The following is a 60549-nucleotide window of genomic DNA, read 5'->3' as shown; positions in this document are numbered from 1 at the left end:
TAAGGGCAATCCTATAGGTGCAGGTGTATTTCATCCCCTCTCCCCTACAAATCGATGCTTTGGTTATTCCTATCAGCATCCACCTATGCCACACTGTGGTCCATCTTTAGAGTGCTGGGGGGCTTAGACAAAACTGTCGCCATCATCTAAAAGACTTCAGATGGTCTGCCACTTGACTACTTTCCACGCTCCCGTAGCTCACTCTGCTTGAGTCTTACAGGTCTAATCTCCCATTCCTTGAACACAGTTTCTTCCCACCTCTGTGCCTTTGCACTTGCTGTTCCCTCTCCTGGAATGCTCTTTCCCCAACCATCACATGGCTTACTCTTCACTTTATTCAATAGGTCATGGTCTAATACCTTCTCAGGCAAGTCTTCCCTGACCACCCTATCTTCTCTGATCCAGCCCCTCCAACCCCACTGTTTCCTTATCCCGCTCCAATCTCCTTTATTGCACTTGATGTCATATGACTACTTTGTTTTCTGACTTCCACGTTACTTATAGACTCCATGACAGCAGGGATGCTGATGGTCGTGTCCCTGGCTCTATTCCCAGCACCTAGAGCGTATCTAGTACATAGTACATGGTCAATATCTTATGTATTGCACCATCAAATAAACAAAAAGACACCATGAATAACTGGTCTCTATGAACTTGATTCATGCTATGGTTGAATCTTCCTAAACACTCATAAGTTAAGCATGTCCCTTCTCACAGACAATTATTATTGAAATACAATTCCTGCCACCGTATCAGAAGGATTTCTGATATCGTGGCTCATAAAAATCGAAACCTACATTTATCTGCTAAAAGAAATAGAACCCATATTTATTATGGGTCTACTATGTGCCAAGACTTATGTTGGGGACTCTTACATACATGGTCTCATTTAAAACTGCGAAATTTAGGGACTTCCCTGGTGGCACAGTGGTTAAGAATCTGCCTGCCAATGCAGGGGACACAGGTTCGAGCCCTGGTGCAGGAAGATCCCACATGCCGCGGAGCAACTAAGCCCGTGAGCCACAACTACTGAAGCCCTTGTGCCTGGAGGCCGCGCTCCGCAACAAGAGAAGCCACCGCAATGAGAAGCCCATGCACCACAATGAAGAGTAGTCCACTTGCTGCAACTAGAGAAAGCCCGTCTGCGGCAGCGAAGACCCAATGCAGCCAAAAATAAATACATAAATAAATTTATTAAAAAAAAACAAACTGCCAATTTTCAATGGAGCTCTAGGGTGTCCTTTTATTTATTATGATTTTTATTTCATTTTTGGCTGCATTGGGTCTTCGTTGCAGTGTGCAGGCTTTTCTCTTATTGCGGCAAGCGGGGCCTACTCTTCGTTGCAGTGCACAGGCTTCTTTGTGGTGGCTTCTCTTGTTGCGGAGCACGGGCTCCAGGCACACGGGCTTCAGTAGTTGTGGCACACAGCCTCAGTAGTTGTGGCTTGCAGGCTCTAGAGCGCAGGCTCAGTACTTGTGGTACACAGGCTTAGTTGCTCCACAGCATGTGGGATCTTCCCGGACCAGGGATCGAACCCGTGTCCCCTGCATTGGCAGGTGGATTCTTAGCTACTGCACCACCAAGGAAGCCCCAGGGTGCCCATTTTACAGATGAGGAGGACTGAGGTTTAGAGATGCAAAGAAACTTGACACACAGCCTGTTTTGTACCCAAGTCAGTCTGACCTCACAGTACATGACCTTCTTTTTATACTCATCACTGAAAACAATACACCTGGGCGTTTCACTCTTTTTGTCAAACACTTGTTAGGCCGGGATTACATATGAGACTTTGCGCTAAGGTCTTTACATGATTTATCTCCTTCGATCCTCACATTCCTATGAGGTACATACTCTTATTACCTTTATTATACAAATGAAGAAACTGAGGCACCGAGAGTTAGCCATTTGCCCAGGGTTATTTGGTGGAGTGGTGAAGCCAATATTAAAATCCAATTCTAATTTCAAGACCTGGGTCTCTCCTGCAACATTGCGCTGTCTCCCTTAAGACATCTCTCTGCCTCAGAAAGAGAAGAAAAATGACTAAACCAGGCGACTAAAGCGTCATTAAGAGAAGTCATGGTGACTTGGTTCTTTCAGTGGGAAGCAAAGGGCAGGAGGCAGACAGCAAGTCTAGCTTCAGCTCTTGCAGGTTGGGGGTTCACATAACGGACGATAACTTAATTTGCGAAGATCGTTCCTCCCGGAACTGGGGGCTTACCTTATACGTGTGTGAGCGGAAGCGGAGCAGGGCGTGGGAGGTGGAGACCTTGGTGAGCTGTCAGCTGTCAGCCCCAGCAGGGACCTGCTCCAGCCGCTTGTGTGAGCCCGGAGCCCTCTGCTGGCGTAGGAAATCATCTACCAGCATCCGTCGCTCCGTGTGTGTGCGCGCGCGCGCGCGGGCGCGTGTTGCGGCAGGGCATCAGGGGACCGTATTCCGTGTATTCAGTGAGATTTGCAAAATGGCTAGCACACCTAGTAAACAGAACTAATAGCTACCACTTACCAATATAGCATTAGGGTAGGGACAGGCACTGTTTTAAGGATTTTACATTAATTTCATTTATTCTTAGGGACTTTTACATACTGCATTTAATTGAACCGTCACCCCAACGCGCTGAAGTCAGAATTATTATTATTATTACTCCCATTTTTCACAAGAGGAAACTGAAGCACAGACAGGTTAAGTCATTTGCTCTATGGCTATTAAGTGGCAGGTCTGGGGCTTGAACAAGTGGACTCTAACCTTGGCGTCCATGCCCTGGAAACCACCAAATGGCCATTCTTTAGATCCGGAGAGCCCTGCCCGCCCCCTGCCCCGGCAAGTACCCTGTAAATGGCTTCACTGAGAGAGGACACACAGCAATGGCTCAATAATTTCTTAGAAAATGGCAAGCATACTAGGATTTGGTGGTGAATCTGCTGCTTTCTGGACTCAAGCGGGGGCGGGGAAGGGGGCGGGGACTGCTCTTACAGCCCATTGCATCCCTCCAAACCCGAGATGAGCCCCTGGCCAACGCGAAGCTGGGCTCCCTGGATCTAATTCTCCAGCGGGAAGAGCTTAGTTACAACAGAAGCAGAGCATCCTAAATAATAATGTGAAATACTTAGCAGCCAGTGAGGCATGACGATCAGAACAGACAGCTCCTGGAGAAGATTCCTAGAGGGTTTCTCTGCCCCTTCCAGGGCCGCTTTGCTTTAACCCTTCAGTTACTGGAATGTGGGGAGGTGAAGGGGTTGGAGGTGGCGGGAGAGGTCAGGGCTGCTCGGGGAGTGGAGAAAACGCTCAGGGGTTTGAGGCATCTACTATTTACCAGCTAATAATGCGTGGGAATTTCACTACTTTAACGATTGCTGTGGCTATGCAGGCTGAGTATTGCCATGTTTACCGTGGGTCCTCAGGCAGTTTGCTTGACCTCGCTGAAATGTATTATCCTTATCTGTAAAATAGGGATAATACTAGAAATTGCTTCATGGGGCTGGTGAGGGAGTTATATGAGGTAAAACCAAGTAAAGTTTCTGCTTGTAGCTCTGAGTAGGCGTTCAGTCATTGGGGGTTGTTATTAATGGCCAAACAGATGTGGTGTGTGTGTGTGTGTGTGTGTGTGTGTGTGTGTGTGTTGGGTGTGGGGGGAGAGTGAGGTAGCCTTGCTGACCCAGGGCCCCTTTGACTCATCGTCCCTTGTCTTCATCCCTCTAATTGTAAGCCCAGCCCTAGAGATCAGAGCCTGGGTGTGGGGTAAGGGTTCCTGTATTGGCCGATGCTTCCTTTGCTCCCTAAACACCTCCATGAGTGTTATTGAACTGGCCTGGTTTGTCTGAAGCAGGTGCCTGTTTCTTGAGAAGCTGAGGTGGCCATGGTAGAAGAAATGAAGACCCACTCTTGGGACTTCCCTAGAGGTCCAGTGGTTAAGACTCCATGCTTCCACTACAGAGGTCGCAGGTTTGATCCCTGGTCGGGGAGCTAAGATCCCACATGCCATGGCCAGAAAATTAATCTTGCTAGAGGGCCTGGCCGTGGAGGTCTGGCTGGGGGAGGAGACCATGTGGAGGGGCTCCTGTTTATTGTAGGAAGACTCCCCTACTTGAGAGTTTATCTGTTCTTTCCACAAATATTTGCTGAGTGGTTGGTGTACGCCAGCCACTGGTTGTATAGTGGTGAGCAAAACAAATGCAGTCTCTGCCCTCAGAGCATTCATAGCCCTGCAGGGGAGATAGACAGCAAACAAACAAGCAAATAACTAACTAAAGTAATTAATTAATTTAAAAACGTGTTATTATAAACAGGGATAAATGTTATAGGAGAATGATTAGGCTCATTTCCCCACATTTCAGCAACTAAAGCAGGAGGACTGCACAGTCATGGAGGTCCTCTCTGAGGAGGTGATGATTATATTGAGACTTGATGGATGAATAGGAGTTTTCCAGGTGAAGGGTGAAGGGGAGAGTGTTCCAGGCAGAAGGGCCAGCAACGTGGGAAGACCTGGAGGTAGGAGAGATCCTGACTTGAACTGGGTCGTTAGATCAAACAAAGGGAAGAGAAGGGCAGGGAGAAGACAGCTAATGCAGGTCTTGTCAGCTCTGCTGTGGAGAGTTTCAGTTTTGTTCTACGTGCAACAGGAATCCATGAGAGGGTTGGAAGCAGGGGAATGACACGATCCAATTTGAGTTTTGCAAAAAGAACTCTTGGGTGCTGTGATCAGATTGTGTTGAGAATGGCTGGTAGGATTCAAAGATGGAAGCAGGAGGACCAAATGGGATGTGAATATTAAAAAGCCTGTGCACTCCTAGGAAAAGACTGATTTTTCTATAGTCCTAGTAATAAATAAACAACAGAACTGGTCTTAAACCTGTCTAACAGGTCAAGGGCAACTCACGTCACTGATCCTGCCTCTGAAACCAACCAATCAGTGACAGTCTGTGCTTTGAAAACCAGCCAATCTGCAGTGGATTCACTGAAGGGAACATGCTTCTGAGGCTGGCATCACCCCACTCCCGCTTTTGGAACCAATGTAATCCCGAAGCAAACTCTTCCCCAAACCTATGTAAGATTAACCGTTTGCTTTGCTCACGAGGCTATGCTGAGCAGCCATGTGCTCCTGTACATAAGGAAGCACTAAATCTAGCTGGTTGCCGTCCTGAGTGGTGGTCTCATCCTCCAACAGAGCTCCTTACAGTCATCCAGGCTACGGATGACGATGGCTTGTCCTCTTGTCACTGCTGGGGATGTCCTGCTGGGGTCTGTGCTGCTGGCTCTCGCTGGTCCAGTCTTCAATGGCTGACCAATCCTCTTTTGAAGTTCACCCACTTCCACTGGAGATTTTATGTCTTCATTTAGGTGTACGGTCACATCTTGGCCTAGGGGATGGTCTACCCCTTCCAGGCTATGTATGAGTCAGGGTCTATCTAGTCAGGAGTTAGAAAACACACCAGTTATTTAAAAGAGATCAATCAATATAAAGCATTATTAACTAGGTATAAAGTTGTTAAGTAGATAACTAAGAAAGGATCAAAAGAACTCGATGTTGTCACAGAGGCAGTGACTGCAGGAAGCATCTACCACCTCTAAGGCTCAAGGAACAAAGGAAAGACACTGGCGTTATTAAAACTTAGACGTGGTTTCAGAAACCTCTGAGGAGGGGTTTCTGGCCAGCTTGTGCTGGTGTCTGAGCTCGGAGGAGGGGCTATGAGTGTGGGATGCAGACCTTTGACGACGGGGTGCTGCACAGCAGGTGCTGGTGTCTGCAGGGGCATAAGAAGGCTTCTGTAAGTGTTTAAAAACCTGCAAACTGGATTCAACTGGTGTTACAGGAAGAAATGGCCACTGCCAAGGTCAATGAGTGATGCTGGGGTGATGCTCACAGGAATCCCATGAAAGAAGATGGGAGGGCTTCCCTGGTGGTGCAGTGGTTAAGAATCTGCCTGCCAATGCAGGGGACACGGGTTCAAGCCCTGGTCCGGGAAGATCCCACATGCCATGGAGCAACTAAGCCCGTGCACGACAACTACTGAGCCTGTGTTCTAGAGCCCGTGAGCCACAACTACTGAAACCCGCATGCCTAGAGCCCGTGCTCCGCAACTAGAGTAGCCACCGCTATCCACAACTAGAGAAAGCCCGCGCGCAGCAACGAAGACCCAACGCAGCCAAAATTAAATAAATAAATAAAATAAATTTTTTTAAAAATGGGGAAGGGCTTCCCTAGTGGCGCAGTGGTTGAGAGTCCGCCTGCCGATGCAGAGGACGTGGGTTTGTGCCTCGGTCCGGGAAGATCCCACATGCCGCGGAGCGGCTGGGCCCGTGAGCCATGGCCGCTGAGCCTGCACGTCCGGAGCCTGTGCTCCGCAACGGGAGAGGTCACAACAGTGAGAGGCCCGCGTACCGCAAAAAAAAAAAAAAAAGGGGGAAGAGCAGGTCCTTTTCCTCTTCCAGGCTTGCAGCTCCTGTGAGTACTCCCCCTTCCCCTTAGCAGAGACTAGAAGGGGGCCGCTGGCAAAGCTGCAGTGCAGTTCTCAGAATCCCAGCGCCAGCACCACAAAGCAGTGAGTGGAAATGTGGGTTTCAGCTGAGAGACAATAGCTTGATAACTGAATAGGTGACATTCTATATCTCTGTTTCTAGCCCGTGTTTTGGTTTGTCTTATCATTTACTTACCAGAGGGCAGCCTTACTTCTAAGATTTGGGGAAGTCACCTCATATTTCTCTCCGGTTGTCCCCGCTCCGGTGGTGGGCACAGGTGCACCCACAAGTTAGCTGATTCCCAGCAAAGTGTGATGCCTCCAGTGAACGAAGGAACAGAGGAAGTGGTAGGATGTGGCGAGAGTTCAGCCCGAATGGTTCTAATCCTTGGAAGTGGCCTTTGTGCTGGCATTGAATGATATGTGACAAGTGGCATTCCAACGGATTTGACGCAAGAGGCCCTGTAAGGCCCACTCTACAGAAGAAACCGAGGTTCAGAGCATCCATTTCTTTTCTTCGGAGCACAGGCTCCGGACGCGCAGGCTCAGCGGCCATGGCTCACGGGCCCAGCCGCTCCGCAGCATGTGGGATCTTCCCGGACCTGGGCACGAACCCGTGTCCCCTGCGTCGGCAGGCGGACTCTCAACCACTGCGCCACCAGGGAAGCCCCAGAGCATCCATTTCTTGAGTCAGAAAGAACTCCATCTGTCTGACCGCCGAGCCCAGAAGCCTAAACCACTGCCTTGTGAATAGAGCTTGCAATTTCTTCAGGTTTATCATCCTATAAAACAGAGATAATGACATCTGCCTTTCAGGGTGGTGGTGAGGGTTAACTGGCTTCACATATTAAATAAAAACATAAAAAGCCATTTCGGGAGACAGATGCTGGGCAGATTCCCACTCCCACTCACCAGCCTGCCAATTTGTAGTTCAAGTTCGTGCCTCGGCAAAGTTACAAAGCAGTCCGTGTCGTGGATCTGGGCGTGGGAGAGGTGGCGGTGTTCTCACCTGGTTGAAACCAAGAATGTAAAATCCTTGAATGCCACTGTCTCAGCAAATACTAACAGGGATAATAATAATAATGGTAACATGCTTCCATTTAATGAGGGCCTACTACATATGTGCCAGGTATTTTACATTTATTATTCTGCTTTGTATATTCATCCAACAAGTATTTAGCTCACTACATACCAGGCATCGTGTTATGTTAACTCTAATCATCACAATGAAATGGAGTGGTAGGTATTATTATTCCTGGTTAACAGGTGATGAAACAGAGTTAAGAAAGCAAATAGAACCAGATTATAGGAAAAGTATCATGAAAAGCTTGGTCACATGAGACAGCTTATCACATCAATGTTTTTAAAAAGCACCCCAAAGTTTTGTAAATGAGAAAGATTTTTCTTTTTAAAATAAAACTAATAATTCTTTTAAAAATAAAAATTTCAATAGGTGGGTTGAAGGGCAAAATAGTTTGAAGAATTAGTTAGTGAACCAGAAGATCAAGCTAAGGAAGTCTCCCAAAATGCAGTGCAAAAGAAGAAATACATGGGAAGTATGAACAAAGTATTAAGAAAGAGATGCACAAGTTCACTGTCTGCTTAACATGAGTTACAGAATGAGAGAAGAAAGTGAAGGAAGGAGAGAATCCCTGAAGCAAGGCAATAATTCAAGCCATTTTCTTAAAACTTAAATACATGAGCTCTTATATTGAGAGGACCTAGTTTAGGTCCTCTACAGTTCACAGGAATTGTGTCTTGTAATTTATAAGAAGACTGTCAAAGGCCTACAGCTAATTACATCATGATGAAATTTCAGGACACCAAGGATAAAAAGGAAGTGAAATAAAATTATCTAGGGTGGAATGAGAATACAATAATCAGTCTTCACATTTGCAACTTTGTAAGCAAGAAAACAACAGAATGATATCTCTAAATTTCTCTGGCCAAATACTTGTGAATTTAGGAATCTTTACCCAACCAAGCTATCAAGCAAACGTAAGGGCATCATAAAGACATTTTAAGACACAAGCAGACTAAAAAAGTTTGCAACTCACAGTCCATACAGAACAGCATTTCTCAACAGGGTCCTGCTGGCATTTTGGGTGGAACAATTGTTCATCGTGTAAGACGGATCCACACGCTGCAGTTCGCTTAGTGTCTTTCACTGCTGTCTACTAAATGCCAGTAGCATTCCTCCTCAATCACTATGACAATACAAAACACCCCTACATTGGGAAGGGGTGCAGGATAGCTTCTGGTTGAGAACCCACTGGTGTAGAAGATATACTCCAACAAAGAGAAAATAAATTTAGGAAGAAAATGTGTGATATAAGAAGTACAGGTAAGCAAGGAAACCAGAAAGGTTTATTTATTTAATCAAACAAAATCATTTGTTTCAATAGCTCCAAGTGCAAATACAGCAAGTCAGTACACAAAGTTTCAAGATACAGCTTTAAGTATAATGAAAACTTGATGTGCAAAAATGAAAGGGTACGTAGCAGAAATAAAGCCCAGTGTTTAAAAAATTCAAGTAACCTGAAAACCTTCAGACTAAAATAGTCTTCCATCAATTCAGAAATGCCTTAATTATAGATAAGAGTAGTACATTGTAATCAAAAAGGACTTCTCAAAGAACGAGAATCACCCCAAACTGGTCAGCTCCAGATAAGAGTAGAAATTCCCAGTGCTGGCTGTTTCAGAGTCAGCACTCACTCACACTGTACAGATCGGTGTGGTTCAACCCATGGCATTTGATCTTTAAGCAAATTCCAAAAAAGTGTTTAAAGTTCAATGCTACTAAGAGTTCTTGAAATGGCCACTATATATTTAAAAGGTTTGAAGAGGGCTTCCCTGGTGGCACAGTGGTTAAGAATCCGCCTGCCAGTGCAGGGGACACGGGTTCGAGCCCTGGTCTGGGAAGATCCCACATGCCACGGAGCAACTAAGCCTGTGCACCACAACTACTGAGCCTGCGCTCTAGAGCCCGCGAGCCACAACTACTGAGCCCATGTGTTACAACTACTGAAACCCGCACGCCTAGAGCCCATGCTCCGAAACAAAAAGAAGCCACCGCAATGAGAAACCCACGCACCACAACGAAGAGTAGACCCCGCTCACTGCAACTAGAGAAAGCCCGCTCGCTCAGCAACAAAGACCCAATGCAGCCAAAAATAAATAAATAAAAATAAATTTAAAAAATAAAATAAAATAAAAAGTTTGAAGACCAATTTCAGCTTCAGGCCTATAATACAACTTGGGGAAAAGACCTACATTAATACTCCTTCCATTACTTAAATCCTTTTTGTGAGGTTAGCAACATGGCCTTTAAAGCTTCCTCAGGGAAACTGTACTTAAACATATAAAAGTTCCCACTAGGAAGATAATTAAAAGTTGTTAATGTTCTTTTTATCACTTAGCAACCAAGACATGTTTATTTCCACTCCCCAGAAGCAATATTAGCTACTAGCTTCAATTCAGGAAATGTGTATCTTCAGGAAGGTTTATGTGAGATGTTTATTCAGTCTTTTTCTCAATCTTCATCTTGTCATTGTAGGCAGTAAATTGAGAGTCTGTTCCAAAAAGTCTATCCCACCATGTAAATGTCGAAACATAGTTTCCAATGAAGTTCATGTGGTGGAAATCCTGACTGCCGAGAACCAGCATAGAAAGGAATGAGATTTAAAGGGTTGAGAGGAATGTCATAACGACTATGGACATTAACAGTTTCTATCAAACGAATGGTCACCCAGGCCCAAGGAAGAATAACGTGATCACATAAAAGCATGATTCCAATGAAAAAATCCAGTTCCAAGAATTAGGGTTTCCAGAAGATGTGCGTATACAGCTTCCATTCCAAATGGAGCCTGAAACTCAAGATGAATTTTTTTTTTTTTGCAGTACGCGGGCCTCTCACTGTTGTGGCCTCTCCCATTGCGGAGCACAGGCTCTGGACACGCAGGCCCAGCGGCCATGGCTCACGGGCCCAGCCACTCCGCGGCATGTGGAATCTTCCCAGACCGGGGCACGAACCCGTGTCCCCTGCATCGGCAGGCGGACTCTCAACCACTGCGCCACCAGCGAAGCGCACTCGCGATGAATTTTATGAATATGATTATATAGTGTTTTGTGGTGTAAGAGCCTATGCAGGAAGTAGTGCCATGTATCCTCAATCACTGCACAGCCAAACCATCTTGCCAAAAGCGTGTACCATCTTGGCATTGTTCGCCAATCATAAGGAGTATTGAAATACTCTGTAAAATAATAGGTTCCACAAATCAAAGAAAGCTGGATACAAAAGTGATTAAAGAGAAGTACTTTAAAACACTTCCATTGATTTCCCCACGTTTCTGGTTTATCCTTTTGAATTTTGTACATTTTCATGTAAGGTATAAATTGAAACAAAAATGCAGGTAAACAGAACAAGAAATAAAGGACCTCATGAACTATGAAGCATCCCCATGTTGCCATCTGGAACTTTGTATAATTATTCAACGTATCGTTCCAAGCATTTTAAAATGGTTCCTGCAGAGGATTCTCAGGTAAAAGTGAATCCACAGCCAAGGATGCTGAACTAAGGATGCTGCTACTTTCATTTGTTGCCATTTTTCAAATCTCTGCAGACAGCCTTATAATTCTGCACACCGCTGGGAAAGGTTTATTTTTAAGTCTAAATAAATATCTTTTCTTATAATAATTAACTAAAAGCTAAGATGATAACATGGGGTTGAGAGGTATGAAATCTGGGAAGGAGGTAGGAGAGAAAAGTAAAAGCATGCTAAGATTCTCATTTTATTTAGTGGGAAGATACAGATGTTAATTAACTCTAGATGTTGATTAAGAATATGCTTAACTATGTGCGTCAAAGATATAAAGATAATAGGAACAGAATATACATCTTCCAAGTCATCAGAAGAAAAATTAATTGAGGACAAACAAAATGCTATCAACTAACCAAAAAGCAGGGGTGAAAGAGAAGCATGAAAACAGCATATACAATAGAAAATCCATGGTAAATTGGTAGAACCTGTGCAAATATATCAATAACCATAATAAATGTAAATCTATTACATTCACTGTTAAAAGACAAAGACTCTTGAGTTTAAAAAGTCAAACTGTGTGATGTTTTATAAGAGACAGCAAAAACAGGGCAATATAGAAAAACTGGAAATACTGAGATGGAAAAAGGTATTCCAGGCAAATGCCAGCAAAGGGAAAGCACCAATTTTAGCATTAGGCAAAACGGATTTCAAGGCAAAAATAATCAGTATGATTTGAAAAGACAAAAATAGATATTGATGAAATATTTAATCTACCAATAAGTTTAGTCTTTGTGCTTATATGTGCCTAGTAACATAGAATTGAGATATATAATACTAAACCTGATAGAATTACAAGAAAAAACAACAAATCCACAGTTTTGTGAGAAACTTTAACTTACCTGTTAGAAATCCACAGAACGAGTAGTCAAAAAATCAAGTAAGGTGTTACCGTGATTAACAAGATGTATAGAATAGATTTATATGGAGATACGTTTTCCCCGTTCACACACACGTGATAACTTTTACAAAAATTGTCCTTATTTGAAATAATAGTTTTTTTCTTTTAACCCCCCCTTCTCGCTTTTCTCCTATTCTCATATTTTCTTTCCTCCCTTCCTGTTTGTCTCTCCATCTGTACCATCTGCTTTTCCTCCTCCCAGGTAGCCTTGCTAGCAGATGTAGTATATTCTTCTATATTTTTTCATGCTCATAAACTCAGATGCAAATGTATATACCTATGTAGATTTCTGTCCGTATCTCTTACAGAAATAGAACCGCAGTTTATAGTACATTTCTCTGCATCTTGCAGAGATGAAAGATAAAAGTTCCCTCAAGTCACTAGATAGAGGTTTAAGAAATTCTTTTTTAATGGCTGTGCGACATGTCATGATATAAATGTACCACAAAGTATTCAACTATTCTTCTGAGTATACACTTTGTTTTTAGGGTTTTATTGCAATCATGTTGATTGTTGATGTGAATAACCACAGCCACATATATCCTGGTGCTTTTATTTCAATGGGACGGATTCCCGGGGAATGAGATTGCTGGGTCAAAGAGTATGTGGAGTTGTTTTACTTTGATATACATTTTGCCAGATTGCTCTCCGAAAAGGTCATCGCTACTGGAATGTGGTGAAGAGAGTCCCTTCCCAGCTTGTAGTAGATGTTATCATGCTCCCGACTGATTTGCTAGTGTGATGTGAGTAAAGTGATATCTCATTGTTATGTAATTTGCATTTCCCTGACTCCTAGGGAAGTTGAACATCTTTTTAGGTTTATTCACCATTTGGATTTGTTCTTCTATGAATAGTCTAGTGATAGTGTCTAGCCAGTTCAATGCTGATACTAATCTGCAGATGCTCTTTGTATATGTAGATATGAACCCTTTATCTGTCATCTGCATTGCAGATGGGTCACAAGATCTGATTGAGGGCTAAGTAGGTATAGTGTTACAGGTGTTCTAAGATTTTAATGGTTTGATTTTTTAGATTTGTCTTTAACTCGTTTGGAATTTATTTTTGTTTAAACGATGTGAAATAGGGTTCTGATTTTATTTCTTCAATCTCTACACTATCCGCTATACTATCCACTAGCTGCGTGTGACAATTACATTATTTGAAATGTGACTGGTCTGAACTGAAATGGGCTGTAAGTTTAAAATATACACCGGATTTCCCAGACTTGATATAAGAAAAAAGAATGAAAAATGTCTCTTTAATAACTTTTATATTGACTACATGTTGAAATCATAATATTTTGGATATATTGGATTACATAAAGTATTAAAATTAACTTCATATATTTCTTTTTTACTTTTTAATGTGTCCCAGAGAAAAATTTTAATTACATACACAGCTTACATTATATTCCCATTGCACAGCACTATTCCAGATTATCGGTCATGCCAGAACTATTTTTAAAATATTTTTGTTCTCTTTCACTTATCTTTTATCTGCCTCCTGAGAGGTGTATCTATTTTATTGCTTCTAGTAGACATCTGTCTGATTCATCACTTCCCATCATCTTTTGAATAGCTCTTTTATATTTGGAGAAATTATTCATCGAACTCAAATTCCCAGCCTCTCTCACCATTAGGATGTGTGTATTTGACCTTCATGGAATGAATGGGAAGTGAGCTACACGGGGAATCAGGTTCTACATGGAGTTTCCATTTCCATGGGTCCAGATGGCACAGGCAATGAGCTTTGACAGTGCAGCCCCAACAGTAGTTTCAAGGTCAAGGTCCTGGCTTTGGGAGGGTGGTGACAGCAGCAGCAGTTTCCTCATCGGGCAGAACTGGGTATGGTTTGGGGCATTGCTTAACCTTCAGTCTGGCTTTTCAGCCCTCACAATGACATAGTGAGCTACTCGATATCTCTTTAAACAACTTACTTGCTCCTGAATCATCAGGATCAGCTTCTTTTGCAATATAGAACTCACTTTAGAACCCTGACTGGTATACTGCGATGGTTTTCCTCCAAGAAGAGATTTGGGATTTATTTTTTCTTACTATTTAAAAAATATCTTCCATCTTAATGATTTCTCTCTTTCTACTTTTTTTCAGCTTATTTTCTTGTTCTTTTTCTATTTCTCAAGGAGACTATTGTCTTATCCTGGGTTCCCCAGAAAACAGAGCCTGTGTCAAAAGTTTACATGCTAACACTTCACTGGGTTTGTGGAACAACAGAAACCAGGTTGAAGGAAAAAGTGAGGCAGGGAGGGAGGAGAGCAAAGGTAAGAGGCTGCATTCCTGAGAGGTTCACAGTTTTGTAACCAGCGTGGCTAATTCCTTGGGCTCACAGTACATCCTCAGAGAGGTTGTATGAACTCCTCTGTCTTAGAGCATCCCTCAGGAGGAGAAGGTGAGAAAAATTTATCCATTGGGTCCTTCCTGTCCCCCATCTCCTATGGTTCAAGGTCTGCCCCACAGGGCATTAACCTGATGCATCCAGGCAGTATTACCTGGCTTCTGGGGAAGCAAGAGCCTCCTGGACCAATCTGGCCACTGCATATAGTGGTCTGTTTCTTCCTTTCTGTCTGTGCTACTGTGGGGCTCCTCAGTCTGTAGTGCAGTCGATGGCAGAGGCCAAGACCTGGCTTAATGACCAGGGAATAGCTTGCTGTTCCCTGTAGAGCCTCTCCATCTAGGAGTCAAGGCAAATGATTTAGGGGTGAGGTTGGTGAGTAGTGGGGTTGAGGGCGGAATGCCACAGAGATCTGTGGTGGTGCATAACCTAAGGCTAGCAATTCTACCCATTGCACCATTCAGATCTGCTTTCACCCTCTTGTAACCTACGGAGCACATACAAGAACAAGATGCCCTCATTTCTTCTCTAAGAGGGAAGATATAAGTCAGTCTTTCAAGGTGGTAGCTGTTCATTGAAGCAGGGCAGTGCCTGGGGACAGAGAGAGTAAGAGAGTAAGAACAAGATGCCCTCATTTCTTCTCTAAGAGGGAAGATATAAGTCAGTCTTTCAAGGTGGTAGCTGTTCATTGAAGCAGGGCAGTGCCTGGGGACAGAGAGAGTAAGGGGGTGACAGGTGGGGAAGAAGAGTACGGTGTAGGGTGTGGCTATGGATCTGAGCAATGCTTAAATTGAATCATATAAAGTATCAAGTTCTTTCCATTTATTGATGAAGTTACTTAAGGCTAAAAAATTTCCTTTGAAATTTTTTTATCTCCCGTAAGTTTTCCAATGAAGAATTCTCCATTTCTTTGTTTTCTAGATAATTTGGAATTTCATTTTTCTTTCCTTTGATTCAAGTGTTCCCAAACAGTGTGTTTCTTAGATTTAATTTCCATGTAGTTAGCATATTTTGGTGACTTTAAAAACTATTTACTTCATTTTTATTGAATGATGAGCAGAGATGATAGCCTATGAAATATCTAATTTATTGAATTTTTCAAGATTTTCCTTATAGCCAAGTGGATGATAAATTTTAGTAAATGCTCATGTATGTATAAAAAAGTACATTCTGTATTTGAAGAAACATTTATTTATTTGAGTTTGTAGATTGCCCTTATTCTTAAGTGATACATGCTTATGAGTGAAGGGTCATAATATTGGTAACTTATTTTCAAATGATTCAGAAAAAAATGTGTATATATGTATAAAAAGAGAGAGAGAAATAAAGCAAATACAGCAAAATCATAACAACTGGTGAATCTAAATGGTTCGTATAGAGATGTTTATTGTAGCATTCTTCTGCCTTTTCTGGGGATTTGAAATTTTATAAAATATAAAGGTGAAAATAAAATCCCTTTACTCTATTTTTAATAGGTGTCTCAGTGGGACCAAAATTAGACTTGAATATTCCATCTGCTATCTTTCCCTGGGACCTCTTCATTATTTTAAATCTTTTATTTGTTTTTCTAATAAAGTTATTTAAATCTGTAATTCTTCCTTTGAATTTTTGTTTGGTCACACTTCAAAGATTTTTATATTTTGTGTTCTCATTGTTATTCATTAAAATAATTTATAATTTCTATTCTGATTTTCTCTCTAACCTGATGGTAGCTAAAAGAGTGAATTTTGGATATTCATGTCTATAAGGATCTTGGTGGTGGTGAGGTTTTAGTTTTTTCTTTGGCTATTCTTGTTGATGTGTTCTGGTTTCATTGCATTATAGTCTGTGAAATGGCCTATAGTATTTCTGCCTTTTGACTACAGTAAGTTCCCTAGATACGAATGAGTTCCATTCTGAGAGCAAGTTCATAAGTCTAATTTGTTCGTAAGTCCAGCAAAGTTAGCTTACATACCCAGCTAACACAATTGGCTACACAGCACCGTAATGTAATAGGTTTATAATACTTTTCACACAAATAGTACATAAAAAACAAACACAAAAAATAAAACATTTTTAATCTTACAGCACAGTACCTTGAAAAGTACAGTAGTACAATACAACAGCTGGCATACTGTTGGGGGCTAGCATCGAGTGAACAGGCAAGAAGAGCTACTGAGGAGGGTGAACTGCAATTTCACTCACGCCTGATGCTGATGGAACGCATGTTCACATCTTTGAAAGTTCTCAACTTGAAGGTTCATATGTAGGGGACTTACTGTGTACGGAAGTGTCCTATGAATTCTGGGGAAATGGTTGCTTGAATACATCCTTGCTGCCCTCATCTTTCAATTTAAAACCAGCTACTGAACATTTTTTGAGGCCAGCAGCTTTTTTGTTTTTGAGGCCAGCATTTTTTGAGGTTTTAGGGTAGAAGCAAGATCTAGTGATCTCTGGGGGCTAGTCTGAGTTCAGTGAGAGCCGGGCCACCAGAGGCCCAGGCCCCTGAGGGATGGTCAGAAGGAAAGAGGTAACATCTGGGAACACTTGACTTATGCAAATCCAAGAACTTCCTGAGGGAGCTGTGTGCCTGCCCCTGTGAGTATTCTTCAGCCTCACTGCTCCAGTGCTCAGAAAGCCGAGGGGGAGTAAATCGGTGTGCTCAATCCTTTCTACCCTGGGAAAATGCCAGATGAGGAGACGAAGGAGCAGAGGGAGTCCTTCTGGGACCAGCGACCCACCAGCCGGAGCACTGCTGACCCAGAAGAGCAAAGACTGCTGGGCGGTCCATGACTCAAGAGCCTGACCTGCCGCAGATCCCCAGCAGCTGAACACGCACCCTGGGGAGTCAGCGAAGGAAAATGCCAACGTACCTGCGGGGTCATCGAAATGAGAAAGAGAGAGAACTGTTGTATCACAGAGAACAGCCAGTACAAACCTACAGAAGAGAGAAGGTAATCTGAACAGAAACTGACAACGAAAATGACATCCGAAGGATCCACAGATACAGTGTGACATGCATGCGCGCGCACACACACACAAACACACACACACTCATGTTCTGGATCGAAGGAAAATCTCATATTCAGACTAAACATTTCAGGAGATGAATCAAAGGAGAGGAAGGTTACTGGTGCAACTGGATGTGGAATACCAAATGGAGAAATAAAACACATATCAAAAATTTAAAGAGATGGAAATGATGAGGTGAAATCAGAGAGGTTGGGGCGATGATGGAGGCAACCAAATACCTGTCTATTTGAATTATTCAATATTGGAATTATTATTATTGGAAAAACGGAAATTCATCAAATGGAGGAAGTGGAAGGCAGGCAATAACGAAACAAAACAATGGAGGAAATTTTCCCTGAAATTCTTCCAACAAAGACCTGATCAGAAGATTTTAAGGGGTCACTGAATTCCAAACAGAGCTTCTCCCCCCCCCCCAAAAAAAACGAACACCAAGTATACATATAAAGCTTACCAACCTCCAGAGAGGGAAAATAAGTAACTTACAATGAAAATCAATGAGGCTGGCATTGGACTTCTCATCTGCGATACTGGAAGTAAATGATGATGTAATAATATCTACAGACTTTTGAGGGGAAAAGGGAATCCTAAAGGAAGACTAATAATAATACGGGACTATAAATACTGAAGGATCTCAGCCTGGTACTTGGGGAGGGGCAGGTGGAGAGGAAAAAATTAAAGCATTTAAATCTCTTTGGGACTTGGGGAGCATGATGTAAAAGAATTACAATCGGTCATCTTTTTTTTTTTTTTTTTTTTTTTTGCGTTACGTGTGCCTCTCACTGTTGTGGCCTCTCCCATTGCGGAGCACAGGCTCCAGACACGCAGGCTCAGCGGCCATGGCTCACGGGCCCAGCCGCTCCGTGGCATGTGGGGTCTTCCCGGACTGGGGCACGAACCCGTGTCCCCCGCCTCGGCAGGCGGACTCTCAACCACTGCGCCAACCAGGGAAGCCCAATCGGTCATCTTAATGTGAAGAAATAGGTGGTTTTTTTCATATAATGGAAGATTATATACTTGTGATTTTGTATTTTTTTTCTGAATATGAAAAAGAAAAGGTAATTGCTAGCTCTATAGAACACCAAAATCTAAAAGAAAAACAGAGGGAATTCCCTGGCTGTCCAGTGGTTAGGACTCCATGTTCTCACTGCCAAGGGCCCGCATTCAATCCCTGGTTGGGGAATTAAGATTCCACAAGCTGTGAGGCCCAGCCAAAGAAACCCCAAACAACAACTACAAAAAACCCTCATTAAACTCTATACTTAATATGTGTGTAATTTGTTGTATGTAAATTATACTTTAAAAAAATAAAAGAAAAACAGATAATAAATGGCCATATTATCAAGCCAGAAAAAGGAAGAGAAACAATAAATAGTAAGCTCGAATTAAAATGGAAGGAATAAAATAAAATATATCCATTTTTACAGTAATCTCAAAGGGACTGAATTGTCCTATTAAAACGCAAGGTGTGCTAAATAGGATTAGAGAACAAAACCCGGGCATATGCTATTGTTAGGAATACTGTATCAGCCAGAAATGCGTGTAACAGAGACCTGAATCACAGTGGTTTAAACATATGAGAAATTTGTTTTTCCTTGTGTAACAAGAGGTAGGTGCAGAGCTAGGGCTGCTGCTCAGAAAAGCTCTAATCTCTACTGTCAATTCTAGGTTCCCCTCACCCTTGGCACCTCTGCTGGATATGGCGGCTTACCTGGTGGTGTGACCTTCAACCCTCATTCCTAGGGGATCTGAGCCCTTCCTGGTAACTATGCTGTTCTCAGTTTGAGGCCATGATGGATGGATATGTCCATCTACCATCAAAATTGGGCACCTGCTCCACAGACCAAGCTCAGGCTTTTTCCTCCTCTGTCAACTGGTCATAAGGGACCTACTTCCCACTGCATGCAGCCATAGGTTTTTTTTTCTTTTTCTTTTGGCAGTGCCAAGTGGCTTGCGGGACCTTAGTTCCCTCACCAGGGATTGAACCCGGGCCCCCAGCACTGGAAGCTTGGAGTCCTAACCACTGGACAGCCAGGGAATTCCCTCAGCCATAGGTTTAAGCCAAGGTGGATGAAATGGGGGTCAGGGTTGCTTACTCACTCAGCTTGCTTGTGCCGTCCGGCCCTCCTCTGCTCAATCTTGACAACTCCGGTGGAAGGGTGAGGGCATGCAGCATCTCTGAAGAAGTCCTCCCAGGAGAGATTCCTTTTGAATCACTGAAAGTGGTGTCTCTCAGAGGAGTCAGAAAGGGGCAGAGGGACATTCTGAACAATGACAAGACCTCCAATTAGGAATTGTTGAGGTTGGACACTGCCGTGGCAGTCCCCAAATTATAGGAGAAAGAATTATGCTACGTGTCCCTAACTTCAGGTGTGGTACAATGATGGCATCTTCTCTTGATTCATCTCCCCTTATTCCAGTGTTTCCCAACCTTTATTTCTTTAAGTTATAGCTCCTCCAAGGGGACTTTTTAGATATTATTTTTCCTAATTGTCCTCCCCATAAAAATTTAATACCACAGATATACTGCATATCTATTTATGTAATATGGTCCTTTGAGGGCCACAAACCATTGTAATAGCTAAGAATTTTTTCAGGCTTCAAGGACAAACTTTCACCCCCTTGGGGGCAATATTGCCCCTGTTGAGAATGCATGTCTATTCCGTTAAGAAAAAAAACTAAAGCAGGCAGGAAAAAGGCAGTATTATAATTTAAATTATCTGATATGTTTCTTTGACAGAAACGCAGTGACACACGTAACTGTGAAAAATGTCTCCCCAACACTGTGCATTAATGTGGGTTAATGAAAATGGGTGGCTGAAATGAGGAGACTGGGGACTGGAAGGCAGACCGCTTTCAGCCGGAGCAGAGACGTGGTGGAGTCTTTCATGTGCGACTAGAGCCCTCTGCTGGCCATTTTGGGAACATACCCTAGTAAATTTAATGTAGCCCATTCATTTACCTTCTATTTCCCCAGCATCCCTAACGTGTCATTGATGAGCTCTAGGCTTGGGTTTGAGGCTCAGCAAGGTTTAATAACCTTATGAGAAAAGGTTATTAAAGCCAGAACCACACAGTGGTAAGTGGTAAAGCTGGCATTCAAAGTCAGGTTTGTCTGAATCCAAAGCCCACACTTTCCTCCTCAGGAGGTTGAGGTTCATTTATTTATTCACCTATAGCTGTCCAACTGCTCCAGCATCATTTGTTGAAGTCTATTCTCCTCCACTGAATTCCTTCTGCACCTTTGTAAAAAACCAGTTGGGCATATTTGTGTGGGTCTATTTCCCATATAAAGCTTCCTCCCTAATTGTAAGCCCCTCCTTCCTCCATAGATGTAACTGCTATCCTAGATTTTGTGTTAACCATCCACTGGCTTTCCTTTGTAGTTTTACTGCTTATATATGTATCCCTCAACAGTGTACTGTTGAATTCTTTCTTTTTGAACTTTATATAAATGCAATAACATGGTATTTATATTTTCCTTTTTCATGAAACATTATTGTTTTAAGATAACAATCATGATGTGTATAACTGAGCTTCATTTTCATTGGTGTATGTTATTCCCATTGTATAAACATACCAATATTCATCTAGTCTATTGTTAATGGACATTTGCTACTTTCTCTTTTTCTCAATTGTCATTACAAAACCCTGAAAGGTTGCAATGAACCTTCTTGTACATGTTTGTTGGTGCGGATGTGCAAGAGTTTCTTTAGAGCAAGGTTTTCCTGTGATGGAGTTGCTGGCATCCTGGATGAGCCCCTTTTCCTGTCCTTTCTCTGACATGGTGCAGGGTATTGCGTATCTTTGGTCCTCCCACACGCTAAATGCCTGAAGCAGCCTCAATCACAGTGACAACGAATCACCCCAGTATTTCCAAACACCCTTTAGAACGCCCAGTTGTTTTAGGGTATGTATCTAGAAGTACAATTGTTGAGGCACACGTTATGTCACTGTTCAATTTTCACTTATATACTGTATTGTTGAGATTCAGAGAGAGGTGGGTTCCCTATGTAAATCCAACATACATGTAATTCATGTTATATAACACACTCATGCACTATATACCTATCCATATACTTCAGAAGGTCTTCACATATATATTTAACACTGCTGTGCCAATGACCTTAACTTATTCCCGACAAAAGCTCCACTTTCACATTCTATTAAGAACTGAATATTTTATTATCTTTTTTTGTAACAAGTTTGGTATCACATCTGAAATACGACTTCTATTTCCACAAGAACATTTTCCCACAAGAACATTTTTATCCATATCCCTTAAAATAATACATTTGCCCTCCATATTTTTGAATACTTCTTGAGAGCTTTCACACAATCAAAGCATTCATAGAGAGCTCCTATTTCGCTCCTATATTACTTCTGTAATTCCAATTAGCTCTAACCTGTTGATACTTTCCTACATGTGTTGACATCTAAGCGGTTCTGTCCTATGATTTTGCTGATGTTCAATGGCTATGAACTGCAGAGGATGGCTTCTGCACGTAGAGAGTGTTGGTGGAAGTTTTCTTCTTATGTTTTTTTCTTTGATGTTTGGTGAGGGCTGACCTCTGGCTGAAGGTTTTTCTACATTCATTACATTCATAGGGTTTTTCCCCTGTGTGAATTCTCTGATGTTTTGTGAGGGCTGACTTTTCATAGAAGGTTTTCCCACATTCGGGACATCTGTAGGGTTTCTCTCCTGTATGAGTTCTCTGATGTACAATGAGGTTGGATTTCACGCAGAAAGATTTCCAGCATTCATTACATTTATAGGGTTTCTCTCCTGTGTGGGTCCTTTGATGTTGAGTAAGGTTTGACTTCACACAGAAGGTTTTCCCACATTCATTACATTTATAGGGTTTCTCTCCCGTGTGAGTTCTCTGATGTACGGTGAGGGCTGACTTCTGGCAGAAGGATTTTCCACATTCACAACACTTGTAGGGTTTTTCTCCTGTGTGAGTTCTCTGATGCTCAGTGAGGTTGGACTTTACAAAAAAGGACTTCCCACATTCACTACATTCATAGGGCTTTTTTCCTGTGTGCACACTCTGATGTTGAGAAAGGTCTGTTTTCTTAGGGAAGCTGTCCCCACATTTATTACAGTCATAGGTTTTCTTCCCTTTGTGAGCCCTCTGATTTTGAGTGAGGTGTGATTTCTTATTTAAGACCCTCCCACTTTCACTACACTCATTATTTGGTTCCCCCAAGCACATTCTCTGATGTTGACTGAGTTTGAACGTCTTGTGGGATTTCTCACACTTACTACCTTTAAAGCTTTTCTTGCTCATGTTAATTCTCTGCTTTAGAGCGAGGCAGGACTCCTTTTTCACAGCTTTCTCACTATCACTACACTTACTGGGTTTTTCCGTTGTGTGAGTTCTCGGATGTTGAGTCAGGTGTGGCTTTTTGTGGAAGGATTTCCCACACTGGTTACAGTCATAGATTTTCTCTTCTGTATCAGTTCGTTCATTTTGAGTGTGGGATGACTTCTGCAAGGCTTCCTCACCTTTGTTACACTCATCAGGTTTTCCTCCTGTGTGTGTTCTCTGATGTTGAGTAAGGTTCGACTTCTCGCTAAAAGATTTCCCCAATTTGTTACATTCACGGTGAGCTCTCTGATGTGCACGTTTTGACTTCAAGCATGAGGATTTCCTATTTTTACTGGATTCGTGTGGTTTCCTTTCCTTTAGAGTTCTTGGACAAGCACCAAGCTTTAACTTTTGGAGGAAGGCTTGTCCATATTTGTTACCTTCAGAGGGTTTCTCTCTTGTATGAGCTCTCTTACATGCAACAAAGGCTGTTTTTCTGTGAAAAGCTTTCTCACAATGATTATATTCAAGACATTGCTCCAAAGCTGAATTCTTCTGACACTGAATAAAGTCCTCAATTTGTCTGTGGGATTTCCTCTTTTGATCATTTTCACTGGGCTTGTTCCCTGTATGGGTTTTCTCATGCACAGTAGTAAGGAATCCACATCCATTGAAATCATTAGATATTTTTCTCACACTGCTTCTATTACTAATAACTAATTCAAAAACACTTTTCAAGTTTGTTACAAATGGGTCACATTGATGGGATATTTTTTTTGAGGGCACTGGATTTGTGGTCATATTAAGTGTTTCTCTGAAGGTTTTATTTCTATCCTCAGTCAATGTTTTGTTGTTGATGAATAAACCTTGCCTCAAATACTTGCCTTCATTTTCTTGGCTTATCTCTTCCATGTTATTGGTTCTTTGGACTTCTAGAAATATAAAAAATTAACATACATTATAAATCTTAACACATTTCTTAAGGAATAGGCTTGTATACAAATGCCCTAAGTTAAGTTAATTCTTAGGTTTCAGACACAGTCTCCTGGGATGAAAGAACTTCTAAGCACATATTTATCCTACTCTTTTAGTTGGTACATGAAAACAAAAACAAAAACACATATTGCAGTAGAAAAAGGGAGAGAAAGCTGAAAATTAATACTAGAAGCTTTGGCTTGTTACAAAAATTACCTCAAAATGGATTGAGAGTTTGAAATAAAACACAAGGAGTGGTGAAGTGAGTCCAAAGGATGTCAGGAAAACAAGTGATCCAAGGATGGAGGGTATTAAAAGAATGGGGCAAAGATAAGGGACACTGAATAGGGAGACAAGGAAGACTAAAGGGTGATCAAGGGAAGGGTCAGGGCAAAGATAGAGGATAAGCCATGTTTGCATATCATTTGATTCTATCAGAGCTAATCAATAGTTATTTGTCTTGATTGACAACTCTACTTTTCCCTCTTTCAATCTGCTGATGTACTGTACCAACTGACTGTGCCCTGTCACAATACTAATTTTTAATTTCACTTTAAAAATACTGAAGTATAATTGAGTTACAATATTGTGTTAATTTTAGGTGTACAACAAAGTGATTCGGTTATGCATGTACATATGTATATACCTATATTCTTTTTTCGATTCTTTTCCATTATAGTTTAATACAAGATATTGAATATAGTTCCCTGTGCGATACAGTAAAACCTTGCTGTTTAATTCTACTTTCACATCGTTTTTTATTCCTCTCTGATTTCTCTTTTTTTGTGAGAACTCAAGCACCTGGCTATTCGACTTGGTCTTAGGACCTTTATTAATCTTTGTCTTAAAAATTTTTGGCTATGAGTGATTATTATCTTCTACTATTTTCATTTTATGCAATAACATTGGTTATATGCTTAAAAACTTAAGACTTTTCTGTAGCAGATAAAACAAATAGAGGCCAATATGCTAGCAAGAAAAATCTGATATTGGATTTTCATACTTAGACTTTATACTAGATTTTTATACCTAAATTCACAACACATGTTCAACTGATCATCCCACAAGCCTACAGTATTGTAGCTCCTATCAGACCAGGGTATTTAATTCCATCAATTGTGTGTTTCCAACAACAAATACACTCTCATGGTCTTCACTTAGCACATATTATGTCAGTAGCTCTACTCAGAACCTAGATATCCTTCAGAGTAATGCTACTATTCCACTGTTAAAAAAAAATCTCAACACTTTTAAGTTCCATTTGTGGTAAAATCGCCAAGTAAATACTGTCTGTATAATATGTTCTAACACTATTTCCACAGCTACGTTACTTTCTCTCTATTTCTGCGAACAAGCCTGACTTTCATTGCTTTTGGCAGTTTTTCCACTTTTTTTTAAAGCTTGGGATTTCAGCTGCCTCGAACCTATAAGAAAAATGGAATTGACATTAAATTTTTTTTCCTTGTGGCCTTTGGATAATTTGCAGGGGGAAAAAAGGGGCGATGCTGACTACATTTGCATCTGCATATTGGGAATTCACTCTTTCCTTCTAAAAAACACTTTTTTCACGTGGCTCCTGGGAAACCCCTGACTCCTGATTCTCCCTCTACCATAGTGGGTGCTCCTTCTTGGTCTCTTTTGCTAGAGCCCTATGTCTCCATGACCTCCAAATGTAATGCTCAAGGGTGCAATCCCTGACCTCTTCTCTTACCTACTATCTTACTCAGAGTAGAATTCAGTCTTACCAGGCCTATAAAGCTTTGCCTCTAGCTAACTCTCTGACATCATCTGCTGCTTTCTCCTCACTGAACCCCCTCCGGTCCCACCAACTTCCCTGCTGTTCTCTGACTACACCAGGCACGCTCCTGTCTCACAGGCTTGGCATCTGCTGTTCCTTGATCTGGAATCTCTCAGATAACCCGTGACTCACTCCATCCCTTCATTCAAGACTCCATTCTACTCTCCTGTTCAAATGTCCACCTCCTCAAAGGGGCCTTCCCTGACTTCCTTTTGAAAAAGGACTCCCTGTCGGTCTCCATCCCCTTCATCTGACTTTAATTTATCAGAGTACCAATTACTACCAGACATGTTACATATGGATCTGCTATTTGGATCTACTGACAGGAGCAGAGACTTTGCTTTTGTATCTCCTGTGACTTAGAACATGACTGGTGCATAGCTGGTGCTTCGTAAATATTTATTGAATAAAATGATCCATCAACAAATGCATATTTACAGAACATTTGGCACAGGAGGGAACGTAAAGGATGGCCATTATTGAACAGAGAGAAAAACAGAGAAATAAAGGTCTAGGATGAGGAAGGCAGCAACTGGATTCTATAAAAACCAAGCGAATCTCTCTCTATAAAAGTCAAACAGAAAACAAAGAGCATTTATATATGAGAGTGATATATGGAGGCTTAATATCTAAGGTATGGTAGTCATCTGCCTTTAGTCACTCCTAAAAGTCTGGAGCCTCTAAAAGAGATTCCTAAAACCCATTTCAAAGATACTACCCCCTGAACTGGCCGCTTTGGATCCAGTTTCCCTTGGCTGCCTTCCAGGTGACCTCATTAACTCACCTGGGTGGCTCTCACTTGGGAGTTGTCCCTTTAATATCCACGGTTCTTCTTGTTCCAACTTGAGTATCAGCTCAGGTTTGGAAACACAGTGACCTGTTGTGGGAAACGACATGGGACTTGGCAAAGTTGCTTAGGAATCAAGCCCTTTGAAGAATCAGAAGGGAGAAGCTTTAGGAGCTGTAGAATGATGGGGACCCTTTCACTAGGGAGGTGAGAATACAATATCCTTTCAAGTTCCCTAAAAGGTTTTTGAATCCAAAATCTCAAACCCAAAATGCATGATGCGCTACAGTGACTTGGTTCCTAAGACAGGAAATGCATGCTGTCGGGAGCTGCACGGGAAGCTGGGCTTACCCAGGGACACCAGGTGCCCGTAGTTCTCCAGCATCACATCCCTGTACAGGAGCCTCTGAGCACGGTCCAGCAACTGCCACTCCTTCTGGGTGAAGTCCACTGATACATCCTCGAACAACACGGATCCCTGTAATAGCCCAAGGCTGCTCAGTCTGCAGTGCTCAAGACCAGATGGCACGGGAAATATGTAGGGGGCACTGATTCTACCGTATTCACTGTAAAGAGTTGCCCAGAAAATGTTATAAAGGTCGTCTACCACATACCTTCCATCATGTTATACAGGCAGACCCCAGAGATACTGCAGGTTTGGTTCCAGACTACTGCAATCGAGTCACACGAATTTTGGGGGGTTTCTCAGTGCATATAAACATTATATTTATGCTATTTACTAAGCGTGCAATAGCATTATATCTAAAAAAGCAATGTACATGCCTTAATTTAAAAACAGTTTATTGCTAAAAAAATGCTAACAATCGAGCCTTCAGCAAGTTGTAATCTTTTTGCTGGTAGAGGGTCTAGCCGTGATGTTGGTGGCTGATCAGGGTGGTGGCTGCTGAGAGCTGAGGTGACCATGGCAATTTCTTAAAATAAGACAACAATGAATTTTGCCGCATTGATTGATTCTTCCTTTCATGAACGATTTCTCTTTAGCATGCAATGTTGTTTGATAGTATTTTACCCACAGTAGGACTTGTTTCAAAATCGGAGTCAATCCTCTTAAACCCTGCCACTGCTTTATCAACTAAGTATGTGTAATATTCTAAATCCTTTGTTGTCATTTCAACAATCTTTGCAGCATCTTTCCCAGGAGCAGATTCCATCTCAAGGAACCACTTTCTTTGCTCATCCAAAAGATGCAACTCCTCATCTGCTAAAGTTTTATCATGAGATGGCAGCAATCCAATCACAGCTTCAGGCACCACTTCTAATTTTAATCCTATTGCTATTTCCACCACCCCTGAAGTTACTTCCTCCACTGAAGTCTTGAACCCCTCAAAATCATCCTTGGGGGTTGGAATCAACTTCTTCCAAACTCTTGTTAATGTTGATATGTTGACTTCTTCCCATGAATTACAAATGTTCTTCATGGCATCTAGAATGGCAAATGCCTTCCAAAAGGTTTTCAATTTATTTTGCCCAGATCCATCAGAGGAATACCTATCTACAGCAGCTATCACCTTATTTTTTTAAATTAATTAATTTATTTTTGGCTGCTTTGGATCTTTGTTGTGCGGGTTTTCTCTAGTTGCGGCGAGCGGGGACTACTCTTTCATTGTGGTGACAGTCTTCTCATTGCGGTGGCTTCTCTTGTTGCAGAGCACGGGCTGTAGGCGCACAGGTTTCAGTAGTTGTGGCACGCAGCCTCAGTAGTTGTGGCTCACGGGCTCTAGAGTGCAGGCTCAGTAGTTGTGGCGCACGGGATTAGTTGCTCTGCGGCATGTGGGATCTTCCTGGACCAGGGCTTGAACCAATCCCCTGCATTGGCAGGCGGATTCTTAACCACTGCACCACCAGGGAAGCCCAGCTATCACTTATGAAGTGTACTTCTTAAAGAAATTACTCCTTGCTCCATGAGCTGCACAATGCATGTTGTGTTAGCAGGCATGAGAACAACATTAATCTCATTGTCCAGCTCCATCATAGCTCCTGGGTGACCAGGTGCATTGTCAATGAGCAGTAATATTTTGAAAGGAATCTTCTTTTTTTTGGGGGGGGGGCAGTGGGTCTCAACAGTGGGATTAAAATATTCAGGAAACCATGTTATAAACAGATGTGCTGGCATCCAGGCTTTGTTGTTCTATTCACAGAGCCCAGGCAGAGTAGACTGAGCATAATTCTTAAGGGTCCTAGGATTTTCAGAATGGTAAGTGAGCACTGGCTTCAACTTCAAGTCACCAGCTGCATTAGCCACTAACAAGAGAGTCAGCCTGTCCTTTGAAGCCAGGCATTGACTTCTCCTCTCTAGCTATGAAAGTCCTAGATAGCAGCTTCCTGACCTCTCTCAGCTTTCATAATATTGAAGAGAGTTAGGGTCTTTCTCTAGATTAGTCTTTGGCTTAAGGAAATGTTGTGGCTGCTTTGATCTTCTACTCAGACCACTAAAACTTCCTCTGTGTCAGCAATAAGACTGTTTCGCTTTCTTATCATTTGCGTGTTCACTGAAGTAGCACTTTTAATTTCCTTCAAGAACTTTTCCTTTGCATTCACAACTTGGCTGTTTGGCACAAAAGGCCTAGCTTTCAGCCTGTCTCAACTTTCAACATGCCTCCCTTGCTAAGCTTAATCATTTCTAGCTTTTGATTTTAAATGAGAAACTGTTCCTTTCACTTGAACACTTAGAAACCATCGTAGGGCTATTAAGTGGCCTAATTTCAATAGTGTTGTATCTCAGGGGATAGGGGGGTCTAAGGTGAGGGAGAGAGATGGGGGAAGAGCTGGTCAGAGGAGCAGTCAGAACACAAAAAACATTTATAGATTAAGTTTGCCATCTTATATGGGCAAAGTTCATGGTGCCCCAAAACAATTATAATGGTAACATCAAAGATCGCTGATCATAGATCACCCTAACAAATACAATAATAATGAAAAAGTTTGAAATATTACAAGAATTGCCAAAATGTGACACAGAGACACGAAGTGAGCAAATTCTGTTGTAAAAATGGCACCAATAGGCGCAGTGGTTGAGAGTCCGTCTGTCGATGCAGGGGACACGGGTTCGTGCCCCGGTCCAGGAAGATCCCACATGCCGCGGAGCAGCTAGGCCCGTGAGCCATGGCCGCTGAGCCTGCGCGTCCGGAGCCTGTGCTCCGCAACGGGAGAGGCCACAGCAGTGAGAGGCCCGCGTACCGCAAAAAAAAAAAAAAAGGCACCAATAGACTTGCCTGATGCAGGGTTGCCACAAACCTTCAATTTGTAAAAAAAATGCAGTATCTGTAAAACTCAATAAAGCAAAGTACAATAAAATGAAGCCTGCCTGTATTTTGTTGGAGAAAGAGAAATCATACCAGAAATACTCTGCCTCTATCTTTAGTTGGTGATTCATAAAACAATTTGAGTTCCTCTATAGGCCTACAATTGTCCTAGCCATAGAGGATGCTAAGGTAAGACACTTGTCCTGTTTTTTTTTTTTAATTTATTTTATTGAAGTACAGTTGATTTACAATGTTGTGCTAATTTCCACTGTACAGCACAGTGATTCAGTTATACATATATATACATACTTTTTCATTCTTTTCTATTATGGTTTATCACAGGATATTGAATATACTTCCCTGTTCTATACAGTAGGACCTTGTTGTTTATCCATCCTGTATATTAATAGTTTGCATCTGCTAACCCCAAACTCCCAATCCGTCCCTCCCCCCTCCCCCTCCCCCTCGGCAACCACAAGTCTGTTCTCTATGTCTATGGGTCCGTTTCTGTTTTGCAGGTAAGTTCATTTGTGTCATATTTTAGATTCCACATATAAGTGATATCACACGGTATTTGCCTTTCTCTTTCTGACTTAGTTCATTTAGTATGATGATCTCTAGGTCCATCCATGTTGATGCAAATGGCGTTATTTCATTCTTTTTTCCATCGTGTATGTGTGACACTGGTCCTGTCTTTAAGGAGTTTACAGAATGATGGGACTTTCTACATAAACACAGACATGCAGTAATAAATTACAGGAACCATGAAAAAATGTGTGTACGAGGTAGAGTGAGGTCACACAGGGAGAGGGGGGTTAAATCTCAGTTTTTTCAGGGTATGCTTCATCGAGGAGAAAAAGATTTGATTGCACAACCTAACCTCCTCTGCCTCCAAAACTACAGCAGTGAGAGTCATAAAAACACCAATATACTTCTCAGAGCAGAGGAAGTTTCTGGAAGATATAGAGTAGGAGGCAGATACTGGAGGCATTGTGCTTGCCCCTTAATGCAAACATAGAACACGCAAAAGTCTCAAGTTCTGTTCAGAGCTCGGAGAGACCTCCCAGCTCAGCAGCAGCTGCAGCTGGAAGCCGAGATGGGCTCTGGGCTGAAGAACAGTGAACATGAGTCACGGAAGGGCTGCCACACTCCTGACCCCCAGGAGGGGTGGGCTGAGGGTTAACACTCAGGAGAACGTTCCCTGTAAAAAGCAAGGAACTTCAACAAGGACTTGCTCTACAGTACAGGGAACTCTACTCAACACTGTAATAACCTATATGGGACAAGAATCTGAAAAAGAATCGATACATGTACACGTATAACTGAATCACTTTGCTGTACACCTGAAACTAACACAACATTGTTAGTCAGCTCTACTCCAGTATAAAATAAAATTTAAAAAAAAAAAAAAAGCAAGGAACTGCCTCTAGGTGTCTGCGTGAACTTTGCATCCAAAGAGAGGAGCAGGGTACTGTGCTTAGTCCCCTGATTCGGTCACAGCTTTTGTTTTAAGGCAACTCTGGGGAAACAGGCTATCATGCTCTGCTATCAGGTAAGGCACTACCCCCTTTGGCGGGCGGAAGGGGGTCCCCTCAAGCTTTGTCCCTCTCTGGAGAGCCTAAGGGAAGCCTGTTCTGTACACAGAACCCAATAATCCGTATAAGAGGCCCCAAGTCAGTCCTTTCGTTCAAAGGAAAATCTTGCCAAGGAAACAGACCTCTGCCTTGCCGAGCATCACACATCAGCCGCCCACATTGATCTAATGAGGTCTTTACCTTTCTCTTCATACAGAAGACAGCAAAGGGTCCAGATGCTGGAGGGAAAACAATGATCTGAGAAAGCAGCATCAGGAGTAACAGATTTGAAGACTGCTAAACAAATTTAATGCCAGTAAAAAGCAACAGCCTGAAAGATAAGTACCAAGACCAAAAGACTGAGGACTATGAAAACAAATGTAAGTAAAGATACTGAAGAGAATAATTTTTAAGTATTCCCATTGGTGTCTGCAAATCATATACGAGAGTCTTATTTCCCTAAAAGGAGAAAAGTTGGCTATGAACACAGAAAAAGGATACAGATATTAAATATTCTTTTGCTGACTTAGGACAACAACAAAAAACCCCAAAACTCTTAAGATAAGACTTGAAAACAAAATGACCCAAATGACAAAAATGAGCAAATCTCTCAACGCACAGAATAAAAACATGGAAAAATGGAAATGATGAAAGTAAAGGAGCACAGAGGGCCGACTGGGGAGAGGCACTGACCGTCTCAATTTCTGGGTGGCAGGAACAAAGAGAGCGGAGGGAAGGAAATAATCACAGAAAGAACCGAAAATGTCCCAGAGCAAGTCAGTCTTCATCTCCATAGGATCCATCCAATTACCAAGCAGGCACTCTGAAAAAAGACAGGCAGCCAGACACACTGCCTGCGGAAATACCTGAAGCCCAAGGATAATGAAAAACTCACAAGAAGAAAAAATAAAACCGGTTACTACAAAGGAATGAGAATCAAGCTGCCACACGACTTCTCAGTCTCCCCAAATACTAGGAGATAATGCAGATGATCCATAATCTTCTGAAGGAAAGGGATTTCAACCCCAAATTCTATAACCAGTCGATCATTCATGGAGTGGGGCAGAATAAAGGCCCTTTCGGATACCCAGACTCAGAAGGCGTATAACCATATAGTGATTCTGTAGACCACTCCAGAGGCCTCTATCAAGACTCAGCAGAATCTGGGAAGGAATGCATGCCATACGGAACTCGTGGTGGACAGACAGAGCTACAGGAACTGGTTCTTGGTACAGCCAGAGAGGGTGGGTGACTTATAGACTATGAAAGGGAAGCGTGCGTGGAGCTAAGATTTACTTTATTTTATATGTCCTATGTCTTATCTGGCAACCCTAGGCCTAAGAGATCTCCCATTCCAAGATCTTGGGCTGGTTGGAACACAAGCAGATGATGACTTACTCCCAACAAAGGGTGGAAAGTTTGCAGTGGACTTGGACTCCAGGTCTCCATCTGGCCAAACTTCTAATGATGTATCCTTAGAATGACTGCAGTTACAAGCTCTTGAGAAGTTATTTACTTTTACTTCAGTGAAAAGGGGATAATAAAAGTGCCTACCTCCTAATGCTGTTGTCAGAATTACATGAGCTAATCCAGGTAAGGAATTTAAGAGTGACTGGAGCATAATAAGCAGCCCTAAATTGTAGGTAATATTATAACTGACTATTATAATTCTGTCACTTTATCTTCAAACTTGGGACAGCAAAAATAAGCGGGAAATGTATATTAGAATTGAAATAATTATTGTTTAAGTAGCTAGAAGATGTGATACGATTGTTAACAAAGAATTCTAAGAATACATAATTATTATGTAAAGAGAAAATGAAATAAAGAATATTTAGTGCATTTCCACAAAGCCCGAGGTAAGGGAGGAGTGTATCTTATTTGGATGAAACTACAGATGAAAATGTTCTTGCTGTTGGTAGAAAAATGTGTTCACATATGTGTTAAACACATCAAAGGTAATAATGGAATAAAAATAAAATGCAGACCTTCAAAACCAGTAGAAGAAGAAAGAAGGAAAGTAAAATAAAACAGGAAAACGTTGGGAAATGAAAAGATGAGGAAGGACAATTGACAAGAAAGTTATTAAAAACGCAGAGCAGCTCTTAGATGTCACTGAAAAATACTGAGTAATAAGTAAACAACTCACCTGGGCTGTGTTCATTTTCTCCTGCTCCTGGAAAAGTTTAGAGAACTGTGAAGGCAGAGCTGAAGGAAAGGGAGAGAGCAAAGAAATTGTGAGAAATATGATCAACCTTGAAGGTCCTTATAGCAACTTGCCTAGAAATCCCCCATGTATTAGCTGACAGTCACATGGTGGGAGATTGTCTCTGACCCTTCAGAAGGGGCAGGCATGCTGAGGGGACTCTTGCAACCCTGGTGTAACCAGGGGGAGCTAAAAGAAGCAGGCTTTTCATTGTGGAGAGTAAATATTTTTTCCTTATTGGTTTCTTACAATTTATAGCCTTCTTTGATTTAATAGCAGACAAATATAAAATAAGGTAAAATCCAACTAAGAAAGACCTGGTTAAACCCAGATAGCATAGCAAGGATGCCATGCTGTGCTTTTGGTTATTATTAAACCTGTTACATTTCTGAAGTTTTTGATGTCTGGGATTTACATTAAAATAATCCAGTAGAGGGCTTCCCTGGTGGCATACTGGTTAAGAATCCACCTGCCAAGACAGGGGACATGGGTTCGCGCCCTGGTCCGGGAAGATCCCACCTGCCGCGGAGCAGCTAAGCCTGTGCACCACAACTACCGAGCCTGCACTCTAGAGCCTGCGTGCCACAACTACTGAGCCCACGTGCCACAACTACTGAGCCCGCGCGCCTAGAGCCTGTGCTCCGCAACGAGAGAAGCCACTGCAATGAGAAGCCCACGCACCGCAATGAAGAGTAGCCCCCGCTCACCGCAACTAGAGAAAGCCAGTGCGCAGGGACGAAGACCCAACGCAGCTAAAAAAATTAAATTAATTAATTAAAAAAAATAATAATCCAGTAGAAGAAGGTGGAGGGGGAAAGTGTATGCACATGTGCGTACGTGCATGCATGTTGGTGGCAGGGAGGATATATATGTTAATAATTGCTGAAGCTGTGACAAGTATATACAGTCATATTATTTTCTTTACTGTTGTATGTTTTGAATAGTTCCATTTTAAAAAGTGTATAAAATGATGCAACAACCAAAACCTGATAGAAATTCTACTGATATTTTTAACTCCGTGAAGTTAAAGAATTAATAGGAACTTCTGACAACAGGGATAGGGGTGCTTTAACAAGTCTATTTTTTTTAAAAGGGATTTATTCTCCTTTGGTTCCAGTGTCTTCAAAGGATGTTTTACTAAGACACTTGTTTTGACTTAACTGAGATGCGGTGGGCAGAACAGTGGCTGGGGAGGCAGGGGCCCTGGATGCGCCTTTTGGTTCCACCACTTACGAATAATACAGAGCTAGATTATAAGAATGTGGGTATAATAATATTAGTGATACCAACAATACTCGCATAGTGCTAACTATGTAACAGACATTGTTCTAAGTCCTTTACATATATTACCTCATTTATTCCTTAAATGGAGCAAGATGAGGAATTTGGGAATAACATCTACACCCCAGGGTATATAAAACAGATAAACAACAAGGACTTACTGTATAGCACAGGGAACTATACTCAATATTTTATAATAACCTATATGGGAAAAGAATTTGAAAAAGAATATATATATGCATAACTGAATCACTCTGTTGTACACCTGAAACTAACACAACACTGTAAATTAACTATACTTCAATAAAAATATATATATATAATAGAAAAACCCAAAAAAACCTAAAACAAAAAATAAAGCAGAAATTAAAAATTTAACACACACCTACAAAATTCCAAGTCCATTTGTGTAAGCAATTTCCCCCAAACCTTCAAGAAAAACAATAATCTACAGAATACATGCCAGAAACAGAAAAATAAACTTCCCCAATGCAATCTGTATGGCTCCTGTACTCTTGAGGCCAATGTCAGTTTAGGGTAAGTGGAGAAAAACTTAGCCACTTGTTTCCCCGTATAAACTTAGATGCAAAAATCCTAACAAGGATTAACAAACTAAATAAAGCAATTCAATTAAAAAAGTTTTTTAAAGAGCAAGCTGTAGGTACTATTATCCCATTTTATAGATGAGGAAATTGAGAAGTTAAAGTAACGCTGTAGAGCTGGGCTTTGAACCCTGGCGGTGTGGCTCCAGAAACCCTGTATTTAACCCCACGCTAATTACTTCCTTAGGCCCCCAATTGAGGCAGGATTACATAACTCCTGAAAACTCTTCCTGTACACGGATAAAGTCAGGGATGGGGGGGGCATATCTCTAAATTCATGTGATGATGGGCGTGGCTTGAGGGCTGTGCAAAATCCCGGAAGAGGGGCAGGAGAATTAAGGGCATCTGGGAGGAGTTTCTGGGAGTAGTGGAGAGAGTGCCTCCCTAGCCCTCCTCCCAGACATGTCCTCATCAACCGTCCTCAGAATTTCCTCTTCCTGAGAAGCCTGCCTCCTGCCCACCACCCTCAGCCCAATTCCCCCTCCCTTTGAAAAGTTGGCCCACACCTCACGGACCAATGGTTCTCCACAACCTCTGGTGTGGTGGTGTTACTCAGGGCAGAAGGATCAGGAATTGCTTCCAAGCAAGCAAACAGAGAACCTGCTTGTTTCTGGGATCTCTGCCCTGCAGCTGTGGTGAGCGTGTCCGGGTAGCGTGAGGATCTCCCTGGTAAGAGTCCTACTCCTGGTAACCCCTCCTTCTTTCCTCACAAGAGCTGTGTGATCCAGGGAAAACTTGTACCTGGCTGGGGCAGGGGGAGGGTAAATTCAAACAACTGGAATCTTCAGCCCCAGTCCCAACTCTCTCTTGCAATGAATTCCCCATCCTCTACAACAGAAGTTCTCAGAGTGGTCCCCAACCAGCAGCATCAGTGTCACCTGGGAACTTGATAGAAATGCAAATTCTTGAGCCCCTCCCCAAACCTCCTGAACCAGAAACTCTGGGGGTGAGGCCCAACAGAGCTATTGGGTTTTAACAAGCCCTTCAGCTGTTTCTGATACATACTTTTTTGAGAACCACTCCCAGAAAATCTCCAGAGCTTCTGGAGAAGACTCAGTCCCTGTACACTCCAGGTCCTTCCCTGTGGCTCTTAGGGACATGCTACTCTGCTTAGTCCTGTGAAGGATGAGCTGCTAGACAAAACCCAGCATGGGATTTGGAAATAAAACTGTTTGAGGTTTGTAATCCCAGCTCCTTCAATTACTGGCCTGGAGACTTCCCCTCCAGAGTCTTGGTTTTCTTGTCAGTTAAAATGGGATGGGTAATACTGACTTTCCAGGGGGTCTTTGAGAACCAATAACGATCTTAATGAAAACAACAGTGATAAAGGCAATTAACATTTCCCGGGTGCTTAGTGAATGCCAGGACCGCTGCTGAGTGTTTACAGGTTATCTTAATTCAATCCTCAAAACGACTTTGGGACAGGTTTTTGGAATAACTTCCTTTGGCAGATGGGGAAACTGAGACTTAGAGGCTCATCATTTTGTCCATGGAGACTCAGGGGCCAGGCTAGAATTTGAACTTGTCTTAAATCAGCCTGCACATAATAAATGTTATCAGAATTTATTCTCACCCCCGCCGGTGTCCTGGATTTGACTCGATAACGAATGGTTGGCCAGGGCACATGCAAATTCGAGGAGCTTCTGGAAACAGCTCGTTACCATTAGGATGCTTTTTCTCACTGCACTTCATTCTGACCTAGTAACCCGCGCTTCTCCCTTAGCCCCTTCGTGGAACCTGTAGGTCCGTAGCCAAGCTGCTCTGGCACTTGGCTTTCTTTAGCGGCAAATGCAGACCAGACTCAGGAACAAGTGCTATATAGGGTCTCAGCCTGCGTGGGATTCGCGCAAGTTTTTGCTTCCACCAGGTGTGGGCATAAAACCTACCCCAAGCTCAGCAAACCCCCCCTCCAAACTAGGTTCTCACCTGTAGCGCACATCCTTCGTGCAGGACCCCTCACTGAGCAATGCGTAGACCCGAAGGCTCCGGAATTATCTGCCGCGCGAAGCTGGAGACCAGGGAGCGGGCGAACAATGAGGAGAACTGCACATGCGCAGAAGGAGCCGTGAGGGGCCAGTTCCCTGAGCTCTCCTCCCGGTAATCCTTCAAATTCGGGACTCCGTTTCCCATAAGTCTCAGCGTCCCCTTCCTTAGAGAATGTCAGAAGAGTTCCTGCTTTACTTGGTGAGTTGGATAATTTGTCCACCTCCACTCAAAACTGGATTTCAAAAGTAATACACCGAAACTGTGGCTAAAACGGCAGATACACATAAATCTAACGAAGATTTGATCAAAGGAGAGTACTCATAATCTCCTCTCCCAGAAATGACCATGTTAGGTGATACCTTTATTAAAATAGGACCCTAAAAGTGGTGTGTTATTTTGACCTTGTCATTAAACAAGTGGTTCATAATTTTCTTATTCTTTTTGCATTTTTATTTTGAAAATTTTCAAACTTAACAGAAAAGTTGCAGGAATGATTCATTACGAATGAACACCTGTGAAATGTTTACTTTGCACCAATTGTTATTATTTTGCCACATTTGCATTCTCTCAATTCCTCTCTCTCATCTTCCTCACCATTTGAGAGTAAGTTCAAACACGAACTGTCACCCCTAAAATTAGCATATATTTTCTAAGAGTAGAACATCCTTTTACATAACCACCACAAATCAAATTCAAGAAAGTGAACACTGATATACTATTATTATCAAATATGTAGACCATATTCAAATTTCACCCGTTGTACCAATAATGTCCTTTACAACTTTTGTTTTTCTGATCTAGCAACTGATTCAGAGTCCTTACGTCCAGTTGTCATGTCATTTAGACCTCTTTCGTCTAGTTCCTCAGCCTTTTTTGTCTTTTATGATATTGGTAACTTTGAAGAGGACAGACTTGTTTTGAAGTGTTCCTTCATTTGGATTTGTCTGTTTCCCCACAATTAAATTCAGGTTATACATTTCTTGGCATAACATAATGGATGTTATGTTCTTCTCAGTAAATTACACCAGATGAGTTTCACACACATGATGTCAGTTTGTCCCACTTTTGGTAATATTAACTTTGATTCCGTGATTAAGATGATGTGCAGGTCAACGTACTTTTATATCAATTGCTTCTCTTATGCCAATAGTAGTAATAGGAAATAAGTTCCAGTCACAGTAGCAGTCAGTATCTAGGACTAGGTTAAAAAGAATTGGGCAGAACTTACACAAAAGAAACTATTACACTCTACTGTGTGACATTAAAATGTGAACGGAGACATGTACTGTCTTCCTAGATAGGAAGACAACATTCTTTAACAAAATTCCAATCAAAATCTCAATAAGTTGAGTGATGTGGTTTCTTCCTTTAATTTTATTTTACTTTACAGAACACATCTAAATTTCATCTGGAAGAACAGAAAACCAAAAAAACCTAGGAAAAAAGCCAGGACTTAAAAAAAATCAGAATACCTGTATTTCCTATTAGATATGAATATGAATAATATTAACGTAATATTCAAAAAGCTGCCTCTGGGCTTCCCTGGTGGCGCAGTGGTTGAGAGTCCGCCTGCCGATGCAGGGGACACGGGTTCGTGCCCCGGTCCAGGAAGATCCCACGTGCCGCGGAGCGGCTGGGCCCGTGAGCCATGGCCGCTGAGCCTGCGCATCCAGAGCCTGTGCTCCGCAACAGGAGAGGCCACAGCAGAAAAAAAAGGATTTTAAGGTGGAAGCTGATTGATAGTTGTGTTCAACTATATTTGATATTGTGCTTACCTCTTGAATCAATTATTGAAAGTGGGGTATTGAAATTTCCAACTACAATCGTGAATTTATTTCTCTTTGACGTTCTTTTTGCATCATGTATTTTGAAGCTCTGCAGGTGCATAAACAATGCTCCTGATTAATTGATCTCTTTATCATTATTAAACAAACTTACATATTTAGCATGTAGTTATGAATGGCTTTTTTTATTCCTTTGGTTAAATCCAAATTTTGTATGTCTGATTTTTTTCGCTTTCATTTGAAAAAATTATTTCTTTAAATTTATTATTTATTAATTTATTTTATTTATTTATTTTTGGCTGCATTGGGTCTTTGTTGCTGTGCACGGGCTTCTCATGGTGGTGGCTTCTCTTGTTACGGAGCACGGGCTCTAGGCTCGCGGGTTTCAGTAGCTGTGGCGCATGGGCTCAGTAGTTGTGGCTTGTGGGCTCTAGAGCACAGGCTCAGTAGTTGTGGCACATGGGCTTAGTTGCTCCGTGGCATGCGGGATCTTCCTGGACCAGGGATCAAACCCATGTCCCCTGCATTGGCAGGCAGATTCTTTTTTTTTTTTGCGGTACATGGGCCTCTCACTGTTGTGGCCTCTCCCGCTGCAGAGCATAGGCTCTAGATGCGCAGGCTCAGTGGCCATGGCTCACGGGCCCAGCCGCTCTGCGGCATGTGGCATCTTCCCAGACCGGAGCACGAACCCGTGTCCCCTGCATCGGCAGGCGGACTCCCAACCACTGCGCCACCAGGGAAGCCTGGCAGGCAGATTCCTAACCACTGTGCCACCAGGGAAGCTCCTTTGCTTTCATTTTTGAAAGGGTTTAGCTGGGCATAGAATTCTGGTTGATAGCTTTTTGTTTTCTTTTTCTTTTAAACATTAAAGGTTTTTTTTTTTTTTTTTTTTTTTTTTTTTTTGCGGTACGCGGGCCTCTCACTGTTGTGGCCTCTCCCGCTGCGGAGCACAGCCTCTGGACGCGCAGGCTCAGCGGCCATGGCTCACGAGCCCAGCCGCTCTGCGGCATGTGGGATCCTCCCGGGCCAGGGCACGAACCCGTGTCCCCTGCATCGGCAGGCAGACTCTCAACCACTGCGCCACCAGGGAAGCCCTTCCATAACATTTTAAGATCTAGAATGATGAGGGTAAAAGAAACACGTGCTAGTTTTCCATTGTTAATTAACCTTTTTAATTAACAATTAGCAATTAACCCATTTTCATTTAGATTTCTTTATTACCCAAAAAAATAAATGCTAGAAATTATCTTTTTGTTAAACTGTGGGGTCATAAGTTTGATAGAGTCTAGGGTTATCAAGATACTAGAAAGATGTGCTCATGCAATATAAGAATTTACTTGAGTGTGGTGTGTTTATACACAAAAAAATAGGACTCCTTTGCATTTCTAAGAATCTATGCCTAGAATACATTTCAACAAATTAACAAAGATGTGTATATATGATTGTTCTTAGTGTTCTCGGCAACAACAAAAATAAACAGAACTCAAATATCCAAGTAGAGCACTGGCCCAATCAATAATAACCCTGTCATAAAGTAAAATATTAAATATTAGTAAAACTGATAAACCAGGTTAATATTTACTCATAGAGAAATCCCCAGTTTTGTTCAAAGTATTTAAAGTATAATCAATTTCACAAATTGCTGTATCTATAGAGAGAGATTTTAAAGGACCTTAGTGAAAATAAAACTTTAATCCTTGCTTAGAATTTCATGTGGCTCTTTTTAGAGTCTTTAAATTTTTCTGTTTTGGTGATTACAATTTCAATGAGTCATTTTTCAGTTACAAATATTAATTATTTCAAGTTGAAATAAATTTTTCACTGGATACACGTTGATCACTTAAATTATCCTTGTACTTGGAGAACAGTTCTCTCTCATTCTTCCCCTGACAAACTCCAACTTCTCCTCCTACCCCTCCAAAGTCCTCAGTCACTGAACCCTTCTCTCCCTGCTACCCCACTAACTAGTGATCTCATTTGTTGTGATGCCTGGATTTAATTTTATTTTTCTCACACTGTCTTCCCATTAGCATGTCAACCATCACTGGTGAATTATCATTCCCTTTATGAATCTACGAATACCTTCAGGCAAAGCTCTCACCATGCCAAATATCAAAAACCTTCTACTTTTGTTCAGCGTTATGAATGTGGTGAACGCAGCATGGCTTTTAGCTATAGATCACAACTTACTGAACACCAGCGAATTCACAAGGTAGAGAAAGCCCACAGATACGATGAAAATGCAAAGGACTTTAGGCATCCCGCATCATTTACAGTGGTCCAAAGAATTTACATTCTGGATAAACACCCTGAATGTAACCAATGTGGCAAAACCTTTAACAGAGCTTCAAAGTTTATTCAACATCAGTGCACACACGGCGGACTGAAACCCCACAAGTGTGATGTGTGTCCGAGGGCCTTCAGGTTTCTTTCATCCCTTATTACACATCAGAGATTTCATGCTGGCAAGAGATCAAATCTGACTCAGCATCAAAGAATTCCTCCACAAAAGAAACTCTTTGTCTGTACATTTTGTGGAAGGACCTTTCACAGTTTCTCAGAAAAAATTCAACACCAAAAAACTCATACTAGAAAGAAATATTACACATGTAATCACTGCAGAAAGGACTTCAATCCATATTCAGTTTCTCTTACATCAAAGAGTTCATATTGGAGAGAGACCCTACAAATGTAATGATTGTGAAAAATCCTTTAAAAGCCAATCGAATCTTAAGAAACATCAGAAAATTCATACTGGAGAGAAGCCCTTTTCATGGAATGAATGTGAGAAGACCTTTACCCAGCTCATAGATCTTAATCGTCATCAACAAATCCACACTGGGGAGAAACTTTACATCTGTGATAACTGTAAGAAGACCTTTGTCCGTTTCTCAGATCTAACGCGACACCAAAGAACTCATACTGGAGAGAGACCCTACAAATGTAATGTTTGTGAAAAAACCTTTAAACATCAGTCAAATGTTATTAAACACCAGAAAATTCATTCCGAAGAGAGGCCCTTTACATGCGACAGATGTGAAAATACCTTTCGCTATTACTCTGACCTTAACCGACATAAAAAAATTCATACTAAAGAGAAACCCTATAAATGTAGTGAGTGTCAAAAGTTTTTTAACCATAGTTCAAACCTTAGTAAGCATATGAAAATCCATACTGGAGAGAAACCCTTCATATGTAATCAATGTGGAAAAGCTTTCAGTCTAAACTCTATAAACTTTCTTGACATCTGAAAACTCATAATAAAAAGAAACCCTAAGACTATAGAAGATGCAGGAAGGCACTTAGAAATCACTTACCTTTTACTAGAAATCTACAATCTAAACCAAAGAGATCAATGTGGAAAGGGTTTTAACCAAAGCCCATTCTTCTGCATGAATTCATCCTGTATGGAATATTTTAGAAATTTAAATACATGTTGAAGAAACGGGAAGATGTGATCAGAGATGTACTTTCTATATTATAATTGACTCAAATCTTTGAGCAAAAATAGGTAAACATGCTCAAGCAAAACGTGAAACTGAATAAGGCAGTTCCTATGATGGGAAGTAGGCTAAGAGGCAGCTCCAAGGGTGTAGTAAAAAGAACAGATTCATTTTGCTCTTTGTTCCTAATCTATTTTCACTGGGTGAATAAAGTCATATTTTTAATAGAGGTAGCTCTCTAAAAGTGTAAACTTTTGTATGGAGAGGATGCAACCCTAACCTAAGTGTAAGTAAGGAAAACAAAAGCCATCTCTTTGGAATTAAAACTTCAGAGAAGAAGAAACTGCCAGTGAACAATGAAAAACAAAAAGTTGGTCACTATTTAAAAAACTAAAGGATAAAGAGTTAAGAGGGTAGACATGAGAAATCCAAAGGTTGTGGGTCAGTGGTGAGAAGATAGTTTCTGCTCCTGTTCTAAATGAAAACAACTCGGAGACACCCAGCCTCCCCAAATTCTTGGATGTATCTGGAGAACGAAGAGGAGATGGAGAGATTGCAACAATACTAGGACTTAGATTCAGGACTTGGAGAATTTATTACTCCTAGTGTTATCTGTAATAAGTTGATTTCCTGTATTCCCTGATGACTAAATCATAAGTTTTCTAGTGCATGCTAATACTGGTGTGTAATGCTGGATACAATCAGGTCTTGTGTCAGAAATCTAGACTTTCCTGAATTGGTTCCCATAATCATTGGTGGCAGCTTAACCCTGTTCAGCCAAGTGGGATGGGCGTAGTCTAACAAGTCTCTTTAGGACTGGCCTCAATCCATAGAAAGTGATGGAAAGACAACACTGTTTCTTCGAGGGTCATCCTCTCAACTTTCTGACCTCTGCTTTCCCAGATATTAGAGTATAATAGTGGCTGCCACAGAGCTAAATTGTTGTAATCCCCAGATGTGGCCCCTCGTCTCATGATCGTTCCTTATGTGCTTTTTATCTCTAAGAAAAGGTGTGTACATAAGTTCACTTTTTGCAAATAACCTATAAAACTATAATGTGTCTGTTAAGTTACATATGAGCTGAAAATGCAACTGAAATAAGTTTTAAAATGAGTGCAAAATAAATGTTATAAATACAGTTATAAAAATGTAAAATGGTTATTGGAATGAGGGGGAAATTTGGCAATTACTCCTAATTCTGGTCCTTAAAATTCTGGTTTAGAGTCAAATTTAACAGGAATTATTTTATGTGCTTAAAAACATTAAGAATTTCCAACATGGCCCCTAACTGTAAAGTCTATATTATAAGGAGAAAAGAAAGAAGCTTAATAGAACAGAATAGCTTGTACTGAAAAGTCTAGTATTCCAAATTTGCTAACACCAGACTCAATAGAAGCCTAGATTCCAATAAGCAATGTCTAACATATTCTTTTTATATCTGTTGCTATGTTTCCTGGGAACTATCACTAATTATAAGCCAAAAGTCTCTAATTATATGAAAATAAAAAGGATAAAAGGATAGTCATTATGCAAAAGTTAGGCCATTCAAGACATTCTCATTGGCAAGCTTCAGCTGAAAAATCTTAATTTCCTATCGGATTTTAATATTAAAACACTGTTTAAGCAAATAATAGAGTTGTCGGTATGGTAAGTGGAGAGAGAAGATAGAAATGCTTATATAGAGGCTTAAAAGGTCATCTAAACACTAACATAGTGTACACAACTTCCTTTTTTTGCTTTTAATAATTAATTCCTTATTTAAATCCACTGTCACATGTTTGAGGACAGAATCCAACAGGGTGTTGTAGGTTGACATGAGTTGCTCCAAAAGATACACTGAAGTCTTAACCCCTGTGTGCAGGAAAAACTCAGTTCTCCTGTGTTTCTCCTTTATCCCACACAACCACCACATTCACACTTGTGACACCAGATGTGTGGGTTTTCTTCCCACACCAAGCAATTCTGTGATACTGTTGAGTGTCTTATAATTTAACTAATTTCTGACTATACCCACCTGGGGGTAGTGTCAGATCCCACAGGGTAAGGGTACAAGTCCCACAAGACTGCCCCTCAACCCCAACTTCAAATCCCAAGTCCAGGTTGTCACCTGTGCTTCTGACAGATTGGCTATAAATCAGAGGTTCCCGTGACCCTCTCCTAGAGTTTGATTAACTTGCTAGAGCAACTCACAGAACTCAGGTGAACAGTTTACTTGCTGTTTACCAGTTTATTATAAAAGGATATGATAAAGGATACAGGTGAACATTTAGATGGAAGACATGCATAGGGCAAGGTATGTGGGAATGGGCATGGAGCTCCTGGGGAAGCCACTCTCCCAGCACCTCCACCTGGAAGCTCCAAACCCCATACTGTTGGGGTTTTTATGGAGGTTCCATCATGCAGGCAGGATGTGGAACCAGGAGGATGGAATACAATGGTTAGTCCCCTTATTACCACCTCTGCAGATGAAGGGATTTGGGTCCATTACTAGAAGGCTATGGAGACAGAGTTAGAAGACAAAACCCAACCTGTTCAATCTGAGAATTTAAAGCACCATAAATTAGGAAATTATAAGCTACTAAATTATCATAGGAACAGTTGGTTTTGATGTGGAATGAAATAAGGTTAGATCCTCAAACATACTGTCACACAACAATGTGGAAAGGAACAGATTAACTTAAACATCATCTTTTTCATTATTTTAAAAGGGAGGCACACGTGGCATAATGTCTGAATTGTTGAACGTTTTCATGGTGCCTAGTGAATGTTACAACACACTTATTAAACACACTCTATTTTATTCTCCTGTGTGAGTTTTCTGATGTGATAATGAGGTTTGATTTATGGCTGAAAGTTTTCTCACATTAATTGTGTTTATACAGTTTCACTCCTCTATGCCTATCCACAGAGTTTTAGCATTGTGTACATTACATGATTTGTTCCTTTGTTGATCACCACTTTCTTGGAGCTCATTCCTTATGAGTTTTCTGATGTAGCAGGAAGTTTGATTTGTGGCAAAATGTTTTCTCGCATCCGTGACACTCACAGGGTTTCTCCCTGTGTGTATTTTCTGATGTTCAGTGAGAGTCCACAGCCGATGGTAGGCTTCCCCACACTCGTTACATTCCTAGGGTTTCTCTCCCATATGAATTCTCCGATGTACTCTGAAGGCTGACTTATAGCAGGATTTCCCACGTTCAGCACATTCTTACGGCTTCTACCCAGTGTGAGTTCGCTGGTGTTGAACAAGGGAGAACTTCTGCTGGAAGGTTTTCCCACATTCATTACACTCGTAGGGTCTCTCTCCTGTGTGTGTCCTCTGATGGCGAGTGAGGGCCGACTTCTGGCAGTAGCTTCTCCCATACTCGCTACATTCATATGGTCTCTCCCATATAGTTCTCTGATGCTTGATGTGTGAGTTTTTGTTGATGGCGTGTCCACGTCCGTTGCACTCATAAAGATTCCCCTTTGTGTGCACTCTCTTATATTCACTGTGGTTTGACGTCACAGCGAATGTTCTACCACATTTATTAAAGACACTGCGTTTCTCTCTAGTGTGAGTTCTGTGATGTATAGTGAGTGTTGACTTATGGCAGAAAAATTTCCCACATTTGTTACATAGGTAAGATTTCTCTCCTCTATGAGTTATCTAATGTGCCGTGAGGGCTGCTTTAGTACATAAAATTTTTTCCACGCTGACTGCATTCGTAGGGTTTCTCTCCTGTGTGAGATCTCTGATGCACATTGAGGGCTGAATGACAGAAGGTTTTCCCACATTCTTCACATTCATTTGGTTTCTCTCCTCTGTGAGTTTGCTGATGAACAGCGAGGTAAGATTCTTGTTGAAGGTGTTCCCACATTCTTTGCATTCGTAAGGTTTCTCCCGCGTGTGACCTGAAATGTTCAGTGAGGGCTGACTTCCCAAAAAAGGTCTTCCCACATTCATGACACTCATAGGATTTCTCCCCTCTGAATTTTCTGATGCACGACGAGGGCCAATTTGTCAGTGAAGGTTTTTCCACATTCGCTTCATTCATAGGGTCAATCTCCAGTATGAATTCTTCGGTGTCGAGTAAGGTTCGTCTTTACACGGAAAGTTTTCCTACAGTCATTACGAACATAGGGTTTCTCCCCTGTATGAAATCTCTGTGTACAATGAGGGTGGACTTCTTAGAAAAGGTTTTCCTACATTCATTACATTAACTTGGTTTCCTTTCAGAATGTACCCTCTTCTATGTGAAGAGGACTGCCCTCTTGAAGCGGTTTTCCCACATTTTCCATAGCCAAAAGGTCGCTTCAAAGCCTGAATGTTCTGCTGTAGAATCAAATCTTCATTTTGACTTCTGGCTTTCCTAACTGGATTATATTTGTATTGTTTCATTCCAGAACGACTTTTGTCTTGCTTAGAAACGAGTTGTGTTTTCCCACATTCACCAGGAACCTTTTAAAAGTAGCTTTTCTTTGCAAGGATTACTTCTGAATTAGTTTTTAAATTGTTTCCACATGGATATCTGTAGGGTGTTTTTCTTGAGGGAATAATATTCATGCCCAGATTAAATGTTTTCTCAAATACAGTAGCTCTCTCTGTAATCAGTGTTTTATTGCAGAAGAATACAATTTGCCTCAAATGTTTGCCTTGGATTTCCTTGTCCTCCTTTAAGGCATCATCAGCTTCTAGGAGGGAGTACCATTAATAATAACTTGTGATCCGTGACACACTTGCTATGAAATGAGAGTTCCTTACAAATGCCTTGTTGGACTGGCCCAGCTCTTCAGGATTAAGGAAATGTCAAATACAAACATCTCCGACTGATTTGGGGGAAAGAAAAAAACAAACAATAGAAAAAAAGCCAGCCCACCCACACCAGCCTGTTTAACAGGATGAAAGGAAGAGGAAAGTAGCAAAGAATACGAGTACCTCTGCCATGGAAAAAGGAAAACAGTCACAAGGAACAGTAAGCACAAAGTATACTGCAAGTGTGTCTGACACAGTATTGAATAAGACAGATGAGACTCAAAGAAGCACTCAGAGACAGTGAGACTGGCAGAACAGACTTCAGAGAGATGGTCAGAGTTACAAAGAGACACAGAGGAAGGGGTGAGTCTCAAATTTTGCCAGCGACATGGGAACTTCAGAATTTGCACAAATACAAAGAATAGAAAGAAAGATTGTGGGCTGAGCAGGGCTGGAAGTAGGGTGAGGTAGGCGTGACCTCTAGGGCATCTGCACCACCCCAAGAGTGAGTGTCTTCTTAAGTTTTGTATCTGAGGCACCTTGGTTGTCTCACCCTAGTCCCCCCGCAGTGGGGCTGAGCGTGGAGAGTGAAACTGGTCTCTCAGTTAAAGGATGGAGAGAAACGTGGAATGCAACTAGATTTGCAAATAGATTGTGTAAATCAAGCAAGATTTATTTTTTTAAGACTGACCTATGAATGTCTGAATATACAGCAAGTCTATGTTAAAGGAAGGTGGGGTCAGGTAGGCAAAAGAGAATGCCACAGAACTAAAGTTCAGAGTACGCTAAAAGAGGGTCTGTATACCAGGGATGGATAACTTAGCAGCAAAAATCTTTATAAATTTCGATTAAAGAAGTACATTTAGGACTTCCCTGGTGGTGCAGTGGTTAAGAATCCATCTGCCAATGCAGGAGACATGGGTTTGAGCCCTGCTCCGGGAAGATCCCACATGCCACGGAGCAACTAAGCCCGTGTGCCACAGCTACTGAGCCTGTGCTCTAGAGCCCACGAGCCACAACTGAGCCCGTGTGCCACAACTACTGAAGCCCACGCGCCTAGAGCCTGGGCTCCGCAACAAGAGAAGCCACCGCAATGAGAAGCCCGCGCGCGGTAACCAAGAGTAGCCCCCGCTCGCCGCAACTAGAGAAAGCCTGCACGCGGCAACGAAGACCCAACACAGCCAACAATAAATAAACAAGCAAACAAATAAATAAAAATTAAAAAAAAAGAAGTACATTTATTCAGGGACAATGTTTTTAAGTATCTATAGCAGGACAGTCATTTGCCCTCAATTACTTCCCAAGGTCTGGGGCCTATAAAAAGCGATTCCTGAGGAACATTGCAAAGATGCCAACTACGCTCACTAACCACCATAGAACTCTCATTTCCACTGGTTTCCACCTGCTTAGTTATCACTCACCTGAGTAGTTCTGACTTGAGAATTCCTCTACTGTCCATGGTTCTTCTCCTTGCTCCAGTCTGAAGATCACATCTGGTTTGCTAACGTTGATACCCTGTTAAAATGATACAGAACTTGGACCAAGCCCTTTGGACTTTGGGGACTTGAAGGATGAAGAAAGACAGCTTCAAAAGCTGTGTGATGAAGATGTCCAGCAACAGGTCATTAGAGCTAGAACATTCAGGAGAAGGGTGGAGGGAGGGCAGTGAGCACAACGCTAACATTGCCTCCAAGGGTTTAATCACCTCCCCCCTGACACTCAAGGCTAAATAATGAAATTCAACATGTTTTTGCAACACAGAGCAAACACATCTCTGGGTAGTTACACAGGGAAGCTGTACTTACCCACTGAGATGCGGTTGTTCTCCAGCATCACATCCCTCTACAGGAGCCTCTGAGCACGGTCCAGGTGCCGCCACTCCTCCTGGGTGAAGTCTGCAGTCAGGTCCTTGAATGAAACCAATCTCTGAAAGAATACGTTTAATCTGAGGTGAACAGAAGCCCAGTGGATCCCTGGGGTGCCCCCATCCTCCACTTTGGAGACCACTGTTGTGATCATGGAAATCCATAAAGAGATATTTGTCAGCAAGGACTATTAAGATTTGTGATCAAATTTGCATTTTGGAAGCAATGCTCCAGAGCATAGGGGTCTGCACACTACAGCCTGTGAGCCTAATCCAACCCACTAAGACCCAAATCCGGCCATGCCCATTTGTTTGCACGTTATCTATACTGCTGTCACACTACAGCAGCTATGCTGAGTTGATTTGACAGCGACCATAGGGCCGGCAAAGCCAAAAGTAGTTATTATCTGGTCCTTTACAGAAAATGTCTGCTGTCCCCAACTCTAGAAAAATGGGAAATGGATTAAAGATCAGATTAGAGAGGAAGAAAACTAGGATGCCATGGTGAGACATGACCACAGGCAGCTCTGGTAGGGGTGGGGAGGAGGGAATCAATCCTCCATGATGAGGAGCCAGAGGGGTTGGCCACTAATCGGTTGTGCATGGGAGATATAATGTGCAGATTATTTTGTTCCAGATCATTTTGGTAGCATCATATGCTGAGATTAGGAATACAAGACAAAACCAAAAAAAGAACTGAGCATGGGAAACTGACGCATTGCTGTTTCAGATGCCATGCTCCAGTCTGTGAAGGATGCAAGTAGAGATGTCCAGTGGGCAGTTGGATATTTGGTTCTGAAGCTCAGAAGAGAGAGTGGTGACCAAAAGCAATATTAGAAGGCATAAATAACGGGGAAGATCTCTATGGACCAATATGGAGATTCCCAGGCTATATTGGTAAGTGAGAAGGAGTATCTATCGTATGCTACTTTTTATGTAAGAAAGGGGATGTAAGAAAATACACATGTATCTGCTTATGTGTACAAAAGGAAATACAGAAAGGGTAGACCAGAAACCAAAGAAACTGGTTACCTTCAGGGGACAGGTGGGAATAGTTGGAAAGAATGGGGGCGACAGAAATGGGGTAGAATGGGATGGGGGGAAAGCGACAACTCTCTAAGTGTATTTTTGTCTGTGGCTTCACAGACATTCTCATTGATGCATTTCAAGGAAGGTGTGGTCAGACTGTCAAATGCAACAAAGAGTGTAGTAAAGCATGAACTGGAAAATACCCACTGGATTTGAAAATATTTACTAGAACAGATTCATGAGTGTGGTGGTGGCAGACACAAGACTGCATCAAGTGAGTTGAAATGACCTGAGCAGGTGAGAACCGTGGTTCAAGCAACTCAGAACAATCAGAGAGTGGAGGGCACTTCCCTGGTGGGCCAGCGGGTAAGACTCCACGCTCGCAATGCAGGCGGGCCCAGGTCCAATCCCTAGCCGGGAACTAGATCCTGCATGCATACCATAACTAAGACCCAGTGCAGCCAAAAATAAATAAATAAATGAAAATAAAATCTTAAAAAAAAAAAAAAAGACAGAGTGGAGATTGCAGGGAATGACATGTATGTGTTTAGGAAGTAATCTCCTTAGCTACGCCTGGTACCCCTTGCCTCCAACTCACAGCCTCACCAATCCTCCAATGAAGTGTCTTTTCCTGACAAATCTGTACCCTGCCCTTCCCCTTCCATTGCAACTCACATCTTTCTTCTGAAAGTTGAACTGAGGCTTTGCTGAGTCACAATAATCAATGGTCTTTGAATATGGTATGATCACCCAGATTCTGCTCACCCTGGAGAGGAAAATTCTGGTCCAGTAACTCTTTTTTTTTTTTTTTTTTTTTTTTGCGGTACGTGGGTCTCTCACCGTTGTGGCTTCTCCCCTTGCGGAGCACAGGCTCCGGACGCGCAGGCTCAGCGGCCATGGCTCACGGGCCCAGCCGCTCCGCGGCATGTGGGATCTTCCCAGACCGGGGCACGAACCCACGTCCCCTGCATCGGCAGGCGGACTCCCAACCACTGTGCCACCAGGGAAGCCCCTGGTCCAGTAACTCTTGAATATGCTCGTTTCAGGAATTCTGTCTTGGCCTTAAAATCCTAGGGAGAGATTTCAGTTCAGAAACATGTTCTTCCAGGTGTGATTTCTGTCCTTGGCGCCTTCTGCTTTTTCCTTCACTGGGATGGTTTTGTTTCCACCTGGGCGTAGCGGCCACTTTTCCATTAGCTGGAATCTGCACTTGGGGTCCCAAGGTTCAAGTGTCTGGTGAGCTGGACCTTTCCTAAAATCCAATCAAGGCTGCCGACAAGTGAGACAATACCGCCGGAGGCAGAAAGAGCCTAGAAGCCTCGATTATGCCTTGTGACCTAAGGAAAATAGGTCCAATGGTTTGATTATCAAAATACATAGTATAACTGCTTTCTAGGGCACACAGAAGGCAAGTCATCATGCCAGAAAAAAACCCAATGTGTAGGCAGAGGGGAATGCATATTACAAAGATCATGAGACTGGGAGTAAAATAGACTTCATTTTAAAATCAACTCAGTCACCAGAGAATAAATCACTTTAGCTCTCTGTAAATGAGGTTTTAAAATGTGCTCCAACAGGGGGCAGTAATGCCGACTTCACAGCCTGGTTGGGAGGATTGAGGGAGATATCTAAAAATCTTCGTAACACTGATTGCAAGGGATACGTGTCGAGGGTGTATTATATTCTGGGCTTGCTTTTTACTTCAGAACAACCCTATGGGGCAAATATTATTCCTAGGCTCAGTTTACAGATGAGAAAACAGGATGAAATTAACATGCCCTGGGATGCAGTGCTGCTCTGTGGCAGCACCTGGTCTGAACACAAACATCATGCTCTTAAAATCTCATGCAGCGCTGCAGACAACACCCCCCAGCGCCAGCCCCCTGAAATCTTTTCCAGTCATATCTACACCCTGGCCATTCTCTTCAACTGAAGCTCACATCTTTCTCTTAATAAATGCTTAGTATAAAATAACTAATATAATGATTACCATATTTGTTTCTATAAATATTCCTTCCCTTCCCTAACGTCCTCCAGTATTCTTCAACCCAGCCCAGCAGGCTGCAGATCCAAGCGCCTCAGCGGAACTTTGGGGATCAGATTTTAGCCATTTGGATGTACAAACCTTGCACCTTCACAGAGCACCTTCTTCAGGCAATGAAGGGCTGCAGGGAGCGCCCGCCATGAGGCCTGCAGGTCAGGAGCCCGGCCCTCGCTCCCCTTCTCCGGGACCATGGGAAACCCGGCTCCGGGCCTCCCTGGAGAGGGATGCGGGGAGAGCGCGCATCCACTCTCCAAGGACCGAGGCCAGCTCCGCCCAGCCACTTCCCCTCCAGCCCCCGAGGGCTCGGAGCTCCCCGCCGGTCATTTAACTTGTGGGTGTACCCGCTTCGCTCCCAGTTCACCAGGCCCAGGTGACCACGGGACGCCGCGCCCCGGAGGCTGCAGGACCCTCCGCGGGAAAAGCCTAGTGGAGAACAAATAGACGCGCCCACGTAGAAAGACGAGGCCCCACATGCGCAGAAGAAGCCGCCGGGCCGTCCTTCCCAGGTTTTCCAAAGGGCGGTCGACGCCTTTCCGGACTACATTCCCCATAAGGCACCGCGGCCACCGCCCACAACGGAGGGCTCCTTAGAGGAGCCTCTGTTGTCCTTACTCAGCTTGGTTGATTGCTAGGAACCATTAATACAAAAAGAAAAGGTGCATATGAATTTCACCGAAGACTGTAGATGAGAAGCGAAGATTACAGACTATGAGGTGTCCACCAAAATGCTAATGATTCCCAAATCCTTATCTTTCTCCTAAACTTCTCTTAGGAACACCAGAGGTGTATAGTCCCTTATTCTTCCTACTGTTTTTCCCACTCAGCATCAGAACACACACTGGGGAGTATACCCAATGAGCATTTTAAATGTGAGAAAGCCTTCTATAGTATATATCCAGGATCTCATAGGGGAGCAAGCAGAAGAATGTAGCCAACACAGCAAAGCTTTCACCTATTTTGGTGAATCCATATACATATTTTGAATGTATGAAAACGTAGAATTCAAACATTCTCTAATCCAAGAATTCATGCTGAAAGGAAATCTATCAGTGGGGAGCATTGCATGGCTAGTCCAGCTTATGGCTTGGAAAGAGCAGGGCTGGAGGATTGGGAGACAGCAAGAATATCCACGGAAAAGACGTGTAACAGGGAGCTCAGCTCGGTGCTCTGTGATGACCTAGATGGGTGAGAGGAGAGAGGTCCAAGAGGGAGGAGATATAAGTATACATATAGCTGATTCACTTCACTGTACAGCAGAAACTAACACAACATTATAAAGCAATTATACGCCAATAAAAAAAGACGATGTGAAGACACAGAGGGAATGAAACCTACAAGCCAAGGAACGCCCGAGGCTACAAGAAGCTAGGAGGAGGGCTTGGTGAATCTCCCTCACTTCCCTCAGGAGGAATCAACCCTGCCGACAAGTTAATTTCAGACTTCTAGCCTCCGGAACTGTGAGACAATAAATTTCTGTTGTTTAAGCCACCCAGTTTGCGGTACCTTGCTACTGCAGACCTAGCAAACTAACACAGAAGGCAAGATGGCAGAAGGAATGATTTGAGGACAGGCAGAAGTTACTGCAGCGCTATGGAAAATTTTTAAAAGGAAAATACTTAACATCAAAGGTAAAATTTACCTATGAGCCTGTACCTAAAAGTGATGATTTATGTAATATTTTTATTCTCTTTTCTTCAGTGCTTATCTCAGTGAGGATCTATGTGTATTTCTGCCTTTACACACACACACACACACACACACACACACATTTGAAATTCAACTAGTAAGCTAATAATACTCTCATAGTCCTCTTCCTAAAAAAAAAAAAGCATTTATGGCAGTGGGCAAAAATTGTGAAGATCTTTGTGTTTGTATTAGTTTTCTATGACTGTGTAAGTGTTAAGGACCTGGGTCCTTGGAGTCTAATCAGTAGAAGTTGATAAGAGGCCACAGTGGAAATTGCATTGTCAATATCTGCTTGCTGGTCTGCCTCTTTCCCATCCTCCCTCCGGCCAGTTCCCCTCCTCTCCCACCCCTTTCCCATTGCTCCCCTCCCCTCCTGATAGACTGTCCAGACTGATGCGTCACCTCTGAGGACCAGTCCCTGAGCTCTGTGCTAATAAGATTGAGCCATGGAGTTGGGGACCTGGGAAGCTCTAGAACTCAGACCCCATCCCCCTATCACTTTCCCTGTTTCCCCCCTTATTCTTGCAATAATTTCTCCTCTGTTTTTTAAACCATTCATTCAACAGATGTTTATTGGAGCACCACCTATATGCTGGAATCAGCCTGAGATTCACTATCTCTGCTGTAGATTCAATGCTGGGATTTCTACCCTTGCAAGACCCACTTATGTCGTATTGTCCACATAACTCAGAAGAGAGAATATCCATACACATCACAAAGTCATAATTAATTTTATTCTAATAGAGCTATCAGGAGGATTGTAGGATGGCGTCATGTTCCCCAAGAGATGTTGAAGTTTTAACCCCCAGTACCTGTCGATGTGGCCTTATTTGGAAATAGGGTCTTTTCATGATCAAGTTAAGATGTGGTCATTAGTGTGGACCTTAATCTAATATGACTGTGTCTTTACTAAAAAAAAAAAGGCGGGGGAGGAAGCAACATGCAGAATTTGGACACAGAGACAGACACGTACAGTATTATCATGGGCCAGCGGCTGTTGGCTGTAGGTGAACTTTGCTGCCCTGGCAGAAGGGTCCTGCTGCTGTGAACCTGGGTGGACTCTTCTGTGGTGGATATCTATTGTTGTTAGTTTTTTTGCTTCTGTTTTTGTTTGGTCCTGTGACATCCATACTGACTTTTTCTGATAACAAGCACTTCAACTTTCCTTTGAGGACCCACCCTGTTCCCATTAAGGTCTGCCATATACACTCACATAGGCTATGCAGTGCACAGCTTCAGAGGATCCATCCATTCAAACTGCTGAGTGGTGCCCACTGGAATGGAGCAGTACCCAAACTATACAACAGTCAGTAGCAGCGATTGAATGACAGTCCAATAAATTGCCCCTCCTTCTCCTGGCCTAGGTGGGGTTGATTCATTCTGATATAGATGCCATGAAGCCATTGCCCATTAATTCCTGCTATGTGGATCCCTGGGGGTTATCCTGGTTATGGTTCTTTCCGACTCCAATCAATTCCTTTTTGATTTAATTAGCCAGAGATACTTTCTGTTGCCAAGAAAGAACTCCCGACAAGTCACAATCTACACCTCACACTGGTAGCCAGATCTCAGCAAAGGGTGTTGAGTATTAAGATTAAAGTTAGTTTTTATTCATTATCTATTCATTTGTTCATATAATAAATAATTGTGGCTACCTCTTAGATTTGTATATTTATTAAACTGGGAAACTGTTTTACTAAATATACAAATCTAGGCTGTCTGCAATGTTAATGGTGATCCCTAGGGTGTGCAGTGCACAACCTGTGCACCTCTACCGAACAGCCCTGGACACCACTCTTTCCTCCAAGAGCCATGTTTCCCCAAATGCATGGAGACCCCTTCACCTCAGCAGGGGCAAGAGGGCCTTGCCCTGATGTGCCAGGATCCCCTCCCTGCCCGGACATCACACTTCCTGGTTCCTTCCAAGAGCCCAGTCTGTGCTGGGAACAGTCTTTGATGACACTGTAGTAAACAGGGGTGGCCTCCTGGGGCGGAAGCTGGGGCACGGCCAGCCGGCACTGAAATAGTCCATGGAAGGCCTCCCGGCAGCGCTGGGACATGAGGGCATAGATGATGGAGTTGACTGCGCTGTTCACATAGATGCAAAGGAGGCAGAAGAGAAGGAAGCTGAGGTTGAGGTAAGGCGGGCTCAGGAAGGAATTCACCACCACCAGGGTGGGGTAGGGCAGCCATAGCAGAGCATAAAGGACCACCACCACAGCCAGCATCTGGGTGACTTGCAGGGTAAGACAGGAAAAAAGAAAGGCATGGGTGCCAAGGGAGAACCCTGGGTTCTGGGTCTTTCTGTGAGCTTGCGGGAGGAGTAACCCAAAAGAGTATCCGGGCCTTGCCAAGCTGTGCCCTCATGCATGCTCTCCCTTCAGCTCCATCCCCACCTAGAAAACCACTATACAGTCTTCCCTGCCCTGCTCAAGTTTTTGGAAACCTCCCAGCTCCAATCTACCTCCAAAGCCCCTGGATGGGCTCCCACGTACTGTAAGCAAATTCAGTCATCCACGGAGCCTCAGTTCCTTCTTCTATAAGATGGAGACGCAGTACTGCCTCCATCATAGGTGGACATGAGGAGTGAAGGAGTTAGTGCCAGTAAAGAATGTAGAACGGTGCCGGGCGTGTAGTAGATGCTTATGTGGGTTTACTGCTGCAGCTACTACTACTAATATAACCTCTACTACTATTACTATTGCAATTGCATGAGGTTCAGAGCTGGGCAGAACTGGGTTAGAATCCTGGCTCCACCACGAACCAGCTGTTTGGCCTTAGACATGTCCCTCTCTCCCCGTCATTCCCGGCCACACGCCTCCCCTCCGGCTCTTTCACTCACCCTGCTCCCTCCCTCCTGAATCTTCTTCCTGCCTTTGCCCTTGACCACCCCATAATGCCTCTCCCTGGCCCCTCCTCTTCACTTCCTAACTCTTCAGATCTCAGCCAGCATTTCCCTGACAGCATAGACTAAATAAAGCCTCCTAGATGTGTTACACACTGGAAGGTGTTTCAAAAGATGCATAGTTTCTAAATTCCGGAATGAAGTCACCACGAGGGGACATCTGTCAATGGAGCCGGACATCCTTAATACCTGGAAGGACAGCAGCTCACACGTGCTCCTACCCCTGGAGTCCTCAGTGACCCCTTCAGAGATCAAAACGGGGGTGGCAAGAGTTCACTTACTAGAGCTTAAATTGCCCAAATAGTTCTGGCACTGGTTCTGTCCAGAAAACCCTGGATACATTCAATCAGCTCTGGGGAATACGGGAGAGACAACTCTCTCATCAAGGAAGAAGCTGGCCTGGAATGTTCCAGCTTGTGATCACATCTCAGAGCCCATGAGTTTAGTTCCTTTCCTAAGAGGCTTGGTTCTGGCTAAGGCAATAAACTCCTGTGCTATAATATCCTCCAGGAACCGTGAAATCGCAGGAATTCCCTAGTAGGTCTTGACTCCTGATTTTACCGAATTCAGATCCTGTCCATTCCATTTTAGGTTCGTTTGGGTGATAAATGCTGGATGGCAGTGTGTGGGCTCTGGAGCCAGGTTGCCTGGGTTCAAATCTTGGTTCTGTCACTTACCAGCTCTGTAACCTTAGGCAGCCTCTCTGTGACTCAGTTTCCTCATGTGTCAAACTGAGATAATAATAGTTCATACATCATAGAGTTGTTATAAAAATTCAAAATGTAAATTTGTATAAGCACTAAGGCCAGTGCCCGGCACATGGCAAATACCCAACAACACCTTGCACTGGGCTTTCTGGTTTCCTTTAATGCCTCTTCCCTGTTGGAAGTGTACATTGCATTCTGCAAGGACTCTCGTAGGCATGAAAGGAACACTCGGTCCATAGACACAGCCCACCCAGTATGAGAAAAGACATTAATGTCCGAACAAAACAGCCATAGTAGGTAGCGTGTGTTGAATACTTACTATATGCCAGATTTATAATATTTACTACCATCCACTGAGGTAGATGAGCACTAACTGTTCTCATCTCACAGAGGAGGAAATCAAGTCTCAGCCAGGTGAAGTGACTTACCCAAAGCCACACGGCAAGACCTTAGCAAAGCTAGGAGCCAGAACCCAGGTCTGGAATACTCTTTTCACCACCAGAAGTTTCACCTAAAGCATGCAGGCAGGAGTTTGACCCCAGTCCTTCCAGGTTGAGCCTGAGAGCGGTAAACAGTAGTAGATAAGCCAGTGGGAGGGCAGGAGGTACATTTGTCTGGCACCTAAACTTAATATTTCAAACCTGCTCAGCCTGTGCCCTGCCCCCTTCCCTCTAATAGTTGCTTTGACCTAAAGTGGCTGCAAGCAGGATGGACCAAAGGGGCTTTTGAGGGCAGCTGGAAGAGCCCCCAACAGTGTGCCCACTGGAGAGGCAGGGACATGGCACATGTGGTCCTTGCCTGGCTCCGGAGTGACTCAGCCAGGACAAGGTGTCCTCCCGCCTCCCCTGTGAGCTGTGGGTGGGGGTGGAAGGCTGAAGATAAAGGCCAGTTGGGCCCGGAGAGCGCTCCTCCCACCTGCATTCTTAGAAAACCCTTGGGAGGCTGCACTGCTGGAATGGGGGTGGGGGAAACGAGGAGCCTGGACACATGCGTTCCTGCACACAGTTCCCTTACAGTGTCGCCTCTGTTGCTCCCTTGTCCCCTCTAAGCCTGTATCCTTGTCCATAAAAATAGGTATGAAACCTCCCAAATAGGGATACTATCGGGAACCATCAGAGAATCAGGCACACAGTAAGTGCTCAATAAATGCTGAATTTCTCTCGATCTCCCCAGAACCCATCCTCTTGGGCTTTCAGACTGTCCCGGTCCGTTGGGGCAGTTTTAGCGCCAGATGGCGTAGTATAGTCTTGGGAAAGTCACTTCACCTTTCTGAGCCTCACTTTCCCCATCAGTAGAAGAAAGAGAATACCAGCTACGGTGTAGGGACTCGCTGAGGAAGTTTAATAACAAACCAAGATGAATTTAGCGTTTAGTTTGTGACGTTGATTCTAAATGAATCATGCCATTTCTGTGCCATTACCTCATACAACAGGAGAGGCAACGGAGGCTGAGAAACACTCAGAAGTGATGTCGCCAAAAACAAGCCGAGTAAGTGGCACCACCTGGACTTGAACTTGAGCTTGACTCTAGGAGGGCCCAAGCTTCCATCCACCAATCTGCTGCTGGCTCAGTACAGGGGTCCGAATGAGGAGGGACGTCCCTACCTGCTTTTGGGAGTTGAGGTCACCCCTCTTGCCACGGAAGGAGAAGTGCCCTTGGCCAGCGGGGCCGCCCTGGTGCACAGAGCCCCATCGTTCCCAGTCACCAGGAGGCAGCGGCCCCGCGAAGAGGACGCGTGCTATGAGTGCATAGGACACGGTGGCCAGGCCCAGGGGCAGCGCATAGAAGAGCGCCAAGTCCAGGAAGTAGACGGGCAGGTAGAGAGCGTGACACGCGGTAGCAGCACTGCTCCTGTACGCCGTCGGTTTACGCGGTCTCACGCGTGTCCACCAGGAAGAGCCAAAGCGCGTAGGCGCCGGTGCCCAGCCACACCAGTGCTGCACTGCGCTTGGTCCATGCCGCGGTGGACAGAGCCTGGGCGCTCAGAGGACGGCAGATGGCGAGGTAGCGCTCCACCTTGGACGCGTTGATGCCCACGTACTGCACGTAGGTGATGCCCAGGCAGCCTGCGTGGCCGAAGACCCAAACCCGCGCGGATGCCGCCTCGGCCACGGTGGGCACTTCAGCAGCCAGGAGCACCAGCAGGTCCGCGGTGGCCAGACTCACCAGGTAACAGTTGGTGGGTGTGACCGTGTGGCGGCTCCGGACCACCACCAGGACCACCGTGGCGTTGCCCGCCACACGCACGGCGCACACGAGGGGCACCAGGGTCAAGGTCACCGCCCGTACAGCCAATGGAGGGTGGGGCATGGGGCCCAGGCCTTGCGCGCTCAGGGTGCTCGGTGGGTTTCTCCATGCGCCAGCTGGACTGGTTTCTTCAGCTCCCTGCAGGGTCTCAATTTCACTACACGGACGCTGGGGACCCCGAGGAATCAGGAATCAGGCTCGTGCTGCTCAGTTTCCAAGACGACTTGTAGCCGGCGTTGGCGCGATCATTCCCGGGGTGGGGTTTACTGCAGGGGCTCGTTCTGGATTGTAGGGTCGCGCTCTAGCGGTGGACCGGGCACCCGACTGCCGCCCCCTACAGGACCGACTGCTGGAGCTCTCTCAGCTCTTACCTCCCCTTCCCAGGTTCTCGAAGCTCAGAACTCTAAATCCAGGTATCGAGTCCATGAAGCGTGGTGCGTACTGACCGATCTTCGCCTCCCTAGCGTTTTTCTTCTCTCTGCTTTTCACGACCACCCCAGGCAGGCTCCTCTGCTGGAGTTGGCTTGTCCTCTCCATTGATGCCACTTGTCTGATTCTGCTTGCACACGGGGTCAGGTAGAGGATGCAGGGTGCGCTGGGGAACGGATGCCTAAAAGGGGCAGTGGGATCTGGCGCCCTGCCTGCGCGCCTTTGCCCTGGGCTTTCGTTCCCTCCCTTCCTTCTCTACAGGAGCGGCTCCACTGGGCAAGGGCGGAGGAGTCCGCGACTTGCTGGCTTCCCAACACAATCCTGGGTTCCTGTCGTGTTTTCCCTGGCAGAGACTTCAGCCCTACTGTTGACAAATGGGGAACCAAGGCCCAGAGCTGCGGGGAAGGGAAAGTATTTGCCCATCTGGACTTGGGTTGGTCCTGTGTCCTTCTTGTCACCTTTTCACTTTCTCCTACTTACTTTTCCCAGTTGTTGTTTTTTTTTTTTTTCTTCCTCCTGAAGAAAACCTGTAAATTCTTGGAGGGTGTGCCCCACCTTCCCACAAGGGTTTCTCCCATCTC

General features: G+C 43.3%; 2 protein-coding genes, 1 long non-coding RNA gene and 1 pseudogene across 3 annotated transcripts; all 4 read right to left on the bottom strand.

Annotated features, from left to right (window-relative positions):
* Window positions 1-9690: 9690 nt before the first annotated feature.
* LOC116739684 lies at window positions 9691-11097 on the bottom strand (annotated as a pseudogene).
* Window positions 11098-21546: 10449 nt separating this feature from the next.
* ZNF334 (zinc finger protein 334) lies at window positions 21547-34073 on the bottom strand. Its single transcript, XM_032604778.1, has 5 exons — window positions 34064-34073; window positions 33170-33228; window positions 26535-26661; window positions 26181-26273; window positions 21547-23555 (listed from the first exon to the last, which is right to left on the bottom strand). Exons 1-5 carry the CDS (start codon window positions 34071-34073, stop codon window positions 21781-21783), a joined length of 2064 nt encoding a protein of 687 aa, XP_032460669.1. The 3' UTR covers window positions 21547-21780.
* A 10477-nt stretch (window positions 34074-44550) lies between these two features.
* LOC116739685 lies at window positions 44551-49950 on the bottom strand. The gene is made up of 3 exons (XR_004345679.1): window positions 48863-49950; window positions 48479-48572; window positions 44551-46996 (listed from the first exon to the last, which is right to left on the bottom strand). It is a non-coding gene; the product is annotated as an uncharacterized LOC116739685 (long non-coding RNA).
* Window positions 49951-53061: 3111 nt separating this feature from the next.
* On the bottom strand, window positions 53062-59602 carry LOC116739897 (thyrotropin-releasing hormone receptor-like). Its single transcript, XM_032604777.1, has 4 exons — window positions 59193-59602; window positions 58897-59143; window positions 55590-55908; window positions 53062-53093 (listed from the first exon to the last, which is right to left on the bottom strand). Exons 1-4 carry the CDS (start codon window positions 59600-59602, stop codon window positions 53062-53064), a joined length of 1008 nt encoding a protein of 335 aa, XP_032460668.1.
* Window positions 59603-60549: the final 947 nt, after the last annotated feature.

Source organism: Phocoena sinus, chromosome 15 (genome assembly GCF_008692025.1).
Source record: "Phocoena sinus isolate mPhoSin1 chromosome 15, mPhoSin1.pri, whole genome shotgun sequence".
Classification (NCBI taxonomy): domain Eukaryota; kingdom Metazoa; phylum Chordata; class Mammalia; order Artiodactyla; family Phocoenidae; genus Phocoena; species Phocoena sinus.
The sequence above is the reverse complement of the archived record's forward strand: the minus strand, read 5'-3'. Positions and strand labels throughout refer to the sequence as shown.

Bases quoted from the DNA above. Each gene is read 5' to 3' on its own strand.
- ZNF334 (XM_032604778.1), bottom strand. The intron at 26,274-26,534 runs GTAAGCCCAGCT...TTCCCACAACAG, and splicing joins CGGGCACCTGGTGTCCCTGG to GTCACTGTGTTTCCAAACCT. The intron at 23,556-26,180 runs GTGAGTTAATGA...TTATATTTCTAG, and splicing joins CCCAAGTGAGAGCCACCCAG to AAGTCCAAAGAACCAATAAC.
- LOC116739897 (XM_032604777.1), bottom strand. From the start codon at position 59,602: ATGCCCCACCCTCCATTGGCTGTACGGGCGGTGACCTTGACCCTGGTG. The intron at 55,909-58,896 runs GTAGGGACGTCC...CAAGTCACCCAG, and splicing joins ACCTCAACTCCCAAAAGCAG to ATGCTGGCTGTGGTGGTGGT. The intron at 53,094-55,589 runs GTGTGATGTCCG...CCAATCCTCCAG, and splicing joins CTCTTGGAAGGAACCAGGAA to CCCTGCTCTTTCCAAGCCAT.